At 39.5% G+C, this 60,948-nt stretch overlaps 1 protein-coding gene across 2 annotated transcripts; it reads left to right on the top strand.

Moving 5' to 3' along the window:
- The first annotated feature begins 10,930 nt into the window (after nucleotides 1-10,930).
- MYB (MYB proto-oncogene, transcription factor) lies at nucleotides 10,931-45,077 on the top strand. Of its 2 annotated transcripts, XM_090280665.1 has the most exons (16): nucleotides 10,931-11,071; nucleotides 15,323-15,440; nucleotides 17,276-17,347; nucleotides 18,838-18,930; nucleotides 19,175-19,395; nucleotides 21,062-21,296; nucleotides 22,491-22,571; nucleotides 23,003-23,107; nucleotides 24,391-24,645; nucleotides 25,795-26,145; nucleotides 27,629-27,771; nucleotides 28,717-28,831; nucleotides 28,923-29,048; nucleotides 30,157-30,267; nucleotides 31,890-31,997; nucleotides 43,816-45,010. In XM_090280665.1, the coding sequence occupies exons 1-16, from the start codon at nucleotides 11,049-11,051 to the stop codon at nucleotides 43,930-43,932; spliced, it is 2,274 nt and encodes a 757-aa protein (XP_090136791.1). In that variant the 5' UTR covers nucleotides 10,931-11,048; the 3' UTR covers nucleotides 43,933-45,010. The 2 variants fall into 2 exon arrangements, with proteins under 2 accessions (XP_090136791.1, XP_090136792.1); XM_090280666.1 differs by lacking the exon at nucleotides 25,795-26,145 and having other exon boundaries at nucleotides 10,937-11,071; nucleotides 43,816-45,077.
- Nucleotides 45,078-60,948: the final 15,871 nt, after the last annotated feature.

The following is a 60,948-nucleotide window of genomic DNA, read 5'->3' on the forward strand; positions in this document are numbered from 1 at the left end:
CCAGCCAACAGCTGTGCTGACCTTCAGCTGCATCATTCTGCTGCTGATCCTGATCTCCTGTTGACCCTGAGAAAGGTGCTTAAGACCTTCCAGCTGTGCTGCCCCTTGGCTGCCTCCGGACCATGCTGGGGTGGAGGGGGAGTGGGAGGTTGGGGGTGTTGCGGGGGGGGGGGGCAGGGGTCTGCCTCGCCCAGAAGCCAGGAGATGAGGCCAGTGGGAAGGGCAGGAGGGAGTCTCTCTTCCCAGGAGGAGACTGATGGGATGTCCCAGTCTATCTATCATTATCTTCATGGATTAAACCCTAAGTGAGTGTTGGCCTCAAAAAATTAATAAGATGCTCTACTTATGTGACTTTGGCCAACACAACATCATAATAACTGTGAATCTTGAAAATTATTTTCTAAATCCCAGAAAAAAAAGACAAATATAGTTCTTTCCAACTATACTAAAACAACATAAAATTTGTAAGCCACATTGCTAGAGCTGCCTTACATCCTTTTTGGTACAAAGGGAGGGATCAAGAGGGTATCTAGGTACAGAAATATAATTAAATCCTTGCCTGCTTCATTTTTGAACTTCAGCATTGCTAACCTCTAAGTATTTGAGTATTTTCTGTTAATTCAGTTTCTTCTCTGAACATCAAGTTATGTAGTCCATAAAAGAAAATCTTTTTGATTTACATGAAACCTGATCACAGTACTACTAAAGTCCAGTTGTTTTTGTTAATGAGTGTATGTCTAATTACCACCAACTAATTCCTGTGGCTCCAGGCATGACACACAGCCAGAAATGGCAATAATTGCTGACCTCAGAAGGTCACATATTCCTTCTTTGGGAAATTATCTGGAGTAAATCATACCCAAAATTCCTGTGGAATTGTTTCATTCTATTTGCTGCAATGGGTAACCCTATGTAGAAACCTGGAATTCTACAACCCCTCTCAGAATGGGTTACATTCTCAGCTCTCTCATTGTTTCCAAAAAATCATAATTGGATTATCTTATTCTATTATTGCAAAGGAACCTTACCTTTTGGGGGGTGGGGTAGGGGGGCAGTTTCTAGGAAAGCCCACAGGCTTTGGGATCAAAAAGACTTAGGTTCAAATTCTGACTCTGAATTTGAAAGGTCATGTAACTTTGTACATGTACTTAAACTTTCAACTGTCTGTTTCCTTCTCAGTCAAGTGGAGATCATATCACTTACCTGGCAAGAATAAGAATTAGAGTTAACCAGCAAATTGCCTGCCATATAGCACGTACTTAATAAATGGTAGCTATTAATCTGGAGTTTCAAGTTATTAGTTGTAAACTATATTTGGGTTTTTATAGTAAGTTATCCACAGGTCATAAAACACTTTGGCCTATATTACCCCCTGATCCTCACTTTGATTCTATAGGATCGTGCATAGAATAGGAACCATCCCTATGATGTAGATGAAGTTACAGGCTTAAATATTATGCATTTTGCTTAACGTAACACAATTTGGGAGAAAAAAGCTAGGACAACTCAGTGACTCTGACTCCAATCATATACCTCTTTCTGCCCTTATGGTGTCCTGCCTCCTCTCACTCATCCAGTCAGCCTTTTCATTCATTTAAGGTAAAATGTGACGTATTCAAGTAAAATTCTAATGTTAGATAATTTAAATCAAAACAATTGGAAAAATTTTCCTTAATTGTAACATTCGAGAATTCTGCAAATCTTATTCTTAAGAAAATGATGAGGCTATCAACAGCTTGAAGAAAGTTGATTAATAAGTATCTGATCTTGAACAATCACAAGTTCCATAGCCACACTGTCTAATACAGTAGCCATTAGGTACATGTGGCCGCTGAGCAACTGAACTGTGGCTTGTGTGACTGAGGACCTGAATTTTAAATTTTATATATTTTAAATTAATTTAAGAATACATTTAAAACCTGACACTTGCTTCAGTTACTGGGAAACTGTTAAATATGTTTTGAAATAACTTGAGTATGTAAATTTACTTTTTCAATTGTGTAGTTTATAAATTCTCATAACAAATCAAGTATTTCTGATGAAAATTTAACATTTGAGTCGATATGTTCTCTAAGTATAATATATTTGCACCAGATTTCAAAGACTTAATACCAGAAAAAAAGAATGTCAAATATGTTCTTCATAATTTTTAATAATGATTTGCATTGAAATGATAATATTTTGGATATAGCAGGTGAAATAAAATGAAATTGAAAAGTTATTACAATTAGGTTTGTCAGTTTCCTTTTACTTTTTAAAACAGGACTACAAAAACAATTTAAAGTAAATATGTAGCTGGCATTAAATTTATTTGGCAGCACCACTCAACAGGAAATCCAATCTTCTGTGTAACTAGAGGAAATCACAGATAATATCACTTCTTATTTTATTGATAAATTTTAATTTTGGGTTGACCCAAGTCTCAGATTCTTCATATTTAAGCTCTTGCAGAGATGTTACTTTCTCTGAGACAGCTAGACAGAAGGCAAGGATGGTGGTGGTGGTGGGGGCGTTGTTCAAGTAAAAGTGGAGAGAGAGGCCAAGGTCTAAAAAATTGACATAATTCTTGATTTTAAAGCTGTGTTCAATCTAACCTGTTACCTCAAACATTCATGGAGTAGTTACAAAGTGAAAAATAACTTGTTACATGAAGGTTAATAGAAGCCGAAACACTGGCCTCTGAGGAGCTTGTTATAAACCATTACATCAGCATCACCTGATTCCCAGTGATAAAATGCTGATTCCTGAATCCCAGTGAGGCCTGTTGAATTAGACTCTGTAGATGGTTATTCAAGTAATCTGTGTGTCGAATGGCAATTCTTATGCCACTAAAATATGAGACCTACTATTCCAAAGGGTGAGAGAAACATGAAACAAAGGTTGGATATAACATAAATATTCTGCTAGAGGCACTGAAGCACACACAGCAGAAGGCCTTCAGGCTGAGGCTGGAATGACAAGCAGGAATTAGTCACCAAAGCAGGATGGGAGGAGAACAGCAAGGAGAGGATCAGAAGCAGCAGGGTACCTGAGCACATAGCATCATGGCATATCTAGTGACATGTAAGCAGTGGACTCTTATCAGGTCATAACTACTACGTGAGACTAGGAAGAGTGTTAGATGCAATGTTAATGATCTTGATCTTTAACCTGTAGGTAGGTTGTTTTTTAGGGTGAAAGGCACACTAGTTGAGGTGGTAAGGGAGTCATATGCAGCCTGATGACTCAGATATTCTGGTCAAGAGCCACTGCTGTAGCAGGATTTTAAGCAAAGGAGTATTAAGGCCAGGTCTATATTTACAAAGTTTTCTGTCTGACAACTGTGACAAGAATGGCTTCAAGGAGGCTGGCCCAGCATCAGGGAGTATATGAACATCTAAACTGAGGTGGGGTAAAGGGGATTCAAAGGAAGGAAACTATGGGATAAAGTATAAAGAAGTGAACTTAGCAGGCCTTTGTGCTTAATTGGATATTTGGGGCAAGGGAGAGTTTAGAGTGACTCCCAAGGTTCTGGCCTGGCTTACCGAAAGGGTGTGATGCCATTCAGAGAGAGAATACAAACTCAGCCTATTCTAATTTCAAAACTTTGCTTGGCATGTTCTTTTGAATGAGTCATTCTATGCAAAACCTGTTGACAGTCTTTGAAAGGAACCAATAACCTGGCTTTATATATTGCTCCACAGGAACTGCATTAGGTTTTGCATTAATAAAATATTACATTTACAAAGAAACCTATTCACTATGAAATGCTCTTGGGATTTGAATCAACATTATCATCATAAAAAATTCTGATATTTACATACTGAAAGGTACCTTTAGGTATATTGCAGTGAGATTTTTTTCTAAGTTAGGAAGGAAGGAAAGAAAGAAAGGAAAAAAGAGAAAGAAAAAGAGGGAGCGAAGAAGGAAGGAAAGATAGAGGGACGGGAAGAAGGGAGAAAAGGAAGAGGAAGGACATACTAGTGATTAGAAAAGATGCCAGTTTTTACCAAATGAATTTCACAAAAACAAAGAAAATTTTTCATATTTGCTGGAATTAAGCACTCATTGATTTTATGACTAGTTTCAAAATGGATGGCTCTTTGAGGTAAAGAAACAATTCAATATTCTGTAAAGATATATTAATGTAAATAAAAGCATATAAATATGTAATGATAGAGTAGGGTGGGAAGGAATAAGATTCAGTCAAACAACATGTGAAAAAACATGCTTTGGAAGAAAACAGTTCCAGAGTCAAATTCCCAGAATGACAGCAATCAATGCAAATATTAGAAAGAAGGCACTGTTAGTAAGATAGAGCAATGGTGTTGTTATAATTTGTAAGGTTATCATCTTTTACTTGAGGACTAAATTGAATCCATGTGAGGTATTCACCATTTGAGTAGAATTGCAAGGAAAATATAGGAATTAAAAGTTGGAGGTTACCAGAGAGTAGTGGGGAGAACTCAGGAATCGGAATAAAAAACCTGGCTTTAAATAAGCCTAGCTCTTCAATTTATTATGTGTGTGACTTTGGGCAAATCACTTCACCTCTCTCAACCTTAGTCACCCCCACTCGAAAATGAGGAAAATAATATGGGGGGGGGCATAAGCAGAAAGACAAAAACTATTATGAGAATTAAATGAGGTAATATGTAACAACACTCACTGTAAACTCTAAAACCCAGATGTAAGGCATTAGTAATTATATTTAAAACACACACATAGAAGCTCCAACTAATCCCTCATCAATTGTCATCAGCACTACGAATATTTACATGCATAGTTGTGCTTAAGACCCTGATCCAAACTTAGTATGTAGAAAGGCAGAAGATACTGTTCCTCCCCTCCAGTTTATAATCAATACACAAGATAAGGCACATAATAAAAGATAAAGTGATAGATATATAGATAGATGGATAGCTGAATAGGCAGGTAAGTAAATAAATAGCAAAGGAAGGTAGTGCAGATCATATGCTCAATAAATGCTAGGAAAGTAGGCGTTATCACAGCTCACAGGTGGGAGCAATGATTGTGGATTAAGAAAGTCTAAGATAAGTTCAGGAGGAAGACTGGGCTTCACTGAGGCATGTAGGATGAGGGGGCACTTATGTAAGCAGAGAAGAGGAAGGAAGGCATTGCAGGCAGGAGGCATGGTGTAAGCAAAGGCCCTGAGATTGCCAATGGTTTTTTAGAGGGAGGAAATAGCGTGAACAGAGCGTGGTAGGAGATAAGGTTGGAACATAGGTTGTGTTGTGAAGCAGAATGACATTCAGCCAGTGCACCCCAGTTGAGCTATACAAGTTGTCTATAGCTAGGCCCATTCTGATTGGTTGGTACATGAGCCACCAATTATTAAATACCATCACCCCTGGGGATAGGGTTGTGTGGGCACAGAGGCCAAAGCAAGCCAAAGATAGGGAATGCCAAATTAAGGAGTTCAGATCTTATCTTTTCAACATTAAGAGGCCAATTATGGGTTTTTAAACATATGACTAAACTGCCAAAAGTGGTTATAGTGAGATTGATTCAGCAGTGAGGTGAGAATGGGTGGGGGAGAAAGAGCTCACAGAATGGAAACTTAGGGCTGTGATGGTAGCTCATGGTGAAGTAATGATAATCTAGAAGTAGGTGGTTTCAATGGGAATGGACAAGAGGCCCTGAATGTACACAAATCATCTAACAAAGGGCCCAGGTCTTTCTTTCTGCAAACCCATGCCTAACCCAGTGCCTAACGCTGAGTAAATACTCTGAGTACGTATCAATAAAAGGCACTATGAAAACATTGTCAGGCTTGGAAACCTTATCATTTTGTTGCTTATATAAATCCTTAAGTGTCATTGTCATTGTTCTTTCTATTCATGAAAGTTTGCTGTTTTGTTGACTGATTTTGTGTGAGTGTGTTGAGATAGGATAAAAAATGGGTTTCTTATTGTAAGTCACAGCCAAAAGTATTTGAAGACCACTACCCCAAAATGTTTTTTTTCTAAAAGTAAATAAAAGCCTTTCAACGTCAGTTTACAAAATACAAAATTGCATTAAAAGAAGAAAAAAATGAAAACCCTTATTTATATATATTTAGAAAATTTTCTTTGCTCTGCAACAAATCTTTTTACCCAGTCCCTACAGGCAGTCCCAATTTCATCTTTGAACCTCTCAAATATTCTCCAAAGATTTTCCTTCAGTTACCTCTCTATACAAATATATATTAGTAAACCCATGATGTGGTGCAATTGTCCCCTTCATGCAGATGTCTCTTAAATATAGCATTTATTCAGGGTTGTCCTGGTCAAGGTTTAACAACCAGTTTTCTCCAGGAAGACCCTATTTGTAGCATTTGCTACTACTTGTGATGTAAATACTCCAACCTTAGTCCATTGCAAGCTACCCACATGACTTCACTGAATGCAGAATTAGAAAGATATACGCATTAGCATACATTGTACAGTATTTCTACCATGCAGATATGACAGAGATAACTTCAAGAGTGTATGTTACAGTAAAGTGTAGCAAAAAAAAAAAATTAGGAAATGATGAGTTTTAAATATTTATTACCTTTAAAAATGTATTTAACTGTAGGTCTGTATAATTTCATTTTTAATAATGTCTGTGTCCAACAACCGGCTCACAGAATTTCACTCCAGCAGACCACGGTCCTACAGCAGGCTCTGATCCCACGCTCTCTACCACCTGCTGAACAACTCTACCCGGATCTCTTCCATAAGAAACCACAAATTTAACATACCAAAATCTAAACTCACTTTCCTCTTTGAATCTCCTTAGTGCACACTTCTCTTCCCCTCTTGACTTCCCTATTTCTATTAATGGTGCCTCCAACAGCCATCTAATCAGTTGCTAAGTCTTGAAGGTTCTGCCTATGTAATGTCCTTCTGATCTGCTCCCTCCTTTTCATTCTAATGAGGCTACTGTCCCAGTCCAAACCAATGAACTGACCTCTTCCCCTTCCCCTCACTCTGATCTATCTGATGATACTTTTTTCCATTAGACATACACACACTCTGTCTCCCCCTACCCCACCCTCACACACACGCACACACACGCATGCACGCATGCACACACACACACACACACACACACACGCTCTTTCTAATCTGGCCTTCAAAGCTCTCCTTGCTCCAAGCAATCTAGACACCTCCTTATTCCCAGGGCTTGGAATATGCCTTGTGGTTCCTGATTGTGTGCTTTTGCTCACACTTTTCCCTTCCACTGGAGTGTCCTTCCCTCATCATGAAAGAACCCATACCTTATATTCAAGACTCCATTTAAATAGCAATGACAATCTGTAGGGTGTTGTCATAGGAATATATAAGTTTATGAAAATTAGGAGGGTGAAAACACACAGAAAATGCCAAACCCAGGAGACATTTATTTGGTCACTATCTCATATGGAGGCTCTAGGAAACATTGTACTTCCCCCATGGTTTTTACTAAAAGGTTTACTATGAGTCCACATGAGGTTTATCTCAAACCTATGGATTTCAATTATACATGTGTCAGCTGTCTGTCTTTCATTAACCAAAATGATAAAGAATTGCCCATATTTTCAACATTAGATGTTTACTGTAATTATTTCCCTCTTAATGCTCTGAACCAAATTGCATTGACGGGGTGGGGAAAGGCGGATGGTTAGATACATAGAATAGAGGCTTTAGGTCTGGTCTGTCACCATCATTGATAAAACTCATTCATCTTTGGTACATTGATGACAGGTATTAAAGATCTACCACATGCCCAGGATTTCTCAGCAATCAGAAGCAAAAAAGCTGAATTGTGTATCTTTTGTACATCTTTCTTCCATCAACTCTTCCCCAATGTTTAGAGTAAAATAAAATGCTCTAAGTGCTTGCTTTCGCAAGGAGAATTATAAAGATAATTTGCAAGGTTTTCCTTTTCTTCCAAATTTCACATATGAGGCTGAAGTTTAGTAGTAAAGGAAGAAGGAATAGGCCACCACAGCCCTGCAGTCATTTTGTATCTACTTTGCTATGGACTTGAGTTCATTTGGGTTTTTGAGAGCCTTGGCCCAGGAGAGGTGAAAGAGAATGAAGTAGGGGAAGGTGGTAAGAGACGACTGGCAAAGGTAAATAGGTGTTGGACCATTCCACCCTCACTCTGCTATCAAGACTGTCAGTCAGTGGTCTGGAAACCTCTTCCATCATAACCATTTGGGTACTTATCTAAAATGCAGATTCCTGGTCCCTGCCTGAGACCTACTGAATCACAGTCCCCCAAGAGGGGAACTATCTAGGGCTGTGCATTTTTCGTGGGCACACCCAGTGATTCTGATACACACTGGAGATCTAGGATCACTGTTTTAGTGTTGGCCAACTATGGCCTGCAGGCTTGATGTGGCCTTTGAGTTGAAAATTGTTTTTACATTTTTAAAGGGTTGGTTAAAAAGAAGGAAGGAAGGAAGGAAGAAGGAAGGAAGGAAGGAAGGAAAGAAGGGGGGGTAGGCAACACAGTCAACAATGTCTAAAACATTTATAATCTGGACCTTTACAGAAAAGTTTGCTGATCCCTTCCTAATGCATTGCAAATAAAAGCCTGTGTCTGAAGTTAGCCCTATCCTAGCCCTGCCACAGCCAAAATAACGAATGTAGCACAATTTTTAAAAATTGAGAGTAATGAAAAATATATAAAGTCATCTAAAAATGTGTTTGTCATAGATGTGGATAAAGGAAATGTAGACAGTTATGGTACACATTCGGCAATGTTTTTGAAAAAAATATATTTTATACACATAAAAATTTATGGTAACTCCATTATAGTCTATCCTTCCATATAATTATCAGGTGGCAATATATCCCAAATTAACCTAGCAAGAATTATTGCATACATAGTCTTTACTAAACTAAGCTTGTCCCCATGTATATTTTCTTCACACATATTAGGAAAAATGTGAACCAAGATCCCAACGTGCTGGGGAATGAAAATACAAATTTTCAAAACAAAGCATAGGAAAATGTTGCAAAGGGAGTAAAGGAATTTGGTATCTTTCTACTTTGAAGGAGTTTAAGAATCATAGAGAAGTTTCAACTCCTAAGAATCTTGGGAAAGAGGCTATGGGAAGGGTTCAGATATTTTCATTGTGGCAAAGAGGCTCAGTGTTTGGAATTCATGAAGTAATCCCAAAGACATAATGCAATTCCTTTAGGGATGGTTTCTAGATGTTTGTTCTAGATACTTTTTATGTGTTTATTTTTGATATGGAGAAACTTTATTATAGAACCTAGAAATAAATACTGGCTTTGAAAATACATAAGCTTACACGTGACTTGTCTTTTAGAATTGTGAACTGAAATATCTCCCAATAATTTTGTTTCAGTGTTGTTTTTTTCTCATGAAGAAAGGAATGTCAAAACCTCACTAGCAACTAACATTTTTATAAGGATTTATACTATATTTCAATTTTTAAGAAACAAAGTTTAAACACCAAAGTATTGAAACCTAACACACTTCACAATTTAATAAAATTATGACTCATTTCAGTAAGAAATTGCTTTTTTAGTAAGAAAAATGCTCTCTGAGCTAAGTTTGAACTGCTGGGGCACATGGGACACCCACAAACCCAGTCAGCAGAAGTCTCAAACTCCTGTAAGATTAAAGGAAAAATAAATTAGTGTGTACAGAGAGTGAAAAAAAAAAAATCCCCAATGGTACAAGTATATAAACGGAAGTAAAACTAAAACTCCCCTAAAATCCCCCAATCATCAATCCTTATAAATTCAATAGTTATCTTCTCCCTTCACTTCTTCGGGAGCTCCTAGTTAAATGAACATAAAAGTCTTGGTGACTTTTATCTAGTAAAACAGCCCTCAAACTTCACTAAGCACTGATACTGACCTCCGTATTACAAATTGTTTAACTTTTAAAACCACGGATGCAAACGTGAAGTTCTCTGAGTTCTGCTAGGGGCAGCCTGTTTGGAACCCGGTGGATTTTGCAGGTGTGTAATCCAGGGCGCACGCTCCAAGAGTTGTGCAGCGGCAGAGGCGTGCGGTGGGCGCCGTCTGGGCTGGGCAGGGTGGGTGGGGCCGGGCGTGCGCCTCGGTGAGAGTGAAGGGCATGTGACTGTACGAAGGTGGCAGCGTGTCCGCTCCAGGATCTAGGTGGGGAGTCAAAGTTCCGCCGAGTGTCCCACAAGTGAGCGGTGATCACCCCAGTTCCACTCGAAATTTGTGTCCTTTGTCACTGAGTTAAATTAGAGATGTTCTTTATATATTAAAAAAAAAAAAAAAGACCAAGTCAATCATCTTATGAAAACATATGCTCTCATGCCCTGCTACTGCCACCCCTGCCTAATCCCCCATTTCCAGAGAGCTTAATTTTAAACCCTAAAATCCAATCCCTAATGCGGGTGTCGTTCCCACCCCCTACTCCCCAACCGCGCGCCCATTGTCGCCCCCGCAACAGTGAGTCGGAGCCCAGCTCTGGCTCTGATGCCCGGGAGCGTGCCGAGTGGGGCTACGGCGGTGTAGCCGCAGAAGGAGAGGGAGGCGGCAGCAGCGCGACGTGGCGCGGGCCCTCGTGGCCGGAGCCGGGGAGCGGGGTTTGCGCAGGAAAAGGCGCCGCCGCGGCCCCCGGCCACCCCTCCCTGGCCCCGGGCTCCCCGCCCGCGCGCTGCCCGGGCCTCGCGGCGCGCCAGGCGCAGCTCGGCGGCGCGAGAGCCGAAGGGGAGCGGCGGCCGGGCCAGCCAGGCTGCCCCGCGGGCGGCAGCCAGGGCGACCGCGGAGGCGGCGGGCAGGGCGCGTGCGCACTGCAGGGGCGCCAGATTTGGCGGGAGGGGGAGTGTCCAAAGCTCTTTGTTTGATGGCATCTCTGTTTACAGAGTTTACACTTTAATATCAACCTGTTTCCTCCTCCTCCTTCTCCTCCTCCTCCGCGACCTCCTCCTCCTCCTCCTCTTTCTCCTGAGAAACTTCGGCCCGGCAGTGCGGAACGCCGCTGCGCAGCCGGGGAGGGACGCAGGCAGGCGGCGGGCGGCGGGAGGCGGCAGCCCCTTGCGGTCCCCGCAGCGCCCGGCTGAGCCCCGCGCCCGCCGCGCCATGGCCCGGAGACCCCGGCACAGGTAACGGGGAGCCCGAGCGGGCGGCCGCAGGTGGGGGCGCGCGGGACGCCAGACTCCCGGAGAGCAGGTGGGAATTCGCTCCCGGATCTTGTGCGGGGCTGTCACATCCTGCGAGGTCCTAGAGCCTCTGCCTCCGCAGCAGAAGCCGCTGGAAAGACTGATGAATGAGTCTGTGCAGGAAATATATCAGGACGTCGGGAAGCACGCCCTGCGTCTCATTTTGCAAGTTGCACGAGGATATATTTCTCTCTAAGGGAGAAAAGGCAGCATGTTCCAACCGGGGGCAAGGTGGTGCCCACCAGCCCCTGGGAGCTCACTAGGTCCCTGGCTTGATGCCGCGGATGTCGGAGAGGGAGTCGCAGCGTAATTGCTGGATACATTACGATTTGTTTTGGACTTGGAAATGCAGAGCATATGGCAGGTATAGGGCAAATGCAGGATTGTTTAGTTGCTGCAGGTAGTTTATTTAAATTTCATTCATTCTTTATGGAGTCGAAGATGAGCGTCAGCTGACAGGCGGCTGGGAAAGAAAAAGATTTTAGGGGAGGAAAAGAGACACTATACTTGCAAAATTGTTTTAAGCTCTAGTTTTGAAGATTGTAAGCATTATTCTCTGGGAGGCTGTTATTTCTAATACAAACATTGCACAGGAGCCCGCGCCGCACATGTCACCGCACTTAGGATGGGTGGATGAAGTCCCCTTAAGTTGTGGCCGGACGGAGGGGAAGGGGAACCGAAAAGGAGGGAAACACTCGTCCGTACTGTCAATTGCTGGCGCTCCTGCTTCCAAATCCATCTCTGGACTTCCCGGGCTGGACGCTCCGGAGCGCCCTAAGAGCGGCCGGGTCCGGGGGCCAGCTCGGTGGCCGACACCGTTGCCACTCAACGGAAAGGGACGGAGGCGGGCAGCACCCAAGGCTGCTGCCTCGCAACCGGGACGCAATGCCCACGGCCTCTTCCCCTGGGCTAGAGGTCCCGGCGCGGCGCGCACACGTGGACGCGGCTAAGGTCGCGGCTCCTCTCCACACTCGGCTTCCACCGGCTCAGGTCGCCGGGGCGGAGGAGGGGTGACCAGATGGACCCTAGCAAAGAGGTTCTGGGATAAAGTCCCTGGAGATAGAGCAAGCCCAACCTCTCTTCTCCTGGGTTTATCTTGTGCTTATTTGTTTTTGAACCGGCGATCGCTGGTCCCCGCGCAGCAGTGGGAAGTTGCCAAGAGCGTGGGTTTGGGCCCTGCGGCAGCACCCTCGGACCCTGCCTGGCCGAGCGGGGATCAGCGCCGAAGCATGGCTGCACGCCGGGAAAGAGGTGAACTGGGGGCCCCTGGGTCCCTGCGCCTCGCCCTGGGTCCAGCCGAGTGGGGCGGGGTGCTGCTCCTCAAGTGGTTTCACCTTCGTTTTGGGGACTTAACAGTCAAGTGACGAGGCCAACTATATTCTCTGAGAGCAGAAAATGGGAGGAGGTGAAGGGAGGAGCTGGGAAGTGTTGCAGAGAGGAGGCGCGGTGGAGGCTCCACGCCCGGAGCTCTAGATTGTCCCCGCGGGGCGGGGCCTCTCTGTTCCCTGCGGCTCCCAGGTAGAGGAGGGGGGAGGCGGCCTGGAGGGGCGGGAACCTTGAACCTGCCACCGGGGGAAGAGAAACCCGGCTGCGAGCCCGAAGCCGTTTCTTGCAGGGCCGGCGTCGACTCGGCTGGGATTATTAACCAGGTCAGCGAAATGAGTCTGAACCCCTTTTCTAGAATCACAGAATCGGCCACAAGTCACTTCCTCCCGCTCCCCTCCCTCTTCCCAACCCCCAACACCTCTTTTCTTGTTAGTTTCTTTGCACGGTTTGTTTCCTTGATAGAAGGTAACATTCATAGTTGTACTCTTGTAACCACACCAGGTCTAGCAGGTGGAGGAGTCGAGTGTGTCAAGCCTGAAATCAGCCTTTGAAAGTTCTGACTGTTGGGTCTGAGATCTTGTCAGAACAGATAAAGGAAAAGTTATTTCAGGTCCTTAGTAGAAATTAATCATGCTACTTAGGCGACCGGGACTACTTAGAGCAAGGAAATCGCATGCAAATCTCAAAGGCGAGCCCCCATGCCCAGCCTGCAGGCGGACCCAGGCGCTGTGTGAGCCCTCTTGGCTCCCTCTGCTCCCCTAACGGCCTCTGCAGGACCTGCAGAAGTCACGCACCACGTTTCCCGCAAAGACTTTGCTTTTGCACATCTCTGCTTCTGTGCTTAGTTCTTAAGAGGCACAGAAGATATGGAATCGTTATTTATTAGCACTGGAAAGTACCTTAGAAATAGAATCCAAGCCCTTTATGTATACGCGAGGAACTGAGGTCCTGAGAGAGAGGAAGTGATTTGTCCAAATTTTGCAGTTAGATGGAGGCAAAACTAGGACTGGCGTCTTTGCCTCCTGAACCCTAGTCCTATTCGAGGATACCGGTTCTGTCTCAGCTGATGTTGGCCGCCCCCTATAGGCGGCTGAATATGTTGCTTGCTCCTGAATGTTGAGCTGTTTCCAAGAGAGAAGTTCTGAAAATCTAATCTCCAGATCCCAGCAAATCTAAAAAGCTAAATCAAGTTGAAGCTATGGCTCCACTTTCAGATTACTCTGGTTTTCTTGGTATCCCGGATATTTCACAAGGATGTCACTTCATTTCGTGGATTTCCAAGGAGTTCCCTGTGAACCTTTCAAAAGATGCGGACCTACAGCTCTGAGCTTCTAACAATATTTTCACTTGTGATGCTTGTGTTTTTTATTAAAGGGAAACTATTGTAATCATTGATCAGGAGTGAAGAGCCTCTTGTTGATACTGCAGAACAGGATTAGGCTCTTGTTTGAAGGGATAGACTCTAACCGAAAGAAATTGTTACAGATTATAAATACAGTTTAATTGCCTTTTTTTGTGATGGCATTTTACGTTTGGGTCACATCCTACTTTTCACCATGCATCTTGGACCTTCAGATTGTTGCCCAAAATAATAGTTTTAAATTATAAGAACTTCAAATTCAGAATTTTTGGTAAGCACTTTTGCTTGACTTATAAAGGGTGGGTAATGTATACTTGTAAGTTACTTTGGGAAGACAAATCTGATATGAATATAAATTTTTTTTTTAAAAATAATAAGTTGCATTATGATATTGCTTCATATAATTATTGGTCTCAGTTTCATGGATTTCTCAATATTACAATGATAAATTTTAGTGAAGTTACTAAGTATAATTTTTCTTCATATCTTAATTTTATAAGTAAAATTACAAGTAAATTAAACTGTGACTGTAAAATTACAGTATATAATTCAGTATATGATTACTAAGCTTAACTATAGAGTAACCTCAAAAGTCATCCAAATTCAAAGTTTTGGTCAAGTAGGTAAAAGAAAAGTCTCTTTTGAGAACCATAATGGGTTCTTTTTAACCCATCTGGGGCAATCTCTCAGTTTTGAATTAGGTACATTTTAAAATATTTTAAATACCATTCCTTCAGAGGTAGAAAAAAACAAAAGAGTAAATAAGATTCTGAATATCAAGTGGCCTAATTATTCACTTAGTTACTCTGGAAACTGAATATTGTATACTTGGCCACAAGTTGGATCAACCTGGCCTAGAGTTTGGAACTGTTTGATATTAATGTTATTTACAAAGCAGATAACTTGATTGTTTTTATCCTTCCTTAGGTTTTTAAGGCCTTTCCTCTTAGATTCTCTTAATCTTCTAATCTTTAAGGGATGACTATAATTATATTGTGGGATATAGTACTTCCTGATTTTTTTCCTCTTAATAAAACATCAGTACTATTGGAGCAACATAATTGAGTTGTTTATTGTATTTGGGAAATATTAATTAAGTGATGTTACGTATGCCAAAGACCTTGAGTGTATACTTATAAAAAGGACATGTGCCCTCCTTCCTTTTATTGCCCTGAACATTAAGTTTTAAACTTAAACCTTCATTGGTTGGAGGGTTGCCAAATGTGTAACTTGTCACTGGTCTAACAGTAACAGGTTTAAACATGCAGAGCAATAAGAAAGTGCCAGGTCCTTTGCTGTATCTGTGGAGACCAATAACAGCAGAACCAGTTTACGATACTAGAGCAACAGAATGCAGAAAACAATCTTGTTGTGCAAGTTTTCAAAGTTTTATCATTATAACCCTTGAAAAGGTTGCTGAGGAGTTTTTGTCTAAGTTTTGCAGTCCAGTAGTTTAAATATTCTTGTTTAAGTCCACGTGTGCCCTTTCTTTTTTTTAATTTCTGCAGCATATACAGTAGTGATGAGGATGATGAAGACATTGAGATGTGTGACCATGACTACGACGGGCTGCTTCCCAAGTCCGGAAAACGTCACTTGGGAAAAACTAGGTGGACCAGGGAAGAGGTAACTAATCATGTTATTAAAATATGGAAAAGAAACTAGAATTATCAGTTTTTGAAAAACAAGGTATCAGCTAAACTATAGGTGCTCAAACTCAGGCTTTTGAAATCTTATCCTAGCCTGCCTGGGCAGCATACTCATACTTACCTTTCACCACTTCCCCATATTACACTGTCCTATTGATTCCGAACCCTTTTGTAGTTCCTTGAGTGTCCTTTCCTTCTTACTTTATGTTTCATCTGTGTTGCTCACTGCCTATTCTGTTCTTGTCCTTTTGCTCCACAACTTCTTACTACTTCTTCATTACCTGTGAAGATACCACCTCTTCCGTGAAGCCATCCCTCGTTTCCCATACAGGTTAGATGCATCCTCCAATCCTTGGATACATGTTCTTATGATTGTTGCTGTAACATATATGCCTCTTCCAGTAGACTGCAAGTCTACTTAGGGCAGGGCTACATGTCTGTTCATTTTTATGTTCCCTGGACCCAGAATTGCTTGACACAAAATGGAATATTAACAAATGTTCCTAAACAAATGAATGAATTGCTATTTCCAAAAACAAAACAGAAGAGGAAACAAAACTTTCATAGAACTTGTCTTGTTATAAAGGATTCATTTAACATTCTTGATATATAATATATAGTATTTCACAGAGCCATATACATGAAGGTCTGTTCTAAAAGCACTTAATCATGGAAGAAAATATATTTGCTTCTTACCTTTTTCTGATTGCTTATCGAAAGCTTGATCTTTGAGGAATGAAAAAATATTTAAGGAGAAAATTATTAATATATGGAAAGCTGCTTTGTTTTTAAAGTTTCAAAAATTTTGCAACTTCTTTTTTTTTTTTAAGATTTTATGTTAGAATTAATGGTACTGACTCTTCTCCAGTTTCATTCCACCCTATTTCACTCAAACCAGAGCTCCTCTTGATAGGCAGGCAGGATTTCCAGTGAGGGCCATAGAAAATGGATGTTTTACCTATGGATGTTTTGACCTAGATGGCCCTTAGAGATACAGAGTTCTGTTGTTAACACTGGCTTCCTAATTCCATGTCTGTCATACTAGGGATCCCCATTGTGTGTGAAGTTACCTTTGCAAAAATGTGAGGGTTCTCTTTCACTTGATAGAACATATGTAGAAAGAGTGAACTGCAAGATTTTCCCCTGATATTTAGTGTCTACTGCATTCTAATAAGTCCTGTGTTCTAATAAGTTTAAATGATGAATATCTTGATGCAAAAATGAAATGATTTTCTTATGTCATCATACATGCCTTCAACTTTAATTAAGAAAAGTGATCTTCCATTTTTTTTTATATGAAAGAGGCTGAACTAACTAAATGTTAGAATAGTAGTTGAACTGTTTCTTACTCAAGATCCTATCTTTTGCCATAGTTAAATGGCTTGAGTCTAACATTGAAGTTCTTTATTTTTTCCACAGAGTAAAACTTTTAACAGTTACCATATATTAAACAGTCAATGAGCCAGGCATTATACTAAATGTTCTGTATAGTTACTGACAGCCTCAAATAACCTTGTTGATATCATCATTCTCACTGTATAGATGACAATACTAAGGCCCAGAAAAGCAAAATTATATACCCAAGCTTATACAACTACTGTAATCAATAACTGAGTCAAGATTCAGACTTTTGCCTTTCTGACGTTAAATAAAGCTATGCTCTCAGCCAATATATTACATTAATTACCTATTGTATTTGTATATTTTTGAGAGATTTATTTTTGAATTAGATTATTAGATTGATTTCCCTTTACTTGATTAGGGTTGTATAGTAAATGATTGATATCCTAGGATTGCCTTTAAATGTCTTAGGATGAAAAACTAAAGAAGTTAGTGGAACAGAATGGAACTGATGACTGGAAAGTTATTGCCAATTATCTCCCGGTAAGTCAGTAATTTTTTTCTTTTTGTAAAAGGAAATCCTACAAAGATTTAAGTAAGGTATTTTAGGAGTGTATATTAAGACATTACATATTTGCTCATATATAAGAAGTAGAGGGAGAAATGCTTCAGCCATAACTTGTAGTGTGTATTATAATACATATAATTAGGGTTTCTAAATATTGTTATTAAAGGATTTTACAACATTTAAAAAAATGTTTGCTTCTTATTTTATCTTTTCATTTGTTATGATAATATAAATGATCGCTTTCATGATCTGTTATGTGGTAGATGACTAATGTTGTGATATTGCCCCCAAGTCAGCTTCTTTTAAGTTTCCCATATTTTTAATAGCCATACTTTTGATACCCCAGTTTAAAATTCCGGAGACCTTCTAGACTTACCTCACTCCCCATCCCCTCAGCAGTAACTAAGGGTTCTGGAACTCCTTTGTCAGCGGTCTCTTCTTTTCATTCTCCTCCCTATTCCAGCCCCTTCCCTCTTCTCTGGATGATTACAATGGCTTCCTAACAAGCTTCCTTACTTAGAGCTTTCCACTTTTTTATTCGTTGGCAGAGGAATCTTCCTAAAATGCAGCTGTACCTTATCTTTTCAAAACCAACATCAGTGACCCTGTGTCACAAAATAAGTGCACTGCCTGGACCTGGCACACAGGGTCCTCCCATATGGCTCCAACATACAGCTCCAGTTCTGTTTCTGACCTCCTCTCTGTAAGCACACTTAGTTGAATTCATTTCTGCTTTTCCTCTGGGCTTTTGTCCCAGTGATGCCACAATCTAGAATGTTTTGCATAGTTACCTCATGTCCTTCAAAGTCCCTATCAAGAGCTTTTCCAGATTCCTCCTAAGGAAACATAACTTCCCCTCCTAAGGAGACATCCCTTTTCCCACCCCAGTATCATTTTGCTTTGGTTTCTTCTTGCATATTAATCAAATTCTTCCTTCTATTCATTATATATTTGTCTTGTCTTTCTTATAAGATTACAAGTTCTTTTAAGGTAGGCCCTATCTTTATTCATCTTGGTTCTGAAATATTAACAGTTGTAGCCTTAGATTGAAGCACGTCTCTTAATTTGAATAGGTGTCATTCGAGTGGGTTTCCATAAAAACTTGACCTTAATATGGACTCTCTAACAAGGCTTAATCTTAGTCCTAGGTACTTCCACATGCAACAGACTGAAGTTAAGATCAAGTTAAATTCATAGCTGTATGTGCAATATGATGGTCCTTCTGTTTATATGGCAGGACTGTTACGCTCAGGAGGCAGAACTTCTCACTCAAGATGCAATTTTCTATTCTTTGTATGTTTTTTAGCTATAAGTAATGAGGGGTAGGTGAACTCTTCAAACATGCTCTAGCATGTTCTCAAACGTATTCATTGTATGTTATCTATGCATGAATCATATTAATAAAGTTTTCATGTGCACTTACCACATCATATCTATATGACAATGCATACTCTTTTTTGTCTAGAATCGAACAGATGTACAGTGTCAGCACCGATGGCAGAAAGTATTAAACCCTGAGCTCATCAAGGGTCCTTGGACCAAAGAAGAAGATCAGAGAGTAAGTTCCTTCTTCATTGCATGTGAATCACAATTATGAGTATTCCCCAATGTCCTTGTTGAATGTTTCCCAACTTGAAGAAATAGGTAAAGTGTGCAAACAGGAAGCAGAGGACTCTATTCCCATATTTTCAATGAACAAAAGCAGATTTTTAGAAATTTTCTAAAGATCTTGTAACAGAATGATTACACTGACTCATTATGTAACATTAAAACATAGGTTATTTTTGTGTGTTTATCTGAAGGTGATAGAGCTTGTACAGAAATACGGTCCGAAACGTTGGTCTGTTATTGCCAAGCACTTAAAGGGGAGAATTGGAAAACAATGTAGGGAGAGGTGGCATAACCACTTGAATCCAGAAGTTAAGAAAACCTCCTGGACAGAAGAGGAAGACAGAATTATTTACCAGGCACACAAGAGACTGGGGAACAGATGGGCAGAAATCGCAAAGCTACTGCCTGGACGGTAATAATATGTCAAAAAATATATTGATTGGGAAGAATAAGGGAGTGGGTATTGAACAGTCTGTTTTAAATGTATGGTGAGTGAATTACATTCCATCGATCGTTAAGTGTTTCATTAATTAAACCAGATCCATAGATTTTTAGAACTGGAGGAGATCTTCGAGTTTATCTGGTTGAGTACTTCCAGAATCCACCCAACAGTGAGGCTTGAGCCAACTCACTGAACTTTCCTCAGCCTCAGTTTCCCCATTTTAAAATGAATAATAACGTCATTCACAGGGCCAATGTTAATATTAAGTAACATAGATGTCAGAGCACTTTGTACACTACAAAACTAAACATATAGAGGGAAACTGAGAGAGACAGTTTTCGCTGTGAGTTCACGTAGCTGGTTAAGTGACCAGAAGGACCTTGGCTACCATTTTCCTGATACTAGCATTTCTTTATACCATTTGGCTTAATTTTTTTTTTTTTTAAGAAAGAGTGTGTTTATCCAATTAACATACTGCTTCCAGGTTTTTAATAATGTCAGTGTTATGCTTTCTTTCTAATGAACAAGGCACAAAAATGACTTCATTGTGAGGGATATGTATGGAAGCTCATTTCTGTCCATTTTCCCTATTTAAATAATCATAACAGATTTTTTTGTGAAGCTTACATAAAAAATAATGTCAAAATATTTTAAGTATTTTTGTTCTTGAGCTTTATAGTCCAGAAGTGGAGGAAGGGTCATTTCAAAGAAGGCCATGGTTCTGATGGTTTATGTAGTGTTCTCTTGTGACGTTCCAAAGCATTTCCTCCCTGGTGATTCAGTATAAGCTTAGAGAATTCAAGAAATTGATAAAAGGACACCTTTTCTCCCATATGGTTTGAGAGGATATGCTGTTGATTCTTCTCAAAATTTAAGGGGCAGTTGAACTTCCTCTTTCTTCAGTATACATTCACCACCGCCATAGAAATAGTAAAAGGGAGGCTTAAAACGGTTTTTTTGAATTGAGAAACTGTTTTCCTGAGAATTGAAAGACTTCAGTAAAAATGCTTTGCAGTTTGAAGATATATTGGGAGTGAGCATCTTTCCTTTCTGGAGCTCGTTTTCCATTCTCACCTCTGTCTGGTTAACAGAACAACCTGAGGCGGTTTTCAAAAGGTGGGAGCTTTCTTCACTCGAAATTTCTGGCTAGTGCTGTTGGAGATAAAGAGAGGACAGTGAGGTGGCAGCATCATTGTTATGATCCACCCAACTGGACTCGGTGCCCATTGAGGTGTATACGCAGGCCCTGCTAGGTCAAGCTCACAGGAGTAATTTTCTAGGACAGCTGGGTCTTCGCGCTGTATTCAAGTCGTGTACCACAGTCAGACCAAACATTAAGTGTTGTTGTATTGAAAATAGCCTTACCAAGGAAACAGAATGGCTAAAGGATTTCAATATTTATAGAAAACTACAACTCCATATTATGTAATTAAGAGATATGAATGGGTTTTTAATTAGGTAATTGGGGGAAAGCATAATTTTAGAAAGTAGAAATGACTGAAATGATTAAAAAGAAAAGTCACTCTTAGTGGTTCAAACGAAAAGGTCTCTGTTAGAAACAGTTTTCTGTCAATTAACTCTAATCTGAATTGAAATTTTTGTTTGTGAAATGTGTATGTGATACATTTCTGTGCAGAACTGATAATGCTATCAAGAACCACTGGAATTCTACAATGCGTCGGAAGGTTGAACAGGAAGGTTATCTGCAGGAGTCTTCCAAAGCCAGCCAGCCAACCGTGGCCACAAGTTTCCAGAAGAACAATCATTTGATGGGTTTTGCTCATGCTCCACCTTCAGCTCAAATCCCTCCAACTGGTCAACCCTCAGTGAACAATGACTATTCGTATTACCACCTTTCTGAAGCACAAAATGTAAGCCACTCCTGAGAATTTTGTTTAATGAGAGAGATGGTTATTTTAGCTCCAGATAATGATAACGCTCTTCAGTTTCACGCTTTTCAGAGAGCTTTATAAACAGATCATGGCATAGGTATTGTTCTTCCTGATATGTTCCCAGAAACAAGGATATTAAATGATTTGTCCAGTGTTATGCAACTCATAGAGACAGTGCAGACTAGAATCCAAGTTGTTCAATTCTGACTCAGCTTCTAATCTAATTTGAAGTTAGTTTTAGAAGATAAACTTACTTAAGGTCCTTCTGAAGAAGAATGGGAGATGGGGGTGCAGCTGTAGTCAAATTTTTTTCTCTCCCAAAATGAAAGTGATTGTAATATTACATTTAAAGAGGAAATAGTTCAACATTGACATTCACCGGGTAATTTTAAGTTCCATTCTGGTAGTGATCAAGCAGAAATGTCTTAAGGTATTCATTCTATATTTCCTTTCTTACTCCAAGTCTGGAGCAGTTTTGTGGCACTATTCTCTGGTGTCTCCTTTTATCTTCCTTGGTTAAGTGTGATTCCTTTTTCATTTCCCAATGTTTATATACTCAGGGAAAGAAATGTCCTTAGTGGGTGGAAAGAGACAAATAAAGAGAAAGTAACTACGAAATTCTAATCTTAAAATTAACAATAAGAAACAATGAAATTTACCCAAGAATATAGAGCTCATATGCAAATTCTATGCAAAACATATTTGTAAAGAGTTTTGACATGTATTTGACTACAGACTTTCCAGAAGGTCTCAGGTGAATGAATTATCATAAGAGGTTCTGTGCTACTTACTAAAACTCATATTATTCCCAGAGAAATATTTTTGTTTATAAATAGCTAATGCCATCAGTTTTTCCCACCAAAACTCCTTCCATGCATTTATGAATATATTTTAAATTTATTTTTCATTGTGTCTTTCTCTAATTTAAGGAATACTTCCCTCCAGGATTGATGACTACTTTAAATTTCTTCCACTATGTTTCTTTAGCTATTTAGCTATTATTAAAGGCCTGGCTAAAATTTCAAATCAGAGTTTTTTTTTTTTAATGTTGTGAATTTGATCGGTGAAGTTTTTTTTTTTTCCTTAGTCCTTGAGCAAAACCTCAGGAAGCCAAGTCCCCTGAAGCATGTGTAACCATGAATGACTCGTCCTTTGTTTTGCCTTTTTGTCTAGGTCTCTGGTCATGTCCCATATCCTGTTGCGTTACATGTCAATATAGTCAATGTTCCTCAGCCAGCTGCTGCAGCCATTCAGGTAGGATCACTTTAAGGTCATTTCATAAAGAAACTCATTAGCTGTTTAAGGTACTGTTTCTGAGACATGCTTTATTCCTTTCTTCTAAACACTTATTGTCACCGGAAGTAAAAAGTGGAGAGGTGGGTGGAGTTCCAGGCAGCCACCTACCAATCTTCACTTCTTGAGTGAGTTTGCTCAGGAATTCTCAGATTCTCTGATGTTATAAACAATTCCTCAGTCAGCACCCACGTTAGCCTCAGATTTCACATGGCTCCCTTACATCGAGAAGAGCATTCTTAAAGTTTTCTACAGTGGCCACTTCCAGCTGACATTGCTTTCATGCCCAGGCTCTATAGCTGTGTTGCTTCGTGACTGCAGGGCACAGCCATTGTGTTTACAGCTTCCAATCAGACCTTTGCCTTTTTTCCTCCCTTAACTTTTCATTTCAGAGACACTATAATGACGAAGACCCTGAGAAAGAAAAGCGAATAAAGGAATTAGAGTTGCTCCTAATGTCGACTGAGAATGAACTCAAAGGACAGCAGGCACTACCAGTAAGAATGTCACCGTGTGCTTCAATGGGGGCATAGCAGCTTTATCCCAGTGCTAGTCTGTGCCTTTTCCCTTCTCTTCTAAATAATGCATAATCAAGACTCTATATATCTATTAACAACATTTAAACATGAGAAGTTGCTTATGGTAAAACACAGTTGGTATCAGAATGTTTACTAAATTGGAAGCAGTCCTTTTATGTTATAACAGAAACTCAATATCTATTAGTGATTATCCCCATTGATTTTTTTCTTTAGAAGGACTGTAATCAATTCAAAGACTATCAGAGATAAAATGAATGAAAATGCATTTTTTACAAAGCATTGTATCCATATGATGCCTATTCATTTCATTTTTTTCTTTATTGTTTTTCTTAACCTGGGTTTTCCTACTTTATAATTTCAAACATGATTTGGTGCATGTTTGGTATATACCTGTGAAAAAGACTCATACACTCTCTCCATCAATAACAGCTGCTCTCTTTTGTTTGCATGTATGAAAGCTGTGCAGACCATCACTGAATTGTGACATCTTTTTTAGTGATTGGGCAGCAAACTGGGAAAGCAGATTGTACTTTGTAACACAGGTAGTTAACCAGCCAAGATAATTAAAGAGACATGATACAGAGTAGGTATTCTTAAGAGTAAAACGTTTTTTGGTTAAATACTAAAATATTATGTGCTTATGTTAGCTTGACCACTTTTTAACTTGAGTGTTTTGCAATTTCTCCTGTTGCATGGTCATGCTGAAAGGAGACTTCTGTTACTTTGCTCTTCTGCTTTCCTAACCACGTTGATATGGCAGCCCTTCACTGCATCGGTGCAATCCTTAGTATTAGAAAGGGAAAGGAGCAACAAGAACATATGCAGACAAAAGCAATTCTAACTCTTGCATTTTCCAGCCTTTATGGAGGTTAAAAAGAGAATAGGAGAACTCTTACTTCACAGCAAACGTTTATGTTCCTATTGGAAATTATGTCAAAGGAGATTTTTAACTCCACGTGAGGGTTGTGCTTTGTAACATAGTCCCTTTGTTTGCATTTTTAACAAAAGGAGGACAATTAAGGTAATCGTGTAGATGACAGACTATACGACTATTAAAAAGCAGGGTCTTGCATTGAAAAAAGGAAACATCTTGACAACTGTTTTATAGGCGCAAGTTTTGGATGATGCAACTACTTTTATCTTTCCTCCAACAGCATCTGATACCTTGTGCAACTTCATTGCTAAGTTCCTTCTCCCTTTCTTCTGCCCGCTCTTTCTTTATTCCCCCACCCCCTCCTTAGACACAGAACCACACATGCAGCTACCCCGGGTGGCACAGCACCACCATTGCCGACCACACCAGGCCTCATGGAGACAGTGCACCTGTTTCCTGTCTGGAAGAACACCACTCCACTCCCTCTCTGCCTGTGGATCCCGGCTCCTTACCTGAAGAAAGCGCCTCTCCAGCAAGGTGCATGATCGTCCACCAAGGAGCCATTCTGGATAATGTTAAGAACCTCTTAGAATTTGCAGAAACACTTCAATTTATAGATTCTGTAAGTAGAATTGTTAAGGCAAATTAATGTCTTTAGAAGGGGGATGAGGAAACCCATTTCTCAAATCATTGCCATTTTCTATAGCAATCTCATGTTATTGGCATATATTAACATCAAGGTAAAAGTATGATTTTAGTCTTTGTATGTATGTTTTTTCAAAGATCTGATTTTATAGGCTACCCAGATAAAAGGTAGCTTTTCATACATTGCCTTCAAAATGCATATTTTTTTAAATAGTGAAGTTAATGACCTATAAGTAGAGCTTGGGTTGTGGGAATGATGTTTGAGTTATTATTTTTTAAATCTTTTAATTTGTTTACTTCTTTGTGTTTCTCTAGAATTGTGCTTTGCTTTTGGATACACGTTAAGAGTTCTGTTTACTCAGAGCTTAAAGCAATCTTTCAATATGTTCGAAGTGGTGGTGCATGGCTTTCTCCACAAAACATTGATTATTGATTAGCAGTCCCAACTGGTTCACTGAGACAAACCACCTTTAGGGAAGCAGATTTGAATTCAGCCCCTCAAAAGTCGACACTCAATTCATTTCCTTTGTTTCTCAGTTGGTCAAAAAGCCTTTATTGCATATCCAGAGGCGGATTAAGGTCGGTTGAGGCCCCGGGTGCAGAAGAAAATATTGGGCCCCTTAAAAAAAAGAGACAGGGAAAATAAAAATACATGTTAACCATATTTTTTGCAGCATAGTAATGAAACCAAACTTGGTGTCATTAAAAAAAAGTGTAAAGTTGGGGTTTCACGGGGCCCTTCAGAAGTCGGGCCCCAGGGCACACGCCCAGTACGCCCCTCGTTAAATCCGCCTCTGTGCATACCCATCAGGCAGGGGATGAACACTGCCAGATGTGCCATCTGCAAAAGGGTTTCTTTTTGCTTTGGACTGCCTGCTGATGCTAGAGTAGCTGGCGGTCCCTGCATCGCTCCTGCAGGGCCGGCCTTGGAGCAGCATGGCAGACCTACCATGCAGTGTATCAGATCAGTCGTTAATCCTGAAGCTCTTGCTCAGGAAGTCAAACCAGGGGGCCAGGCAGGCGTTTCCTTTGCCCTCAGCGTCTCGTTCTCAGTGCTGTGTTTCAGGTGATGGCCCACATCGTGCACACACTGTCTCAGAGTTCTGTGCCTCCCACATTGTTTCAGGATTCTTCATCATGGTGTGACCTCAGCAGTTTTGAACTCTTTGAAGAAGCAGATTTTTCACCTAGCCTACAGCACACAGACAAAGCCCTACAGCTCCAGCAGAGAGAGGGCAATGTGAATAGACCTGCAAGAGAGCCTAGCAAACGCAAGCTGAGTGAGGGTTCATTGGGCCCACTCAAGCCCGTACCTCCTGCGAGGCACAGCACAATTCCACTGGTCATCCTTCGAACAAAGAGGGGCCATGCCAGCCCCTTAGCTACGGGTGACTCTAGGTCCTTCATACTTGCTGACGTCAGCAGTTCAACTCCCAAACGGTCCCCTGTCAAAAGCCTGTCCTTCTCCCCCTCGCAGGTAGAGCACAGTTTCTGCACAGCTGTTACTAATTTTCAACTGACAACTAAGCCTTAACAATCTAGAAACTAATCCTTTGGAACAAATGACTAATTACTATTGCCCTCATTGATTTCATTCCATCATTGAATCTAGCTGTTGCTAAGTCATACTGCGTCCCCAAGTTCAGGCTCTCTGTAGGCTGACTGATGATTTTGTCATAATTCTCTCTTTTGGGTGATATGAAAGATGGTTAGTTGCATGAGATGTGCTTTTATTTCCTTCCTCACTAGAGTTTAACATGTCTATCCCTTTCTCTTTTCCCTCCCTTTGAAAACTTTTAACAGGTTTCTGCCTCTTTGTTCACTTGTTATGTGGTTCACTGACCCAGGGGAGGAGGAAAGCAAACTATTGGTTGGGTTGCAACTAGAAATTTTAAAGGTTCCAACCCATCTTTAAGTAGAAAAGTTTGGGAAGAGGATGAGAACAAATGCTTAGGAAAAACTATTTTTTATTTTATTTTCTCAACGTTGGCTCTTTGGGGTTGTGCCATAATATTTTATTAGCACAGTTTTTGCCAATGAATATTCTTGTTTCACATACTATTTTTTAAAGGCATGAAAATTATAATTCTTATCAGAAACTTTCATTTCTTAATAATTAAAATAATTGACATTAATAAATAATTTGGCACTTCAAAACATTTTTCCAATTACGTCAAGTTTGTGTTAAGAACAGCTTTAAGTATGAACAGATGATACATTCACCAAAACAATAATCTTGCTTTTTTGCTAGTATTTTCCAAGGGATGTTCAGGATAATATTCATTTTGCAAGACTGTAATAGATGTTCCAGAAAAACATCTACATATATAAGTTTGGAAAACACTGCATGGCACTGAATTAAAAGTTGGCTTCTTTACTGCAGGATCTCTCAGAGTTTTTGATACATTGATGTGCATTGTGAATTTTCAGGAGGAGATTATGATATGTGTGTTTCCCAAACTTATTTTACCCTGGAACTCTTTGAGGAATACCTATTATATTCCCAGAACGTTAATGTTCCGAGAGACAGCTTTTATTATTCAAGAATTTTTCCACATAATATAAACCTTCTCTAATAATGTCTCATAAATCATTAGAGAGAAAAACAGAGTATAAGAAAAAACAATTATTACTTTCCAAAAAATCACTGTAATGCCTTTTATCTTAAGAGCGCATCTCATTTCTTTAATGGCAAGTGTCATTTATTAACAATATTTTCTTAGGATTTTGCAAGTTTTCCAGCATTGACCCTAGATTTTGTTTCTTGGAAATCACACTCCAAATCTTGGTGCTCAATTAAAATAAAACAATACCCTGTCCAACACTACATGTTGTCCACATCTTTATTATTTTACATAATGGGTCAGTAAAACATACTTGCTTGTTATCGTAGTGTGATTTTTAAATTGGGCTGTATAAAGAATGAGTGTTGAAGTAATTTTTTTTCTTCCCATGTTTAGTTCTTAAATCCTTCCAGTAATCATGAAAACTTAGACTTGGATATGCCTTCCTTAACTTCCACCCCATTCAGTGGTCACAAATTGACTGTTACAACACCATTTCATAGAGACCAGACTGTGAAAGCTCAAAAGGAAAATACTATGTAAGTCCTTGGTTCAAGATTAAAGTTATTTATTGTTTTTACTTATATTTTATTAATGGAATATAGTCCCCAAATGTCTGATCCATTTGTATGTATATAGTCATGTGTACTCCACATTGAATATGTCTGTCCTGGGCCTGTTACAACTATCTAGAGGTCATGGGTAGGAGGATAAACTAAATTAATTTTTGAAGCTCATGTCAAATTTTCCTATATATGCAGAGGTAGTCTTCATATAACTTTTCCATTCAGTTTTCCTGTTTTTTCAATAAGGCCTTTTCTTCTTCACTGAAAATACCTTTTCTCTTTGATTAGAAACCTCAGAATAAGAATGAGTATGGGTCTTTTCAGTTCATATTTTTTAATCTTAGTTTTTCCTTTTGAAATTTATCTGTAGATAGGGCCTCTTCTGACATCCCTGGTAATAATGATTAGAAGCCTAAGAGTGATTACACAGTCATTTCTATTCAATATAGGCTTAACCAATTCAAAGAAATGTCAGAGAAGATCAATATGAGTTATAATAAACCTGTAATCTTATTATTTCTAAGTACAATAAGTACCTTTAAAAAGATTAACATGTTTTCTATTATGGGTCCTGTTTTAACAAATAGATAAAATTGATTTGTAGATGACATCATATCTTCGCAATGCTTATGGTCATTTTAAAGACCTGGGACAGTAGATGTGTCTTCAGAACAATTGAAAAAGATGAAAAATATTTTAATACTTAGTGCTAGGGGGTGTAATACTTTGGTATAGTTGAAAATATGTGATCTATATAATATCTTTTTTTAATAATACATGTATGATTAATCAGCATACCCAATTTTATATCAATAACAGTCTATTGTAGTCAGTAGAAAATACTAAATGTAATAGGTAGAGCAGTGTAAGGGACATATGTTCTTGTTTATTGAACCAACACTTATTTTCTTTTTAAAGTTTTAGAACTCCAGCTATCAAAAGGTCAATTCTAGAAAGCTCTCCAAGAACCCCAACACCATTTAAACATGCACTTGCAGCTCAAGAAGTCAAATATGGCCCCCTGAAGTTGCTAGTAAGTGTTCACAAAGTTCTTGGGTTTAGTTGGTTTATTACTTTAGATAGAAATTTTCCTCTGATGCAAACATGCCCACTCTTCCCTTTAGCCTCAGACACCATCTCATCTAGTAGAAGACCTGCAGGATGTGATCAAACAGGAAGCTGATGAATCTGGAATTGTTACTGAATTTCAAGAAAATGGACCACCTTTACTGAAGAAGATCAAACAAGAGGTAAATCCAAGATCCTTGGAAAGGAACAGACTATAAATCTTGCTCCCTTTGTTCCTAGTGGGCAGCTTGATGTGTCTGACGTCAGCATAACAACACCACTTTTCATACAAGACTTTCTTTTTTTTTTTAAAGATTTTCTTTCTTTATTTTTTAGAGAGAGGGAAAGAAAGGGAGAAAGAGAGGGAGAGACATTAATGTGCAAGAGAAACATAGATTAGCTGCCTCTTGCACACACCCCAACTAGAAACCTGGCCTACAACCCAGGCATTTGCCCTGGCTGGGAATTGAACCAGCGACCCTTCAGTTTGTGGGCTGGCGCTTAATTCACTGAGCCACACCAGCCAGGGCTCCTACATGATTTTCATATAAGATGCCACTCAGAGGTGCTACCAGATGACAGGCATGTGGCCTTTCATTTGGGAAGCTGAGTCACTTCTATCTACTTCATGTTTGAACAGAAAACATGCTGGAGAAGATAAAGAAAAAGGAAAGAAGCAGCTTTTGAACTATACTCTCGTCACATAGATGTACAGATAATTGATACACAGATATTTAACTCTCAAGATGTCATGGAAAATTGAAATTGAAATTAAAAATAATAGTATCTTTAATTCATAGTATAAAAGAAAGGGAATCTAAGTTTCAAGGATCAAAATTTTAGCTTGGTGGCAAGAAACATTTCTAAAAGGTTACATACAGTGTCTCTTGAATTTATTTGCATATAAGGATAAGTGTTTAAGAGACTGGCCAAACAGTTACTTTTTTTTATTCCGGCCTAATTGAGATATAATTGATGAATAAAGTTGTAAAATACTTGAAGTGTACAACATGATAATTTGATATATGTATACATTACGAAAGGATTCTCTCCCCCCCCCCGAGTTAGTTAACACATCCATCACCTCACATATTTTCCCTTTATTGGTGAGAACATTTAAATACCACTCTCAGAAGATTTCAGTCATACAATACAGTGCCCATCAACGATAGTTACCATGTTGAACATTAGCTCCTTAGACCTTATCTTACAGAAATTGACTCTTGAGTGTAAAGGTTTCATGGGAAATTCTAGTTCTAGAACAACAGAGCACTTCCTGTTTGCTTTCAGGTGGAATCGCCAACTGATAAAGCAGGAAACTTCTTCTGCTCAAACCACTGGGAAGGGGAGAGTCTGAATACTCAGCTGTTCCCACAGGCATCGCCTGTGGCAGATGTGCCAGTAAGTACACGCCCATGTTAGGAGAGGCTGCTGCCTCACAGGATTCTGTGTGCGGTGTGTGGGTTTCTGTGGTTTCAGCACTCCTTAGAGCATCATCAAGATATTCTCTCACATGGTTCTTTTCTTACGGTGATTAGTGTTGAATATGAAATTGAGGTTTTGTTTATGTATTGGAAATAGATTCTGTTCTATTGCAGATTTTGTGATTATTTCTTCTCTTAGGATTTGAAAGTCCTTGCCTCTTAAAAATTCTGCTCTATAAATATACTTATTTTCCATGAAAACAATTTTAATTTTTACATTTTCTTTTAATTTATTTATTTGTCTTCTAAATGTAGTATTTCCTCCTTGTTAAGTTGTCACGTGGTGGGTTCTATGCAGCATAGTCCTAACCAGTGTATCGTAGATGCTCTTTATTATACCTTATATTGGATTGCTTTTGTCATTACCATTTTTTAATAGACTTTATTTTTTATAGTAGTTTTGAGTTCACAGTAAAGTTGAGCGTAAGGTACAGAGATTTTTCCCATATACACACTGCCCCACGCATGCACAGCCTTTCTGGTTATCAACATCCCCCACTCGGGTGGTACGTTTGTTGCAATTATCACCCAAAGTCCATAGTTTGTATTAGGTGGTGGTGTGCATTTTATGGGTTTGGAAAAATGCGTAATGACATGTATCCGTCATTATAGTACTGATATCAGAGTAGTTTCACTGCCCTAAAAATTCTCTGTTCATGACCTATGTATCTCATCTTCTTCCTCAGCCCTTCGCAACCAACTGATCTTTGGTTTTGCCTTTTCCAGAATGTCATACAGTTGGAATCATACAGTACATAGCCTTCTTAGACTGGCTTCTTTCACTTAATAATATGTACTTTTGTTTCCTTCCTGTTTTCTCATGGTTTGTTAGCTCATTTCTTTATAGCACTTAATTACCCATTTTTAAACTTCGTCATTTGTGAGTGGTTATCCTTTGTGGTGAATCAAAGCTAGTAACCACAATTGCTAATATTTATTCGATATGTACTAAGTGATAAGTACTATTCTAAGAGCTTTAAATACATTGATTCATTTAATCCTCTCAACAACCTTACGAGATTGGTAACATCATTTCCATTATACCAGCTGAGAAATTGGGGCACAGGGAGGCTTAGTCACTTTCTCAAGATTATATAGCTAATAAGTGGGGTTCTGGGGTAGAACTCAGAAAGTCTAGTTTTAAATTACACGCTTTTAACCATTTACTGCACTGCCACTAATTTGTAGTTTTGAAATATCTTTGTACCAATATATAAAATAGGTAGTTCTCTCACCAGAGATTAGTACATCTTTAATTTTTAAAAGCATATATTTAATAATTCATTCAGCAGATGTTTTCTGAGTACCTATCTCATGCCTAATTTTTTTTCATATTGGTGTTTGCGGCAGTGGGATTAGGATTATTACATAGTTGAGTTCTCCTAGCTCATTGAGGAGAGAATTTCTGGCAGATACCGTCATTTTTTCCCACTACTGTGTATCACGTCATAGCAGTCTACTCTCTCTAGTGTCAGAATTGTGTCAGCTCTCATATTATCCAGCCTCATTTAAATTTCAACTTATTCTCTTTCCCTTTAGAATATTCTTACAAGTTCCGTTTTAATGACTCCAGTATCAGAAGATGAAGACAATGTTCTCAAAGCATTTACAATACCTAAAAACAGGTCCCTGGTGAGTCCCTTGCAGGTAATTACTATTCCAACATTGGTTTCTTGCAAGTCATTCGCTGAAAAATTCACCTTGTTTTTTTTTTTTTTAAAGATTGTAGATATAGAGGAGGGGTACTCTTAAACAACTGCATATCTAAAAAAAGTCTTAAATTCTTTGTTGTCACTCAGGTAAGACACACTGGAAATTTTTATTGGAGCAGGTTTCTAGTACATGAGGAAGTGAAGCATTTCTCACTGTGTCTGAGACTAAGATCGTGTATTACGCAGTGTCAGTATCTCCTTCTGCTTTTAAATATTCTATAAAAAGTTCATTGGTATAGTTTACTTTTTGTCCCCTAAATTTTTTATGCTCCATCAAAACTCAGACACTTTAGATTTTAAATGAAGTGTGAAATGAGCTAACTAAAAATTAATTACGATATGTTCGACTATCAGAGTAAGAAAGTCAAGTGTCAGTGTCGTGTGCTCAACCTGTTCTTGACCATCTGCTGCTGGTTTTTAATATCAAAAGAGGCTTCCCTTGTAACTCTGAAGTTGGTGTATGTTGATGAAATACAACAAATTCCAAATTAATCCTGTGCCAGATGAAAATAAGAATGCAAATTTTCTCCCCTAAATTATTTAAAGCAGTTCCCAAACATGAAATAGCCCCACACCGAGCCACCTGCAGAGCCCTCCCCTGAGAGGCACTGCGCCAACCCTGGCGCATCTAAGGAACCTGGGTCCTCTGAGAGCTTGCCCTTTCTTTAAAGGGCTTTCCTATCTTTGTGATAGGCCTCCTCTCTCCAAATTGTATCTTAAAACTTCCCCTTTTTAAGTATTTGTGATATTTAGCATTATTTTTTAAGTGATACAAAGAACATAATACAAGTAATACAGCTGGAAGGGTTCCAGGCACATTTTGATGCTTAATTCAGTCAGATTGCTTTCCTTGTGGCCTCTATGTGACCCAGCTGCTTTGGTGAAAGATGCCTGTGGACTGTAGTGTGGATAGGGAAAGTCGTTGCTTATGGGGACTCTGCAGTGGGTCCTGAGTCAGTCAGGCCTTGGTAGGCTGGCCCCATGTGCAGAAGATTCAGAATATCACAAAGAATTGGGAGGTGACCAAGGGACTGAGCTCCACTGAGGCATAGGAGGGACACAGAAGATGGGTTAGAAGGCTGTCCCTGGCTCCAGGGAAATGTCTTTGTTTTTCTTTCCCTCTTCTTTCTTATATTGCTTGGCCCTTGGTTTCCACAGCATAGAATTTGACTAAGTGCTATTCTCAAGCTAGATTAAGTTTTAGATATATATTTTGTAACTTAGCCTGGGACTCAACCTACATTTACAGTAGTATATAAAAAGGGCATCCTAAATTTCAAAGAACAAACATGTACATACATTTGGGGACATTTATCATTAAAACCCTTGGTTATTTTTCTAAAATGAAATCCTTAAACTTTTGGCATGACCAAATAGTGTTTAGCCAAAACCATTAAGCTGAATATGGTACTGATATAAAATATATAATATATAAAATTGGCAAGTTGTCAGTATAGTTGACCCTTGAACAACATGGGTTTGAATTGCTCAGGTCCACTTACACGTGGGTTTTTTCCCCAATAAATTTATAATAGCAGGTCCTCTGTATCCTCAAGTTTCGCACCCACAGATTCAACCAACTTGGATCAAAAACAGTATTTTTAATCTGTGATTGACTGAAGCTGTGATTGCAAAGGACTGACTGTCTGCATTGACTTCTACCATTTTACATAAAGGAATTGAGCATACATAGATTTTGGTATCCATGGGGGTCCAGATACTGAGGGACAACTGAGTTTTGAGGGAGTCAAACAATATACACTGATTTTCATCTGTGCATGGGTCAGTGCTTCTAACCCCCACATTGTTAAAGGGTCAACTGTACTTATAAAATATGGGTTGTCCAAATTTTTACATTAAAGTTTTTATTGCTATTGCATTTTTTAAAAATTAGTACTGAACTTTATTATCAACATATTTATATTTTACTTCATGAAAACATTATTTCTCTTTGACACTTAAAATTAAGTAGTAGCTCTTTTATTAATCTATATTTCTAACATATCAATGAGTCCAGTTTGACACTACAGATTCTAATACCTGTATACTGAGATTACCCAACTATGCACATCACATGGTGAAGGTGGTATTTGTCAATTCTACTAAACTGAATGACTGAGACCTGAAAGTTCATCTTACAGTTGACGCTTCTGTCTGCACTCTATGGTTTACTGATTTACACTGCTCAAATATATTTTAATCATCTTTTATAACAGATAACTAATTCATTTTAAGAAATATTTATTAAGCAAATGAATGTTAGACACCAAGCATCTCATTTGCTTTGTGTCATGGAGATCTAGCTTCTGATACCATAGAAATACATGATTTCTAAAGTGTTTCAAACTTTGATGATAAGTATTGGAAAATGAATCAAATAATTTTGAATATTTAAACTTATACTGCCTATATTTCATATAGTCCTAATTTAACAGTATTTATATAAGTTTTTATGCAATTTGGTAATTTTGTTTGTTTAAAACAGTGCTTTATCATATGTTTCCGTTGATAATTTGACCTACTTAAACAGATTTCTCATGGATGGTATTATTGAACATATTATTTAATGTGCCTTTGTTAAATGACATGGCTATTTAACTCAAGTACTTTATATAACCTATTATTTCTGTAATCTGTACTTATAATAAATCATGTGTTAAGTGAGAGTTTTAGCCAAACAATTATATATTTTTATCATAGTGCTTTTAATTAAAACAACTAAATATGCTTCCTAAAATATCTGCCACTTGTAATAGTGCAATTGATTACCTGTTCATCTGATTGTCTAAATAACTTTCAATTGGTCCAGGAACAGTTTATTGAAGACTACAGTAACTGTGCAATTCTGTGTTTTAATCATCCCTGGCTTAATTATGGCAATAACACTTTAGACAAAGCAATTACTGTTTCTGAGGCTCAGATACTGGGCTTTGATTGTTTAGCGTCAAATGTACATATAAATACACATGCTTATACAGAAATATGTGTAAATTACATTTGATATTTAAAAATTAGAAATTCAAGAAGCTATGAGCTTAACATTTCATTATGATAAATCTCAAACATACATAGAAGTACAGAGAATATTTTATTATTTAGATTTAATAATTATTAACATTTTGCCGTATTTAATAAAATTTTTATGAAGCATTCTAAAATTCCAGACAATACAACATTTTACTTTTATGTATCTCTAAAAGTAAGGAAATTTTCCTATACATCCTACTACTGTTCTCACACATTATTATCAACAATACTTCCTTGATATTCTAATTCTTGAGCTATATTTAAATTTCCTCATTAATCCAGAAAATAATCTTTTTATTATTTGTTTGATCAAAATTGAAAGTTTTACACATTGTATTTGGTTTTTAAGTCTTAAAATCTCTCAATCTTTAAACCAATGCTGTCGACTAGAACTTATGCATTGATGGCAATGTTGCAGGTGCTCTGTCCAGTATTAAAGCCATAGTCATACATAGCCATTGAGCACTTAAAATATACGTACAGCTATTGAGGAACATAATTTTCAATTTCATTTCATTTAAATAGCTTTGTCCTGACTGCTGTGGGTCAGAGGATTGAGTGCTGGCCTGTAAACCAAATAGTCGTCAGTTCAATTCCCAATCAGGGCACATGCCTGGGTTGCAGGCCAGGACCCCAGTTGGGGGCATGCGAGAAGCAACCACACATTGTGTTTCTCTCCCTCTCTTCCTCTCTCTAAAAATAAATAAATAAAATCTTTAAGTGGCTTTAATTATATAGCCATATTTCCTTCCTTCCTTTCTTCTTGGAAACCGCCCCTTTCACCTAGTTGCTCTGACCATTTTATGTATATAAAGACCAAAATCAGGGTGCTAAGTATGCCCATTTGTTATGTGGGTTGTCATTGAGAAACAAAACCTTTTAATAAATCAGAACTCTCCATAGATCCCCTAATACGTGAACTATAATGCCTAAATGCAAGCTATTGTTAGACATCAAGCACAAATAATGTTATGTTTGTTTTTTGAAATTATGTATGCTTAACTTTTTTCCAAAAGTAATTTGTGCCAGCATAATCTTACGATGTTGGATTTCTTGTTTTCTTTTTAAGGTGCTTTAACTTTAATTGTAAAAGCAGACAGGGATTCATAACATAAATGTTCTGAGACATTTTTGATATTTGTATCTTTTGTGTAGATGAGGTTTTCCCGTTGGGCCATTGTTCCACATTGTGTGGGGGTAGGATGGAGTCTTGAAGCTCAAAACCGATCACAAGTCAGGACAAAAACATTCAGCCTAGAAAGCGTGCACTCTACAAAAGTTACCCTGAGCACTGGCTCGGTGGCTTAGTTGGTTGAAGCATCGTCCTGTACATCAGAAGATTGCAGGTTCGATTCCTGGTCAGGTCACATACCTAGGTTGCAGGTTCAGTCCCGGTCGGTGTGGGTACGGGAGGCAACCAGTCGATGTTTTCCTCTTTCTTCCTACCTCTCCCTCTCTCTAAAAATCAATAAAAACATATCCTTGGTGTGAATTTAAGAAAAAAAAAAGCATTACCCTGAGAGAGCCCAAGGCAGACACACACACACTTGAGCTCCCTCCTCAGCAAGGAGAAAAGGGGTGCCTAATTTTCTCGGTATGCTTTCCATTTGCTTTCCATTTTGAAATAAATACATTTTAACACCAAACATTTTTTAAGGTTGACATTTTCATTAGTAAATCTGAAACTTACTTAAGTTATAAGCCTTCTGAACTTCTGTATTTTTCTCTTAAATTATAATTTCCTTTTATTCCTATTTAAAACCCAAGTGTAAAAGATATGTTCATATGCTTTTTACTCACTCACTTTCCTCTTTTTGGTAACCACAGAATGACAGCCTTAAATTTTAATTTCCTGACTTGGCTTGTCATAGCCTTTTTTTAAAAAGTGAGTTTAAGTGTTTCTCAAGCCATTATTATTTAAACACATTTGCACAGCATCAGTGAATTTTAAAATATTATTGGAAGCGATCGAAGCTCACTTTTTCAGTTCCATGTGTTCTGGATTGCTCCTATTTTTATAGGAAATACACGTTTGTTCTTTTTTTTTTTTTAAATAGGGTAAAACCTTTTTGCATGATCAGCATTGCTAAGGAGCGTAATAAATTAGTATGCAGGCAACAAGAACCTGGGTTCTAGTCTTGATGCCACCATTTTCTAAATGCACGTCTTTAATTCATTAACCTCTTCAGACCAAAATGCTCTTGTGTATATATTGGGACCATAATCTATACTTCACTCATCGTTCAAGGTTGCTATGAAGTCCAAATGGATATAGTGATGCTTTCAAAATGCAGCCCACTTGCCAGTGTACATTGACAGTATCTGTTCTTAGGCAAAGGCCGTGTGCAGCCCTGTCCTTGAAACACAGGCAAGGAGGCCTCACCGATGGCCAGTCTCCTTGCACTGTGGTGTCTGGTTTCCTCTAGTCCACTCTTGCTCATTCCCTGTTCCACTCTTGCAGAACTGTGTCAGTGGGTCACCAAAAGAGATGGCTGATTCAGCTGATTCCTGACAGAAAGCTAGTCAGTCACCTTTGTGTTATGGAGATGAAACAACTGACTTACTGGTTTTTCTCTGCTTTTTTGCTCCTTGTGTTGGCATGGCAGCAGATATGGAAACAGTCTGTCTACGTGTGGCATAGAGCCCTCCCCGCAGTTTTAAGTTCAGTGTGCTGTTGCTGACCTGCCCCCTTGGATACGTATATATGCACTTGGGTCACTTTTTTCCACTTGTCCTGGCAAGAACTTACATAGCTGTCGGTAGTATTTCAGCAACCTGCTTGTAATATATGTTATAAATTACTCAAGTTCAGTGGGTGGGGAGAGGTCAGAGACAGTAAATAGTGATGGAAGGAGACTCTACTTAGGGTGGGAACACGCAGTACAATATACAGATGCTGTATGAGAGAGTTGTATACTTGAAACCTATGGAATTTTATTAACCAATGTTACCCTAATAGAATCAATTAAAAAATTTTAAAAATAAATTAATGACGGAAGTTTACTGGGTATAGTTTTTCAGTTGACCTGAGAAAGGCCAACATGAATGGAAGGTATGTCAAACTCTCCAACTCATTGTGTCCTGCCCCAGATGTTACAAGACATGGCCTTTTGGTTTGGTTTGGTTTGGTCTGGTTTGGTTTGGTTTGGTTTGGTAAACACTATGATGTTGAATCTTCCTCTGGCCAGCAAAGACAGACTTGCTTTAGAGCAATTTGGCACTTAATCTTAACACATTGTGTACGGGTGGCGAGAATTCTCATCATTTCTAAAAGGCATTTAAATACCCCGGTACACAACATGTTAATAGCCTGGAACTAATAGGTGACTAAGGAAAGAACTATTCTTCCAAAAATTTGTGACACCCTAGGCTACGTGATATAAACTGTTGGAAAGTCTATAAACATGTAAAGGAAGAGACTCCTAAAGATATCTGGGACAAACTCCAAATTTAGGCAAAGTCCCTGCATATTAGCAATTGTTAGCTTGGGCCTAGATGGGAAGTAGAGGTACTAGTGCATTGGACAACTTCCCATCACTATCTGGACCTTCTGTCCCCTAACATTAAGGCCCTTTTCTGTGAAATGTTAACAGCCTTGAAGTTGAGGACATTTTATGGTTTTGTGCATTTATGCATAGGGTGGCATTTATGCAGGAGAAAAGTTTGGTAAACATTAACCTTACCTTAGTGACAGTTCATCTCAAGTTCATCCCTGACTTTCAAGATACAAGTAAAGATTTCTATGTTATCTCTTATAACTAACACATTTCAAAAAGATACCCCTTTGGGAAGAAATTCTGACTTTCAGAATTTTAGTCCAAAGTATTTTCTTCAGATGTGTTAAATAGAATAATCAGCTCATTCTTATTCTTATTCTTTTGGACATCATTCATATCTGCTTATTATTTAAAAATAAAAACAAGGAAAGAAAAACATCATACCATCTCACAAGCTGCTTTGGTGTTACCAAATCATTTTTTTAATGATTTATGCAAATTTCTTATTAGGCCTGTGAATTGTAGAGCATACACTTTGCCAAGGCTTTTGATATCAGCAGCTATTGTGTGAAGTTGCTATATGAATATAATAATAGCAGCAGTAGTTGTTCAGCATGATGAAAAAACTATTTGTATTCTAAAGGAAAAATAGGAAGATAATCTGACAGAAAACCACCTGTGGACCTGGTCTTGTCTCCTTTTATTTCTTCTGTTTTCTACAAAGGATCTGAGTATTTATTTAAAGTGCTTTAGCAGGATATCCCAGTTAAAGCTTTGACAGTCTATTTACAGTTCACTCCCGCCCAGGGGCAATTAAAGGCAGATTTCAGGATAAGCAAGGTGGTAGGCAAGAGGAGGAGGATGTGCGGTAGGATTATTAATGTTGAAATGAACCTGGGTAGAGTGACATGTCTGCAATGGTACTATGTGTTAGTAATTTCACAAGAATTCATGTGCACAAACCTGGAATTCTTATCAGTTCTTTATTGTAAATGAAACTAAAATGTAAAGGGGGAATATGTAGGGTGCACAAAGATCTACATGACAGTATTAAACAGTATACTTCCAGCAGAAGACTTTTAATCCTTGTTTGTCAAAACTATTCTGTCTGCTTGAAAAACTGGCCCAGGGCCCCAGGGCTTCAGGGTAAGGAAAGAGACGGAAATAGCAGAAGAGGAGACAGCTGCCACTTGGGCTGTTAGATTTGAGCATTTCTTTTCTTACCCAAGTGCCTGGCCTTCTGCTCTGGCTTTCGTGCCAAAGCATGGGTATGTGTCCACTCTGACCAGTTTTATTCACTCATTGTTGCAGGAAGTGGTTGCTCTGTGCTCTTCCAGTACAGAAAAGGAGGCACCCACTCACTTTTCTGTTGGCTTTTTGTTCAGCACACAGTGACTCTTGTACACAGTGGCTCCTGTATCCTGGTGTTTGTCTACACCGGGAGATTCAGGTGTTTCAAGTCATCTTGCCCTTTGCAGGCCCTGAGCTTCAGGGCTCATGCTCCTGAAATACTCTGCTTTCTGGAATTTGAATATTTCAGTCAATTTGATTTCTTTCTTGGTAAATTCCATTTGACTTAGGAGAAGCTGACTGAAAAGTTTTGTCAAGACGCTGATTAAAAATATATGGTAGCTTCCTTATATTGATCTTGTCTTTAAAATATCTGGTCCTGGAGGAAGAGCCAAATATGAATAAAGTGATGAGCCAACAAAAACACAGTCTCGTTTCAAGTTGAAAATATATTAAGCTGACAATACTTGGTATTAGAGTCTCCTGAACAGATTTTGGGGATTCTGAATTAACTTAAAATAGAAATTAATTCTATTTTAACTGAGGCACAGCTATGTAGAAAATTTTTTCACCAATGAAAAACAGAAACTCCTTCCCTGCTTCTCACTTTTATCTCCATTCTTGCTCTCATTCCCCTTTCCCCTCCATTTGTTTGCACGCATTCTTACAAAATATGTATTTTTGGGTTTTGTGTGTATTTTCATGTAACCTTAGATTTACGTATAGGATATTAGTATATTTAGATATTTCATTTTGCTTCTTCTTTAGTCATTTGTTTTTTAAGATCCACATACTTTGTTCTATGTGCTCTGTTGATTCTAAGCACTGCCTGGTACTACCTGGTAGTTACTGTGTCACATTGCTGCAGTGTCTACAAACACAAGCTCAAGATTTGAAACGACAGCGTTACATTTTGTTCTTTTTAAATTGGGTTTCTTGTGTCAATTTGGTGTCTCAGTGCTGCACTGAAAAATTTTAGCAACAGGTAATCCATCAACTAAACTAAAATATGGAATTGATATGGACAGATACACACCAGAGAAACCTAGAGAAATATCCCTTATTCAGAACTATTTCATAGAATGCTGTAACCACCTTGGTGATTTTTGTTTCGGAAAACATTCAGTGTGACTCAGTGGCAGAAGTCAGGCCCAGTGCCTGTCATGTTTATCCTGTCCTCGTTGTCATCTACAGTTCCAGAAAAATGCTGCGATAACCCATCTTGCTATATAGTAGTTCAAGGTCCCCAGTGAGCCTCTGAGCCTTCACAGTAAATGTGTAAGCGTGGCCGGTGCCTTTGATGTTGGTAAGGAGATGGCATGGCAGATCAAGCTGAAGTGGGGACTCCCAGATTGTGCCCTGGGATTTTACAGCTTAGACACATGGCACTATAAATCTTATGTTACTAAAATTTTGTTCCAGCCACTAGTTGAGGAAACCCTATCACCATACAAATACCACGTTCATTCAGAATTATCATACCTCTTTGCTAAAAATCTGATAACCTCTACACCCATTCAAGCGCTTCTTCCTACACTCCAAGGCCTTGCTTGCCTGACCCCACAGTTTGCCACTGATAAGAACTCTCTAGTGGAAGCAGCATTTTATGCTCACCAGGGCCTGGACTCACATTCTTGCTTCATCACTTCTTAGCTGGGTGACCTTGGGGACGTTCCCAAAATTCTCTCTTCCTTTTAAATGCTTTTGTCTGTAAAACAGGTGCAGTGTTGGATGTGTTTGGTGGGAGAATTTAATGAGATGATACATGTAAAACACTTGGGAGCATGGGAGGCACATAGCAAGCACTTGTTAAATGTTGTCATTTAATCCACTATATTCTTCCTCTCTCTCTCCCTCCCAGAACCTCACCCAAACAACATACAAATGTCAGCTTCCTGACTCTTTCGTTTTATTTTTCCACCTGGGTTGCACTCCATTCTCACCTGTCTATCTAAATCCTGCCTATTCTTGCCCTGTCCCTAGAGTAGCAATTGTCAACCACTGTGCCACAGCAGGCACACTGGTGTGCCACCGGATTTTTAAAACATGCAGTACTTGACTGCATAGTCAGGGCATGACCTCTTTCCTTAGACTGACAAATAAAAAATGACAACACAACAATAGCTGCCTGGTGTCAATGAATCAAAATTATGCCTCTTTCTTTTTTCAAATCAGCAAAAACGACATTTTTTGATGTGCCGCAGAATTGTAGTAAATTAGTTTGTGTGTGCCATGAGATGAATAAGGTTGAAAATCGCTGCCCTGGAGCCTTGCCCCGGCAGTCCCTCGGTGTCCCTTCACCCCCTCACCTGGGCCTGGCGCCCACTGCCTACATCACTCCTCCTACTCCACTTGTCCCCACTTTGTCTCCTGAAGGGCACTCAAGGCTTCAGTGAGCAGAGGCCTCTCCTTTGTTATTCTTATGTTCCATGGAAAAGAAAAATCTCTCTCTCTCTTTTTAAAAAAATAATTTGTTTGTTTGTTTGTTTATTTTTAGAGAGAGGGGAAAGGAGAAGAAGAGGGAGAGAAACATCACTGTGTGGTTGCCTCTCACTTGCGCCCCCAACTAGGAACCTGACATGCAACCTAGTCATGTGCCCTGACTAGGAATCGAACCAGTGACAGTTGGCTTGCAGGCCGACGCTCAATCCACTGAGCCACAGCAGCCAGGGCCCAAGAAAAATCTTTTTGATGTCAATGTTGGGAATGGTTGTGCTTTTAAAAAATCATTGGTTTAGCCCTGACTAAACCCGTAAAGTGAAAGGTCACTGGTTCCATTCCCAGTAAGGGCATAGGTCTGGATTGCAGATCCAGAGACAGCTGATCCATGATGTTTCTCTCTCACATCGATGTTTCTCTCCCTCTCTCCCTCCCTCTCTCTCCAAAAATAAATAAATAAATAGATAAATAGATAAATAAATACCATTGGCTTAGTTTTGAGCTTACAAACACCAAACCTTATATCTGCTGTGTTTTTACTTCCCTCTTTGCACTGACTCTCGGAGAGCCCGGAGCCAAGGTTGAGGTTTCCATCTAGCAGGTGCATTGTGCTTCATGGCAAGTGTTTTGTATACAAATCTCACCCCAGCCTCACAGTCTTAGTTTTAGTACATTTCTCTGTGACCCTGCCTTGTCCACGTTTTAAGCCCTGTTACCTCGTCTTTATTTTATAAGCATCTTATATCCCTCAGGGAACTAAGTAAGGCACACAGAGTACGTATTTGAGTTTGAAGGAACACGCAGGGCAGACAGCAGCCGGGCTGTACAGAAGACAGGCCTAGATTCAAAGCTGCTTCACCACTTGTCCTCGCAGTGGCCTTGGGCATCTTATCTCTGCTCTGAGTCTTTGTTTCCTGCCCAGTGGAGGAGAGAGTGAGCCTCCCTCACGGGGTATTTGTGCTCTGCAAATGAGATGGCGTGCGCGGAGTGCCGAACACGGGATGTGGATCTGGATGCTGCCATTAGATGTTAGTCCTTTCTTCTATCTCCCAGTGTGTCTTTAAAAAGTAAGCTGCCCTGCTCTGGCCCACATGGCTTAGTTGGTTGGGCAAAGACCTGCAAACCCAAAGGCCACGGTCTGATTCCTGGGAAGGACACGTGCCTGGGTTGCAGGTTCAGACCCCGGTCAGGGCGCATCTCAGTGCATAGAAAAATGGCAGCCAATCATGTTTCTCTCTCACATTGATGTTTCTCTCCCTTCTTCTCCCTCCCTTCCCCTCTCTCTAAAAAATAAAACAAAATAAAATACTTAAAATAGAATGCTGGGTCCCGGGTTGTCGGAGAGCTAAGATTTTATCTGACAAAAGCTCCCTGGTATTCACCGCTTGCTACCTAGAGATCAAAATTCCCTCTTCTGGCTCTGCTGGGATTGGGACTTTATTTTTGGACTAAAGTATATGCTTTCTGTCTGACCTTGCTGTTGTCGTTTTTCCCCCTCAGCCTTGTAGCGGGGCCTGGGAAGCTGCATCCTGCGGAAAGATGGACGATCAGATGACAGTTTCCAGTCAGGCTCGGAAATACGTGAACACCTTCTCAACCCGGACTCTGGTCATGTGAGACGCTCCCTGAGAAGCATTATGGTTTTCCGTCAGAACACTTCAAGCTAACTCTGGATATATCCATTCCTCTCCATGAAACTTTTCATGAATGGGAGAAGAACCTATTTTTGTTGTGGTACAACAGTTGAGAGGGCACCAAGTGCGTTTTAGGTGGATGAAATCTTATCGGATTCCACCCAACTAAAAGGATTTTTAAAAAAATAAGTAACAGTCTTACCTAAATTATTAGGTAATGAATTGTAGTCAGTTGTTAATATCGTAGTAAAGATTTTTTAAAACAAAGCAACTTTCTGTATTTTAGAAGATCCAACAGACTTGTATTTTTCATGATGAGGTTTTTGAAATTTTACACTCAAAAATGTCCTACAATATTTCACTTTTCTCAATCACTAAACACAATGCATTAACTATAAATGTTGGTTTAATACCATGGGATAACTAATCAAGATTGTAAATGCTCATTTATGGTTAATAACATTGGAAGTACATTTATTGTACTAAACCATCTTATGAGTTTTTTGTTAGCTTGCTTTAAAAATTATTACTGTATGAAATAGTTTTATAAAAAATTATATTTTTATTCAGTAATTTAATTTTGTAAATTCCAAATGAAAAATGTGTTTTGCTGCTACGGTCTTAGCCTGTAGACATGCTGCTAGTATCAGAGAGGCTGTAGAGCTTTGGACAGACAAGAGAAGAAACTTGGTGTCAGGTAATTGACTATGCACCAGTATTTCAAACTTTTTTATTTTTTATATATACTTTTTTCCTTTTGTAACACATTGGAAAACTTGTTTGGGAGATTTTTGCATTCGTTACTGGTTTTGTTGTTGTTGTTGTTACTCTTGGTTTATCAGAGCCTGTGTTGCACTTCTTTCTTTTGGGAGATCTATGTTGGTGATGTTCTATGTTTTATTTTGAGTTTACCTGCCTCCTCTCTAATTTGGGAGTATTTGGGAGTTATGATGTGTTGGTCAGCATACTCTTTGGTTTTCACATGACTGGTTCAGAACTGCTGCACATAACCTGTGTTTGAAGCTGGAGTTGAGTGTCTTGGTCTTTTAGTGACATTTGGTCCACTATTGACATGACAGTGTACTAACTGCCTCAGAATGAAATAAAGCTGTGTCCTTATTTTCCTTACTTTCAATGTCTCTCTTACTTGTGATTGTGGATGTTAATTATACTCTTAAGAAAATGGAGAGAACTCAGACTTCTGTTAATTTGCACACCATCTGAATTCACTTAAAGAAGCCCAGAATCATCACTTTGGAGAAAGACGAATAAGAATACCAAGTTCAGTAGTTCCAATAGCATTCGAATTGGGATAATACAAGGAGTGTTCCTTTACAAGGGTACTGATACCCCAGATGTGGTCAGGGAATAGGAGGAGCACAGCAGTAGTGCATGCCCATGGTGTGAGCCTGAAAAACTCTGCCCTGTGCCGGGGGAGAGTCAAGAAAAAGCAAGAGTCCTTGGGAGGAGCCATGACCTTTGGAGACCTTACAGGGACAGCCAAGTATAATCCTTAACTTTCCTTCCCCTATCCCTCCCATCTCTGCCAAGAGTTCTCCTCACTGGCAGAACCAACCAGAAGTCAGAGAGCCAGGGAGCCCCTTCATGTAAGGCAGCCAGCCAGCCTCCTAGGGCAGAGCCTGAGGACATTTATCTGTTGGGGCAAGGACCGAGCATCCCAGACAAGTCATCCAGTCCAACTCCCTGTTTTACAGATGCATTTCTCCTGGCTTCCGTCTCTCGCTCAGTGTTCTTTTCACTGTATGACAAAGCCCTTTCACATAAGTTCCTTATCATTTCCTTTAGTCACTTTCTCAACTCAGGCTTGAAATTCTCATATATATGATGCACTTGGAGTTCCTAGGGCCAGAATCTGTCACCACTCATTACTAGTTTTCAAGACTTTAGTATTCTTTGATCATATTTTTGCTAGATAATAATACACCATCCTAGTGTTAAGAAGCTTTTTAACATTCATGCACTCTTAAAGTATTTTCCAGGTGCTGACTCTGCCACTTACTAGCAGTTTGAACTTGGACAAGTCACTAACACTTGTGCCTTTTTCCTTCATTTGTGAAATGAGTTCATCCTTCCAATGAACTCTTACTAAACAATGCACTATACAAATATTTGTTACTACATATGCTTTCCACAGTTAAGTGATGCATGTCATATAGTATATCAAATGTTCATCTGGCTGATAATGTGCATTGCCAATTACAGAGTTGAACTCAGGGGTCATATTATAACTATTAAACTAATGGCAAGAGTGAACTCAGCATTATACAGAACTGAAGTAAATAGTTACTTTTCCCACAAGTATATAAACCAATAACTAAAAACCTAAACTAATGAAAAGCAGTGTAAATTTAGGTTTTATACACAAGTACTCATATTCATATAACTCCCATTACACAAGCATCTCTAAAACATTTATGTATCCTGGTCATTTTTAAAAATCTTCCTGCTTTCTACAGCAGAGATTTCAGTAGTAAAATAAATTGAAACAGTATCACTTACTCCTCAGAGGTTGTCCTTTTGAGTTACTATGTGTAAAGCTTGTGTCCACATGTGCAGATCTGGAGAATAGGAGAGACACTAAGGAGCTTCTGAGTTATCTCCCAGCCAGTAATGAGACTGATAATCCAAAGTGAGAAATATGTGCGTGAAGAATGTTTTTGTTTCATTAGAAATTATACACTGTTATAACTGGAAAGGACCCTAGCTATCACATGGGGTTTCTAATAAAGGGCTCACCATATTACTTTTTTTTAAAAGAAAATCGATTTTGAAGCTCAGCCACTCTCAGTTTAAATTCAGACTCTGCTCTTTACTGGGTCTGTGACTTTGTACAACTTTTTACTTAATCTCTTTAAGTTTCTTTTTGCTTCTATTTGAGATAAAAGTACATCTCAAGGTTGTTGGGTGTTGTGTGGATCACGTGAGATACTACACACATACTTGCAGCTTTGTAAAATGTCACAGTGACTGTTGATTGGGCAAGTCACCGTAATGACTGATAATCAAAGGCAAAACATGTCTATTACCTACCAGTGGAGAGGTGACTAGCACATATATTCTTTGTGTGAAAACTAACTTTAAATCTAAGTTATGTCTTCTTAAAATATTCATAATCATTTTAATCATTCTAATGTGTATTTTAAAATGTGGGGAATATGGGGTATAGTTTTTCTTAAACATATTGGTTTCTACTTTGCAAAAAACAAACAAACAAACAAAAAAGAACACTAATAGATAAAATGTGATGTGCAGGTCAATTACACTGCATTTAAAATACAAGTTTTGGTACTTATTTTTCTCCTTTAACCATTGCTGTTATGAAATAAAGTCTTCCTTATTCACCATTTTTTTGAAGTAGACTAAAGGAAGTCAACTAAAATGTAAACCTTTTTTAAAAATTAAGTTTATTGGGGTGACATTGGTTAATACAATTATATACGTTTCAAGTGTACAGTCCTTTGATACACCATCTGAATTTTGCATTGTGTTTGCCACCCAGAGTCAAATCTCCTTCTGTGACCATATATTTGATCCCCTTTACCCTTCAGCACCTCCCCCGACCTCCTTTCCCTCAGGTAACCAACACACTGTTATCTTTCTTATTTGGTCACTTGGCAAAACTCTTTTCAAAAATAAAGTTGACTTGTACACAATTTTACATAGTAACTGCAGCAGAAGAAAGCTGAACTATGTCTCAAGGGACTTGTTAGAGTTTTGGTAACAAATAGATAAAGAATTCTTTAAAATCAACATTCAGTGCAAATGTTCTTGATGCTAGCGTGGAAATTGAAAACATTAGTATTTGCCTTTTGAACCATATTTCTTTTATTCAATTAGTATATGTTCATCACCTACTGTGTGCTAAGGGCTATGTTTGAAGTTGGGGTAGAGCTCAGAACAACATAGATAAAAAACATCCTTGCCTACTGTGAGCTTACGTTTTGCCGCAGCTACAGACGAGTAAGTGGATAACGACAGCGTGGTAAAACAGAGACCAAAGAGAGCATCAGATCTAGGCTTGGAGGACCAGCACAGGTTTCCCACAGAACTGGCATCTACAGGACTGATGGATAAAGCCTGGCTAAAGCAGGGGCAGGAGCTGGAGGGCGCAGCAGGGTGAGGGCAGTCTCTGAAATTTGTGGAAGGAGAACACCCAAACACTACAGTTTGTCTCGTTTCAAGTTCATAATGACAAATTGCAAATGGGCACTCAGGCAATCTTGCCTGAGGATATTCTCTAGTATATCCTTTTCCCCATGCTCCCGACAACAGTTTCATACCCCTTCGCAAACTCTCTATTGCATCTCCACTCAACTCCCAGCTGATAACCTTGACTCATCCGTCCAGGAGATAATAGAATATTCACCTTCCCACACCAAAGCCATCTACCGACAGGCACGTGTACTGACGTCCTCGCCTTCCGTCTGGTTAGCGTGGGTGAGCAAACCCCACTACATCACTGGCCAGCCCTTCCACTTGGCCTCTACAAAGCCATCACCTTGCACCCTCCAGGGCCTCATCCCGCAGATACTATCTCGTTCTTCTATATCATAATGTCTTCTTCTCTCCAGGATCATTCTTACCACATTAACATGCTCTGCATCTCCCAGTAGTAAAATATCGTTCCCCCTTTATCCTATATCACCACCATACTGATCGATCTCTCTGCTCCTCTTCTCAGCATGACCGCTTAAGGGATCTCTTACGGACGTGGTTGACACGTTCTCTCATTGCTGCTTCCTGTAGTCCACGCCGCATGAACTTTCATCTTCCCTACTCCACCTTTCTGGCCATGTCCCTGTCACCAAGGGCCTCCATGCCACCAATTCCTGTGGTCATTTCTTAGGCTTCATTTTACTTCACCTATTAGCAGCCTTCAACAGAACTGATGCTCCCACTTTCTTCAGCCATTTTCAGAGCACCATCTCCTGGTTTTCCTCCTTTCTCACTGGTTTCCTCTGTTTGCTACTTCTCCTGCCCTTGGCCTTGAAGTGGCCATTTTCCCCTATATCATTTTTCCTAAAGGATTTCATTATTGCTGTTGTTTTAAATACCATCTCTATCTTCTGGAATTACAGACGCCTGTATCCTATTCCCTGTTAACCTCCTCCCCAAGTAAGCATCTTAAGTTTAGCCTAAATGAAGTAAAATTTGTAAGCATTCTATGCATCTATTGTTCTCATTAGTAGAAATTAGCTCTGGTTTCTTAATTAATTTTTTCATTCCTCACACCAAAACTGTGTCATCTTTGATTTCTCCCTTTACTTTATTACCTCTCCTACACCCAAGTGCTCAGAAACACCTGAATACTCTGCCTTGAAAATACACGTATATTTTAAATATGTCCACTTTTCTGTATTGTCAGTAATGATATTGTTAGTAATGACACAGTATGTGTTAAGTGCTCCCTATATGCTGGGAAGCAGGGAGAGGGAGGGAGGGTTTCTGGCAATGGGAAGGATAATGGTGATGGCTGAGAGTTCAGAATGAGGAGTAACAGAAAGGGACACCTGGGGGAACGGGAAAGATAAGAGGCTGCAGAGGGAAGCCCTGTAAAGGCTCTTTAAGTGTATGATTTGTCCTGAGAGATATGAGACTCACTAAATGGTTTTAGACAGGGAAATAACATGATTAATTTATACCTGATTCATAGAAATAATTTTGTTCAGATCCCTTTTTCTTAGATAGTATAAAATTAAACCTCAGGTTAGCAGGGCCAGATGATTGCAGAGTCTAAATCTTATACCCAGTTAACTGGATTTTACATAGTACATTTCATACTGCTTCTTAATTTCAAAAGAATGTGTTTTAATTTTTAAAAAATCTTATTGAAAAAACCCTTTGATCTGAAGTATACAAGAGATTTCTCACATTTTATAGTACATAATTTAGTACAGAAAGAATTGTTGGCATTAAACACTTTCTCCTTTAAGAGCAGAATATTTCAACAATAACCAATTTTTTATCTAAAACTTTCCTCATTTTCAAACACCAAATCCCCCACTGAATTTTTAAAATATGGCACAATCTTTGATTTGCCTGATATTTTGTCCAATAGGAATCCTGCCAATATTTGTTCTTGGAGGTATCATTTGGTTAGTTTTATATTTATTTTACTTATACTCTCTAATCTAGAATACATTCTTATAGTCAGGTGGTTTTCAGACTTTTGAGTATCAGATGCACACTGGGAACTTGTTTAAAATGGAGATTCTTGACCTCACCTTCAGGCATTGTAGTTCATGAGTCAGGTGTGGGCCTGGAGATGCTTTATCACGCTTTCAGGTGATTCTCATGCAGGTGGTCTGAGGGGACCAACTAAAAACCCTGCCTTGGGAAAAACATTTTATCTCCCCAGCCCTGTGCTTTTCTTCTAGCACTACCCATAGCTTTCAGTTCCTGTGGAGCCCACTGTCCTATAGAATATTAGAAAAATGTGAAGCCTATAACTATAAGTAGAGTTTCCTAACTCCAGAAAATCTCTGTTACAGATATTAACTTAGGCTAACCTTGGCCTTCAGACCCATTTTCTTTTCTTGATTTTTACAGTATGTAAGGAAGCATAATTTTACACACAACGTGTCTCTTTAACAACATGGTTTTATTGCACATGACCCATCAAAAGGCAATTTATATCTCAAGAAGATTAGCCACATAAACAAAACCAAACCAAAACAATCTTTTCATCCAAAAGTCCCTGGTTCTAAACCAGTCTCTAGTCAACTTGCAGAAAAACCCTGTTCAACTCACTTTACACCTCTGTGCTTTGGGATTTCTATTTAAATGGAGGATGTATTTAATTCTGTATCTAGTTACAAAGCATATGGAAGCCCTGAGATCAAAGACAAAATTCAAAGTAGCTCAAAGACAAATACTTAGAATTGTGTGGTTTTCCTGCTGGAACATATCCTCTGAAATAAATTTGTAAGTTAATAAATCAACCTTAGCCTGTTTTACGGTAGATGTTAAGGACAGAAGTAGGATTTGTTTTCATTCAGTCACTTTTCTAAAGAATCTAAATCCACCCACCTATTCTTCAATGATCCCAAATATCTAGCAATGGAAATATCTCCCACCTTTCCTTCCTTGACCTGTGTCTGAGTCAATGCAAGCAACAACCAAGGGGACAGCCTGAGGACACTACAGAGATGGTCATCGGGTAAGTAGTAGATAGTTGACTTTATTTAGGTTGTCCCCAATCAGTTTTTCTCCCCTGTTTTAAATTGGCCAAAATAAAAAGACATTAGAAACATCTTCTGGTTAAATATAGCTCATTTAAGACATGAATTAATGCCACTCTATCAGGAGACTACCAATTGAAAATGAAGGGGAAAAAAGGCATAAATATATAAGTCAAAAAGAATAAAATAACAGGTAAGAGATTATTTGACAAGAACTTAACTCACTTATTCAACAAATATTTATTGAGAACTTCCCATGCAAGGCAGAATTCAAAACTATACATAATCTGATACATATAATTTTCAAATTACTGGTAAAGCAATATTGTCTTGGATACCTCCCCCCAAAGTAGTAAGAAAATGGCCTGCTTCAGATATGTTTTAACATAGCCTGATTTTTCTTTCTTTGAAAATTGTTAGCTCTGGCTGGGTAGTTCAGTTGGTTAGAGCATCATCCCAATATACCAAGGTTGTGGGTTTGATCTCCGGTCAGAGCACAAACAAGAAGCAACCAATGAGTACAAAAATAACTGTAACAACAAATCAATGTTTTATTCTTTTCTTCTCTCCCCGCCCCATTCTCCCTCTCACTCAAATCAATAAATAAAATGTTTTAAAATTGTTATTAAATCCACAGAGCCTTATAATTGATGATATCATAAAATAAAGGAAGAACTTGGAATTTATAAGCAGAAATTTCAAGAAGTACTCCTAGTTTTTTGTTAGTAATGAAAGCAACAAATGTTCAGCCCTCCACAAACATTGTCCATTTTCCCCAGTCATATCAGAGCCATATACTTAATTATGGCTCACGGGTTGATGCACGTAAACCATTTCAGGGTGGGAAGCCTCTTTTTTCTCCAGTGCCTAACCCAGTGCTCCATATGTGGCAGGTGTTCAAAAAATATTTGGAAAATCCGTGAAAGAATGTGAGTTTGCAACTCTACATGGTCTCACCTCCACCTATCCATGTGACTATGGATAACCACTTCATCTCTGTTTGCTCAGCTATGAAATGAGCTTGGAGAAGCTCAACTATAGACTCCTGCCAGCTCTAACCATCTCTGAGTAAGTGAAGTTACTAAGATGTGGCAAATGGGAAACTATGGTGATTTTAGAGGATTTATTTGACATATGTCTTTCTCATGAAAGTAAATTATCTCATAATTGTTATGAGTTGAATTATGTTCCCCTCTCTCCACAAACTCGTGTTGGTATCTTAACCTCCAATATTTCAGAATGTGACTATTTTGGAAGAGGGCTTTTAAAGGGGTATTTAAGTTAAAATGAGGCCATGCTGGTGGGCCCTAAATCCAACATGATTGATGTCTCATAAGAAGGTTTTAAGACACAGACCTACACAGAGAGACAATGTGAAGACATAAGAAAACAGTCTTCTACAAGTCAAGGAGAAAGGTCTTAGAAGAAACTAACCCTTCCAATACCTGGATCTCAGACTTCTAGCTTTCAGAACTGTGAGAAAATAAATTTCTATTTTTTAAACTACTCAGTTTGTGGTACTTTGTTATGGTAGCCCTAGCAAACTAATACAATAACATTTGCTAAACACCAATTGTATAAGAAGGGAAAAAGAGTTTCCACACTTCAGAGGCTCCTTTCATCTCTGTCCCCAAGCCTCACACTTGCTGCTTACATGGGAGTCCTTCTATTCCAAGGAACTCAACAATACTCTATTGTATCACTTGAAAGCTACTCAACATATGGAAGCTCTCTGTGCCTTATAGCTACTTTATATAACTTTACCTAACTTGACTAGCCAGCTGTTTCATCATGCAGAAGTCTTAGACAACTTCTCTACCATTCATGGAAAATCTGTACCATCAAACTGAGGTTGGAAAATTATGGACTTTGAACAAATCTGGCCCACTGCCTGTTTTAGTAAATATGGTTTTATTGGAACACAGTCACACCCTTTTACTTATACTTTGTCTATGGCTGGTTTCCCATGACAAAGGTAGAGTTGAATAGTTACAAGAAAGGCCACGTGGTCTGCAAAGTCTAAAATATATATTATCAGGCCCTTTGCAGAAAAAGTTTATGACTCCAGCCCTGGAGAAAGAGTAATCAAAAATCACAATAGCAGTTCTATTATTAGTGGTGAAGATCGTGGGTTCTGCTTAAGTTAAACAGACTAATAGAGCTGATTTCTCCATTTCCTTGGCCCTTTTGTTGGCTCATGCCATGACTATTTGATTTGGGAGTTGAAAACATCTCTTAGATTAAACCATATTTAATTGACAACACTTAACAAATTTTGACCTACAATTATGGCAACTTTATGTGACTCGACCTGATACTTCAGCCCCCTTCTCCATGCTCAGTTTCAATCTGATCCTCCCTTTGTAGCCTTCCCACTACCTCAGTGATTCTCAATCTTGGTTACATATTAGGTGGCAACATACCAAGGGATGTTGATGCTGCTGTTCAGGATCCACACTTTGAGAAACACTGTGCTGTTATCATCTTCCATGGGCACAGTGCCTAGCTCATAATGAGTCTTTCATGAATGTTTGTTAAATATATAAATGGGAGAACTGTGACAGAAGGTAAAGCTGGTGATTTCTCTATGCTAGATGCTAAGGCTAGAGCAGTGAGCAAGTCAAATGGGCTCTGTCTTCATGAATCTTATGCTCTAGGGAGAAATACAAAGCTTCATGGGTGAATACTGTAATAGGGAAACCAGGGATGCTATAGCAACACACAGAAACCCCCTAACCTAATGGTTCTCTGTCCTCTGAAAAACCCCTTGTAAATTCTGTGCTGTCAAGTTCTGTCGTCACTAGATCAGCTGGAATTCAGGAACAGAACACTCACTTGGGAAAATGGAGAAATAGATGGAGATGAGAGAGAAAGAGAGAGAGAGAGAGAAATGTACAAGTAAGAAAGTTAGTTATAGATTTTTTTTTTTTAAAGTGCTTGACCAGGAGGCTGATCTAGGTTCTTACTTTGGTCTTATTACCACTGCATTAGTTAGCTGGGGCTGCCATAATAAAATACCTCAGACTGAGTGGCTTAACAGCAATTTCTTTTCTCACACTCTGGAGGCTAAAAGTCTATGATCAGCAGGGTCAGGTTCTGGTGAAGTTTCTCTTCCTGGCTTGTAGATGGCCACACACTTATCACTGTGCCATCACATGACATTTCTGTGTTGTATGCACATGGGGAGAACAAGAGATATGTCTTTCTTTACCTCGTCTCATAAGCTCACCATGCCTATTGGATTAGGACCTCACCCTTATGAACTTATTTAACCTTAATTAACTCCTGAAAAACCTTATCTCCAAATACAGTCACCTTGGAGGTGAGGGCTCCAACGTATAAAATTTGAGGGTATACAATTCAGTCCATAGCAACTAGTGACTATAAACATAGCCTATTAATCAACTATAAAACTATATTGTCTCTAATACATCTAGGATCCTAATACTTCCTGGGAGGAAAGACATGAACATGTGAGTGAAGATTATATAGCTTATTCCTCTGCTCCTGTCGCACACATACAGAGAGCATCTTAGAATACAAGAATGTCTCCCTTTGAGCTGCTTAAGACTGCAGAGACACAATCAGACCTGGGTCTTATGGAGAGCTGAGGGTATCTGGGATATCATGGCAGCTGTGATGGTCTAATTGCCCCCAAGGAGACTTCCATTTCCACAGCTCAGTGGCTGTTTCCTCCTGTCCGCTGAGGTTCTACAGACCTTCCCACCATGAGGGGCCTTTTCAAACCCCCATCCATCTCTCTTGCAATGGTTATAGCCTCATACTATCTCCAGTTATAGCCAATTATGATGACATGATTGTTTTCATCCTGGGCTTCATTTCTAGCTTATTTTCTACAAACTAGTATCCAAGACCCTTATTTTTCAAGCCAAGGTCCAAGTAATCTTGTCCATAGGGAAAATCATAAATAATGTGCTACAGTAATAATAGACTAAGGTGAAGTAGAATTTCCCCTTACTCCTCATACTGCAAGACAGTTGCTTAAATTCCTCCAAAATTTCCTCTTTCTATTCCTCTGAATGCTCCCCTCTGAAGGCTCTCTTGGTAGGTAGTAACATTCTATGAATATCTGCTTATCCCCAAACAGTGTGGTTGTGGTTTTAGCTGGGGAAGGAGGAGTCACTGGGCTTCAATCACTGGAGAAACTCCCGGCAGCCAGAGTCAAGCAGCCATAGGACTTCCCCTACCTGATTTACAAAAACTGTCAGCAAACATTGGAATCTGTGGAGCTCCCAAACCCATAAGTTTCAAATCCTTTGGTTCAATACTTGTATTAAGTGAGTGGAATAAGGCATGAAGTAGCACATTCCAGAGACAGAAAATCAGTGATTGGGCTACATGGTGGCCATTATGATTTTAAAGCAGCAGTTGAGTATTTTCGGGACCTACTACCTGACCCCCATGGCACATGTTGACCACTGTTATCACCCTTCTGAAGTTGCCTTGCTTCTTCTTTCCATCAGTGACTTTACCTTTCATCTGGGCACAGTGCCCTTTGGCAGAGTCACAAGGGAGTCTCCTGCCTTTCTACATCCACGATTCCATGATCTCTTCCATGTTTTCTCTTATTTATATCACTATTGAGAGGGAAGTCCCAGAAGGAAAGAAAGAAAGGAAGGAAGGAAGGAAGGAAGGAAGGAAGGAAGGAAGGAAGGAAGGAAGGGAGGGAGGGAGGAAGGGAGGGAGGGAGGAAGGAAGGAAGGAAGGAAGGAAGGAAGGAAGGAAGGAAGGAAGGGAGGAAGGGAGGAAGGAAGGAAGGAAGGAAGAAGAAAAGAAAAAAGAGAGAGTGAGAGAGAGAGAAAAAGGAAAAAAAAAAAAAAAGCCCCAGAACATGACTCAGAATTAGAACTGCAGTAAAAGGAACATTCTCTGGGCCAGTGGGCAAGAGTTGCTTTCTTGCCAGTCCTTCCTATCAGCAGGCAGGCAGTGCCTCCATTCAGACCACATACATCATTTTGAAACTGACTGCAGTTGGCACTTTAATTGGCATCCTTCCTTCGAAGCTGACTTTCAGATCATCAGTGGTTTTGTCTGAATACCCTGGTGCCAAGGTGAAGTGACAAAACTTTGCTCACAAAACAATATTCTTGACAGTGTTTTGTCCTGGGCTATTGAACTGTCTGACTAGAGGTGAATACCGAAGAATTGGTAGCTGGATGGGAATAGCTAGGTGGGTAGATGATGTGATAGAGCAAGTACTGCAAAATATTAATTCTAAAATCTAGCAGTGAGTGTGTAAGTATTTGCTTTAAAATTATTTCAACATTTCTGGATGTTAAAATAGTCACAAAATTTTGGGGGGAAGGATGAGCACAATATCAGCAGTGAAGTTAGTGGAAGACTATAAACACTTCAAAGCTGAGCATGAAGATAAGAATGTAGAAGTTTTATGTTTTTTTAAATTAAGTAACTTGTTATAGTTAATTATTTCCCTACTCAATATTTCCCAAATTAAAGACATTAATTTTATGCAATAGGAGACATGATTAACATTTTGAAGATCTTAAGTGAAACATATTATCAAATTCCAAACCACTGATCACTTGTAAACACAGAGAAAGCATGGGCTTCGGTGTCAAATGGTGAAGAGAACATGTTGTGCCTCTTCCAAGTTACTACTAACCTCTCTGAGCCTTGCTTTTCTCATGTGTGAAATGGGGAAGGGAGAGGAATAATACCCACATTTTTAAGTTAAAAAGTTTAAGTGCTCTGCAAAGTACCTTATACGTGTTATTTATAAAAGGTATAAAACAACTTTTTTTTTTAATCCAGATGTTTCAGGCAAGCTCCCTCCCCAGTCCCCACACCCCCCAGATGTGGCCAATACTATGTGAATAGCACAGCTGGAGCCCTTTTAATGCCCCTGTAACTCATCATACGTTTAATGTTTTGTTTTGTTTTGTTTTTTCACTCTTGGGGGAAAAAAATGGAAATAAAGTATTGTGACTCTTAACAGTACTTCTTAAATAAATTATATAAAATCTGCATGTACCTATCACAGAAAGATAATTTGCACGTTATTGAAACAAATAAAATATGTCACTCCAGCAAAGTTCCTGTGAGAAATCTTGGTTCCATGTCACTAATATTGCTACTACAGAGCAGAGTGGGACTTGCTATTTTAACCTGCCTCCAAACAGAAATGGAACTACGGAAGCATAACAAGGCAGTCCCAAATGCAGTGTCTTAAAATAAAATAACAGCCATGAATCATTTCTTGTGAGCCCACATTCCTGCTTCTCTCAGCTGGGTTTCCTCAAGCACCCGAAATCCAGCTCTGCCTCTGGATCTGGTGCATGGGTGCTGAACTTCTTCCCCTGGTGGCTCTATAGAGTTCCAGAGGAGCAGGCAGGTGGGCACAGTCTCCAGAGACCAGGGCTGTCACTTCTTTTGTCATCTCATCGTCAGCAGCCGTCCGTCTCGAGAGATGATGGTGTAGCTTCTTAAGAGTCTATCTGCACCGCCGAGAATGGTTGTGCAGTCCGACTCGGGAGTGACACGGTATCTGTCTCCTCCCGTGTTGAATCGACATCTTGCGATGACGCTGGAGTGTCCTCTCCAGTGAAACTGAAGCTACAGAGCCTGGGCAGGGTGATATGGAGGGTCTGCTGTTGCCCATGCAACAGACCCCCCCTCTCTTCGCAGCTGAAGGGTCCAAGGGAAAGACGGAATCAATACAGCTTGGCTTCAGGTGCGCCGCAGGAGTTGCCGGTGTTGACTACAACGTCAAACCGCCTTAGGGACTCCGGCTCCAGATTTTCTGTCGGGGTTTACTCCCTTAGCCTTTCCCCTGAAGAGGTATGCCGCAAGGCAGCGGAGGTTTTTTGGAATCAGAGTTTTCCTTCTCTGATGTGCCCTGACTGGAAGATTGAACCAGCGACACTTAGCTCGCAGGCCGACGCTCAATCCACTGAGCCAAACCAGCCAGGTTTGTCATCTATTGGTCAAAGAAAGCCACAAGGTCAGCCAAAAGTCACAGGGAGGGAGAATGGGCTCCACCTCTTGATGGGAAGAACTATATAGTCACAGGGTGAAGGGAGCTGAATAATTGTAGCCACATTTTGCAAACTGTCTATCAAAGCAGTCACCACATCACTCACTTTTACCCCGGAAGATGCTACTAAAAACGGTCAGTGCATCTTCCTCCTTAAAGCAGCTGTGCAGCTGTGCACCAAATCCTGGTTCAGGATTGCCCGTCAAAAGCTAAGAGTTGAAACAAAAATGTTTTATGGAAAGCCAATGGGATGCTACCTGAATATTTTATAATACTTGGGACAGATAATATATAGCAAGAGATGATCTGTCGGCTAGTCTCTGAGTGTCTTAATGCCATGAAATTGATGTCTTGATGTCATGGTTTATCTTTAAATAATCACAATAGTTCTAACTCAGAAGACAGTGACTCCCGAATTAGATGTGAAAGTATCTTTTCCAATTGGCCGGCACATGGGCATGCATGAGTGTTACAGTGGGAGGGCCAATAGCATCTTGATAAGTGGCTTTCGTTTAGCTGAGATCATGAAAGGCCAGGAGTGCCTGGTTTCTACAGGAGTTGCCCGTGGATGAGCTGCACCCCACGCCATCTTCTGGATGCCTTAGCTGGAAGTAATCTTTCTCCCTTCTGACTTCACAAAGCATTTTATTCTTATCTCTCTTTTGACACTTACAAATGTCTCCATTATCTCTTTGGATGTAGCTCATCTTCCCTACAAGATTTTTATGGCAGATCGTTTTTGCTTTTGTCTTTGTATCTCCCATAGCATTTTGTCAAGTGCCTCCTAGTTATTGGAGCATAGCACGGCTACTCTGTATCTGCACTGGGTGTTCATGGCTAGCGTCCATTCTGACTGCTCAGCAGGCATGCTGACCACTGCCAAGCGCACACTCATGTGCAAGCCACCAGCAACAGCACCAGCAACAACGGCAACACAAATTCAGTTAATTCATAAAGAATCAGTGGACACTGAATCCATCATCATAGTGGTCTATAGACACCAAAGGTCCTCCTATTACAACATAACTAGATCTTACATTTCAACAAATATACTTATAAAATAATTTAAGTCTAACAAGAAAGTAGGACAAATCTCTAAGCTCCCAACCCCCCAACTCAAAGAAGACAGAATAAGATGATGAAGCATAGCAGACAAAATCTAAATGGTAAGCAATAAGTAACTCCAACAGCTGAAGCTGCCCAAGGAGAAAATACACCAGATCTGGAATATGGAGGTTTCTGTGTTAATACAAGACCCTCAGAGTGGACTAAATTTCTTCTAAGTTGGTGGCTGTGGTAGACAAAATTCTAAACATGCCTTTTCCCCCAAGGTTTCTGTACCCTGGTTACTCAATCAAATGCTGATCTTGGTGCTGCTATGGAAGAATTTTTTACCCATAAGTTCCAAGTCAGTGGATCTTAATAGAGATTCTATTGGTGGGCTTGACCCAAACAGGTTAGCCTTTAAAAACAAAGAATTTTCTCCACAAAGTAGCAGAAGTGGAAGTCAGAGAGATTCGAAGTGTGAAGGGGATTCACATTGTTGGCTTTAAAGATGTAGGGGGGCCTCATACAAGACCTTAGAGAATTCTCTAGAAGCTGATTTGTCCCCACCTGACAGCCAGCAAGAAAATGAGGACCTTAGTTCTAACCAACCACAAAGAACTGAATTCTGACTCACTTCTGGATGAGTTTGGAGAACCTCCAAAAAAGAGCTCCCTCTGGCCAACACCTTGGCTTCAGTCTGTGAGGCACTGAGCAGAGAACCCGGCCAGGTCCTCCTGGACTATGGGCCATGTAACTGTGAACTAATAATGAATGGGTGTTGTTTGAAGTTGCTAAGTTTGTGGTAATTTGTCATGCAGAAGCATATGACTATGTAGTTAAAAGGTGTGAAGTCTAAAGAGGAGAGGGAATGTGAGAACTGCTTATAAGGAAATCTGTCATCAGGAAAAGCCGAGGTTCAGCTAAGGCACAGAGGTGGAGGCAGCATTAAAGTTGAACGTGTGCCCGTCAAAATGAGACAATGTGATTAATGCTGCAGATGCCATCATCAAATGTGGGAGTCTGGCTTTCTTTTCTTTTCCTTTTGTAAAATCAAGGGATATATAAATATGTTTACATTTTATAAAGGTAACTTTTCATAAAGAGAAGATAACACAGGCAGAGGGAGGTAAATCTTCCCCGGTTCCCCAAACACCCCCACACGGGCCCAGAGCTCCGGCCGTAGACTGCACTGCCACCCTAGAGTATGGATTTGGCCAGGCATGAAGACCTTTGTCCCTTCCTGGCTCTGTCTCCTACCTGACACTGTGGCAACCTTGCCTTCCTGCCTATTTATCAGGGGCAAGGAACTAGCGCAAAACAATACCAGTACATTCTTAAATGTTTGTTGTGAGATGAAGGGATGTGAAGGTAAATGTCCCAAGAGCACCCTCAGCAAGCCCAGCTACATGCTGGCCTGAGGTCCATACCTCCAGAGTTTCCTACATGACAGAGGGGAGCATCAGGGGGCTAGAGAAGAGTCTGAGGTGCATCTGAACACAGGTCTAGGACTAAAAGAAGAAATGTGGGTCCTGTACATGGTGCTGCCACTATAGCCTGGCGGTATTGGGCCACTTCATCTTTCTGATCTAATATACTGTGTACAGCCCTGGCTGAGTAGCTAAGTTGGTTAGAGCATTGTCTTGATACACTGAGGTTGTGGGTTCAATCCCTGGCCAGGGGACCTACAAGAAACAACCAATAAATGCATCAATAAGTGGAAAAACAAAGTGATGTT

This window comes from Furipterus horrens, unplaced genomic scaffold (genome assembly GCF_987537825.1).
Source record: "Furipterus horrens unplaced genomic scaffold, mFurHor1.1.pri manual_scaffold_6, whole genome shotgun sequence".
Taxonomy (NCBI): domain Eukaryota; kingdom Metazoa; phylum Chordata; class Mammalia; order Chiroptera; family Furipteridae; genus Furipterus; species Furipterus horrens.

Bases quoted from the DNA above. Each gene is read 5' to 3' on its own strand.
- MYB (XM_090280665.1), top strand. From the start codon at position 11,049: ATGGCCCGGAGACCCCGGCACAG. The intron at 17,348-18,837 runs GTAAGTCAGTAA...TTTTTTGTCTAG, and splicing joins TTATTGCCAATTATCTCCCG to AATCGAACAGATGTACAGTG. The intron at 24,646-25,794 runs GTAAGTAGAATT...ACATTGTTTCAG, and splicing joins CACTTCAATTTATAGATTCT to GATTCTTCATCATGGTGTGA.